Source organism: Cryptomeria japonica, chromosome 1 (genome assembly GCF_030272615.1).
Source record: "Cryptomeria japonica chromosome 1, Sugi_1.0, whole genome shotgun sequence".
Taxonomy (NCBI): domain Eukaryota; kingdom Viridiplantae; phylum Streptophyta; class Pinopsida; order Cupressales; family Cupressaceae; genus Cryptomeria; species Cryptomeria japonica.
In genome coordinates, this window is record NC_081405.1 from 440,800,602 (window position 1) to 440,872,690 (window position 72,089).

Genomic DNA, 72,089 nt, shown 5'->3' on the forward strand with positions numbered 1-72,089 from the left:
TCTGAATAGGTTTTGTTTAGAAAAATATAGACAAAAATTTCGTCAAAGCTTTGCTACTCTATCATGGCAACAAGCCCTTCGAAGAGTAGTCAATGAACATATTTCATCATGGATTTTTACCAAAGTATACATTCAACCTTATCATGGACAAACTGGGTTGCATTCTACTCTGCCTTGCTGACTATACAATCATCTAATTCTTTGGAAGGAAGCCATTTCAGCTACACCACCACATCTAGTTGACCTTGAAGGTTTCAACCACGAATCCATGCGAGACTAAGTTTGCACATGTACCTCTAAACCCTTACTATCTAAGTTTCCAATAAATAATACATTTCCACACACATATGCCCATAAAAGATATCATTTCACACAGGGAACCGTACTTCTACTGTTCAAGCATTACTGTCATCTTACACTATATTGTCATCCACTCCTTACTTGCACAATGGTGCCATGTCAAGCATCAAAGTTAATATCATTCAATAGGCTTCGACTTACAACATCACTTGGTTAGTTGGTTCCATCTCAATGTAACCCATGTTGTACTGTATATATGTTTGCATGTTACATTTTAAATTACAAAAAAATTCCATACATACTATTCAATTCATATTGATCTATATATTTGTCATGGAATTACAACTAACGTACAATTTATTACTATTCTTGTAGATGAGGAAGGCAAATAATAAGATGATTGGCCATGGTGCAAAGAAGAGAGCATCAACAAGGTTGCCATCACGTAAAAGAGGTGTGAAGATCTCAGTTTAGCCACAAACCCCGCCTCCTAATGTGGCCGAAGCAGAGCCTATTCCCCCATCACCGGATGATCAAGAACCAAAACCTATCTCACCGCCCACAGTGGACGTTTCCGCTCTTTCAACTTGAATGAATTTTACAAGACCACATAAGTTGTGATCGGCTTCGTCCATGGAGGGTTCAATCCATAATGTAGAGGAAAATGACATGTCTATCAGGGGAGCATCAAACAAGTGGGGAATCCCAGCTACAACAATGACAAAATGGCTAGGTGGACTAACAACAATGTCAAAGAAAGGTCCCCCAACCATCCTCACTGTTGAAGAGGAAGAAGAGATTGTTGAGTGGTGCCAATAGATGGCAACGGCTGGTCATGGCCTTGAGATCCTGAACTTGAAGGTAGGTGTAGTGCAAATTTGTGAGGGTAGACCCAACCCTTTCAAGGATGGCATGCTTGAGAAGTCATGGTGGGCTTGTTTTAAAGCCTGACATCTAGAACTCACCTTGCGGACAACTGAAGGCCTTGACAAAGACATGTCACTCACTCTGAGACCTGTTGTTGTTGTTTCTTTCTATGAGACATTATCAAAGGCCTATGCAACAAATCCGTATGGTCCTCATCGGATTTGGAACTATGATGAAACCGAGGTTATGGCAGGCAGGAATGGTGCTATGAGGGTACTCGCTAGGAGAGGAAGTCACAATGTCTCATACATAATCCCGAAGAGCCGGGAATGGATTACGATTTTGTGCTGCGTGAACGCTTACGGGCAAAGCATCCCAGGCTTCTACTTGTTCAAAGGGAAGAAGCACCTATAGAATTACATCACCAAATGTGAGTCGGGTGCTTGCATATCAGCACAGAAACACACATGGACGACAAAGGAACTATTCCTTAATTGGTTGTACCACTTTGTGCGATCTGTTCCACGGGGTGTATCACCCACCAACATGCACTTGCTTATATTTGATGGCCATGACAGCCATGTTGCAGTGACAACCATCCAAGAGGCAAGGATGTTGGGTATAGACTTGCTCACATTCCCAGCACACACCTCTCACTGACTACAACCACTCGATGTGAGTGTCTTATCTCTGTTCAAAACATTTTTCAAAGAAAGAAAGAGTGGCATGGTTGGAAAGGTTTCCGAATGTGGAGATCAGGAGGGAAGAACTGGCAGAAATAGGAAGCAAGTCCTTGAATAAGGCATTGATAGTTTCTAACATCATAATAGGCTTCAGAAGGATAGGGATATGGCCCATCAATCTCGATGCCCTCATGGATGACATACAACCCAACACCACATTCGACATTCAAAATGGAGAGGATGTTTCAGCTGTGAAAACATGTTGAGCCTATCCGGTGTTGATGTTTCAAGTGAAGCTGTTGCAGAAAACATCATTGAAAGAGTGACTGATAGTGTGGAAGATAGTCTTTCTCTTCCATCACAACGAATAGCACCGACATGGGTGGCCAACGGGGTGATGACTTTAGGAGTTGAATTGGAAGGGGAACATCAAGACTCCACATTCACTTTCCCTTCACCACCCACAACTATCGTGGATGATGTGGTGCATTACTATGTCGATTGTGGCATATCGGATAGCCAACCTCATGCAGAATTGACACAACAAGACACCACACAAGACACAACACAAGTTGGTAGTGAGGAAAACGAGAGTCTGCTATCCCAAGTCAGTGAGACGAGCCCCTCTCAATAGGAAATAGTGCTATCAAGATTTTTAAAGCTACATGTTCACATCGTCAACAAGACAAAAGGGAAAGGTGTTAAGGATGGGCTGCGGTTGAGTTATAATTCACAGTTGATTACATTAGATGATTTTGTGAAACATTTAATGGTTCAAGAGGTGAAGAAGATGGAAGCAGAGGAGACCAAAGAAAGAAAGAAAGAGCAGGCCAAAGAGAAAAAGGCAACAAGCATATTGGCAAAGCAAAAGAAGGAATTGAAAAAAAACAAAAGGAGATATTGCGTAAGAAAAAGGAAAGGTTGAAAGAGATAGAGAAGGAGGAACGGAAAAAATGAGAGAAGGCTTTAAAGGAGAAGAAGGAAGAGGAAAGGGCCATCGAGGAGAAGAGAATGATTTTGGCAAGAAAGAGGATGCTTAATAGTCCATCGACTCCATTGAGTCCATTGCCAGAACGACATCACATAATGCAGGACATGCTGAACACAATAATCCCCACCTTTCGACCACCTTCAATTTGTCAACCAAGTTCCCTTCCCCCCCCCCCCGTGACCTTTACTATTCCTTCAGCTCACATGCCAGGGGTTGCTGAAAACCCTGGGTATTTTCTACCACCTTCAATTTGTCAACCAACTTTCCCACCCATGACTTTTTCTATTCCTTCAACACACATGGCAGTGGTTGCCAACAACCTTGGGTATGGCAGCCCATTACAAGGTGATGAGAACATGGCACCTATCGCAGGCTTAGGGGTACCACCTGAAGTTAGAAGAAGTTCATTTCCCCCTTGGATGAAGTGACATCAACATGAAAACATGTGCTTTTTTTTTGTGACTTTTCTGATTTATCAAGTCAGACCAGAACTGCGAAAATGTCTTTTCAAGACATGGATTTGACATGATTTTTGTTTCGAATTATGCTCATATGGTATTTTTTATGTATGTCGATGGCAATACAAAACAAGTAATGGGATGATTGAGGAAGTTGTGGAGTAATACATGATTTCAATTTCCAATTATGTGCATACTTATTTTATATAGATGTTATGCAACTGTCTACATGTAATGGGATGAGTGATCAACTTGTCAATAACTACTTGTTTTATGTATCTATTTAGGTGCATTTCGTTTGTTTTATATGTACATGCAATTCAAAACATGTAATGGAATGAATGAGCAAAGATGGTTGAGGATATCATGAACTAGTACATGATTGCAGTTTCTAATTTGAGGATATCATGAACTAGTACATGATTGCAGTTTCCAATTATGTGCATACTTATTTTATATAGATGTTGATGCAATATACATGTAATGGGATGAGTGATCAACTTGTCAATAACTTCTTGTTTTATGTATCCATTTAGGTGCATTTCATTTGTTTTATATGTACATGCAATTCAAAACATGTAATGGGATGAATGAGCAAAGACGATTGAGGATGTTGTGAACATGATCATGCTTGTAGTTTCCAATTATGTACATACCTCTTTTATGTAGACGTTGTTGCAATTCAATACATGTAATGGGATGGTTGAGCATAGATGTCAACAACTACATGTTTTATGTTTCCTGTTATGTACTTGAAAGATGAACAAGCAAAGATGACAATTTTATATGTCAATGCAATTGTGAAAAGGTTATGGGATGAGGAGCAAATATTGACAAGTACCATTGAGTTGGCAACCCAAAATCAAAATTTGACATGCCACCGATGATTTTTGCCATGTCAATGTTGAGTTGTCATCCAAGTCGCCAAAAAAATGCCACTTCAGACCCTTGACCGGAATGAGAGCGTGCCCACCCTTGAAACCTGCCACACTTTCCATCCGCATCGAATAAGCTAGCCTTGTGGTGATCAATCACTTGCACACCTTACCGACCATCTACTCTGCCCAATACTCATGGCCCCACATTCAAATTCCAACTGCAGAGGCATTAACTATGCGTCACCTCTCCTTACTTGCACCTCCATAATCAACTACAACAAGGACACACAACCATTTGAAAACCTTTATACTTGAGAATTGTGCTGCACAGACCATTCAATATGAATGTGAAAGTGCAACATAAATCACGAGTACAAAGATTAAAATGACAACATGTCCTCATTGTTTACTATTATGAGGATGGCATGTCCTCGTCCAGTGACTTAATGTAGTTGTTCCAATTGTTGAGACCTTGGCCCAATCATCACATTACATGTGAATTGGATTAAATGTAACATAAGACTCCTCTAAAAAACTAGTTTGTGGACCTTTCAAGTTCGGTTGTGCTACTTATACACGTGTTTTGAATATTGCTACTTCTGCCCTCCTAAACAATATGGACCACAAATATGTACATACACACATGCATATACATGTACATACATATATGCATATACATGTAAAAACATACAAACATGTATGCATATACATCTACTAGAATAGTGTGACATCCTGATTTATATGCACGAGTGGTTAATGTGCCATATTTCACATTTTCAGTTTTACTGTCAAATGGTTTTGAATTGGGGCAGCCAACTCAGCAGTCTACATGGGGGCCAGGTTGAAAAGTTGGTTTCTGGGTCCACTTTGAGTGCCATGTGGACTCCAAAGTTAGGGTGTGCATGTCTTGGATCCTCTCCCCTACTCACCTCCGAAAACATCTACATATATACATGTACATATGTGCATGCACGCCAAAGTAAATATTTGCATGCACATATTTACATATGTTCATGCACATCCATGCACATATGTAGTTGCCTTGGATTTACATACGTGAATGCACATCTTTACACATATTTGCACGTGCATATTTCCATGTACAAGCACATACATGTATGCACACCCATGTACATACATATATGCATGTACACGTATGCACATATATGCATGTACATGTATGCACATATATGCATGTACATGCACATACAACACAAGTATATACTTGATTTATACTGACACATGTATAAGGGATTCAATTTCACTGTTAATGTATAAGAGAATAAATTTCCATGTACAAGCACATACATATATGCACATCCATGTACATACATATATGCATGTACATCCATGTACATAGGTAGATACTTGATTTATACTGACACATGTATAAGGGATTCAATTTAACTGTTAATGTATAAGGGATTCAATTTCTATGTGCAAGCACATACATATATACACATCCATGTACATACATATATGCATGTACATGTATGTACACATATGCATGTACATGTACATACTTCTAGGTAGATACTTGACTTATACTGACACATGTATACGGGATTCAATTTCACTGTTAATGTTTAAGGGTTCAAGGATTCCTAATAATTAATTGTGTACATGGACATACATAATGTATTCAAAGAACTTCACAACTATAAATCAAATTTGGCAAGCATTTGTAAAAGTATGATACATGTAAAGTGATTGCAACAAATTAGAATGTAAACCCTTAGACAATGAACACAATGCAAAAGTGCTATGCAAATTACATTAACAATGAATCTTAAATCATAAACCCTTTAATAGTAAAAGTGAATTTGCAACCCTAAATGAAGTGAATCCCAAAATCAAGTCAACTTTGAAACCCGTAAAACACATTGTAAATTAAAAGTGAGAAGTTGAAGCCATATATACATTAATGGTGAAGAATTGTAATTGAAACCCAATGAGTATGTAAAAGTGTTCACATTGATTTAAACCTAGTTGACAACGAACACAATGACTTATTGACCCTGTCACGATGTTCTTTTTAGAAAAGTGAAGATGTAAACCATAGGAGAATGAACACAATACCTTGCGACATATAAGATAACGAATGAAGTGAATCCAATAATCAAGTGAAGTTGGAAACCATCAAACACATTGGACAAAAAAAGTGAAAATGTGAACCCTATACATGAACAATTCAACATTGAAATTGAAACCGAAGGAACACAACGAGTCATGAAATTAACCCCTTAGAAAAAGGAAGATTTAAAAGTGAATATGAAAGCCAACATTGAAACATTGATTTATACACTGTGACAATATTGTTTTTAGAATAGCGAAGATGTAAACCGTATGAAAATGAACACTTATAGATGTGTAATGTGAATCACTTTAACAGTGAACCCTAAAACAATGAAGTGAATCCCACAATGAATGAGGTCAATCCCATAATGAATGAAGTGAATCCAATAATCAAGTGAAGTTGGAAACCATCAAACACATTGGACAATAAAAGTGAAAATGTGAACCCTATACATTAACAGTTCGACATTGAAATTGAAATTGAAGGAGCTAATTCAAAGTGATCACATTGATTTAAATCCTCTGACAAGGAAGACAATGGAGCATGAAATTAACCCCTTCTAAAATGGAAGATTTAAAAGTGAATTTTAAAGCCAACTTCGAAACTTGGAAACCCAATTTACAATAAAACTGAAAATGTGAACCCTTTTACATTAACAGTGAAACACTGAAAAGTCGTCAAACCCTTTTGACAGTAAATGTGAATTTTAAAACCAACATTGAAACCTGGAAACCCAATTTCCAATAAAACTGAAAATGTGAACCCTTTTACATTAACAGTGAAACATTGAAAAGTCGTCAAACCCTTTTGACAGTAAATGTGAATTTTAAAGCCAACATTGAAACCTGGAAACCCAATTTCCAATAAAACTGAAAATGTGAACCCTTTTACATTAACAGTGAAACACTGAAAAGCCGTCAAACCCTTTTGACAGTAAATGTGAATTTTAAAGCCAACATCGAAACCATGAAAAACCTTTTAAAGTCATCAAACCCTTTTGTCAGTAAATGTGAAATTAATAGCGTAAATCCAGTGAATTCGTAAATGAAATGAACACTTAAACTCACAAATCCATTATAAATTAACAATCAACCAAAAGAATTGAAACACTTGAACCCTTGAAACATTAATGGTGAAATGAAACCCTTAAACATTAACGATGTGTTAGCCCCCCCCACAATTTTTCATTTAGAATGTTCAAGCTTGCAAGTTGCCTTATGGTGTCTTTATTTCTTTCGGGTCTTTTGTACCTTTTTGTTTTGAACCAAAGCCGTTGAACTTTTAAAAACAGTTCAAGGTTCAAGGCGCGTTTTAGGAAAATGTTTTTAGCGGCCTTTATCTCCACTAAAGAAAGTGCGTTATTGTTATGCATTATGAACTTTGAACCTGTGAACCTTTTTGGTTCAAGGTTCAAAATGTCTTTTTGTGAGTCGCGGCTATGTAATGTTGCTTAATGAGCGAGTGTCAATATGTTTTAAGTCGGCTTTGAGCTTGAACCTATTGAACCAATTGTCTTTTCGGTTCAACGGTTCAAAGGTTCAAAGTTCTTTCTTGTTAGTCATGGTTATTGCTCGTTCCCGGTATTGTTTTGAGCCACTAGTTTATTGTTGTTCTTCCCGGATGAACTTGAACCATTGAACTCTTTGTAAGATGGTTCAAGGTTCATAAGGTTTGGTTCAAGTTGATTCTAAGACTTTGTTAACATTGAAAGCGGCGCGGCAAGAATGAATATTCCCGACATCTAATAATTTAAAATTCTAAATTTGGAAAGTAATCATGAGAACATTAACTATTTGTGCGGAAGTGACGGGCAATTAAGAAGGTGCCAGATTTTAGGTCATTTCACTGTTACTTCACACGCTTAAGTGAATCATTATGAAGCGTGTGTGGTTTTCTTGGTATTTTCCTGTCTGTTTAAAGGGGATATATGAATTCATTTCCTTAATTTGTAAGGGTTGCAACTACTATAATTGAGCAAATTGGAGGCGTCGAAGGTAAATTCAGCTCTACTTTCCTGAGAAGGTTTCCATATTCATGGTGGTAACGGGTGAGTTCAGACAATTCCCCTATGCTGTATTTCTTTAGTTCTGAGGATTTATCAGTATAGGAAGAAAATCTTTAGCTTGTTGGAGTAGAATTCTACCCTATTTTAGAATTGCTTGATTAAAAGTATAGATAGGTAGTATGAGGCCGGTATTGCCGAAGCTTGGCCGAACTTCATGTTTAGTGAGCATATTACTAGAGCTAGATGATACTTCCTTGGCTCACGCCAATCTAGAGGATTTCCTAGAAAGAACCAAGAACCCTCAAGCTGGTTCAATGATGGAGAAAATAGTGAGAAGTGGTCTCATTGAAGCCGCTGCATTTCCACCTGTCGCACCATGTCCAGATTTGGTGATAGCCTGCATGAATAGGTATGATGCAGAGAATAGATGCATAAGAACCAGTAATGGTGAGCTGCTAGTTGGTATCAACGGAGAAACAATAATGGCGGTGATGGGAATCCCACACAAGGAATCATATGAGGATTGGTCTATTGGGACCTCATACACCTTCTTCTCAAAGAAAAGAGTATGTATAGGAGTGTAATTGCAAGAAATTGGCTCCTTAGAGTTCAAAAAGGAGGGTCATGATTGCCAAAGCCCCTGACTAGAGAGCACTTCATCACAGAAGTGCGAGACATTGTTATACTACTAAATAGGCTAAAAGGGAACTCACCCTCCTTTTATTGGGAAGATTGGATGTATTTTTACATTCAGGTGTTGTTATCCAGTGATAAATATCTTGATTGGGCCCAGGTTATTGCAAAGAGACTCCATGAAGGTTTGAGTAACTTTGTGGGTATGTCTAGTTTTTATATGTCCTCTTATCTTTTCTACATACTAGCCTGTACCAGAGATTGGCCTGGTTTGCTCAATAAACCATGGGTGGATGGCATGAAGGTGTATGATTACTACCCTTTGTTACATCAACAGAAACATGTATAACATATTGCTAGATGGAATGGTGTCTTCGCAGGGAGACTTGCTTTTGAACTTCAGGGTGATGTGAACAAGAGGATGTCAGTTGAAGCAATGGAGTTAATAAGTATATATGAAAGCTTCTTCACTCAATTTCCCAGGTTCACCTATCTTCGAGTAGGTGGTTTCGAGGGCGAACCATTCAAGCTACCAAGGTATGCCTTCGATAGCTATGTACTTATAGAGGTGAGCAGGCAACTAGCTCATATTGATAAGAGGTTGGGGGTAAAAGGCGAATCTGGAGTTGCCTTTTCTATTGAACTTGGATACTACAACTGTAAGTTAGTATCTGATGCTTTAAAGTTGGAATTGGAATTTAAGAGAATGAACCTGCAGCCCTATGTTGCTAGACGTAGGTTTGATAGCAGAGGTTACGCCGTGGAAAATCTAAATGTGGATGACCATTTCCATCATGAGCCCCAGTTGGAAGATTACTAGGAGAACTGCAGTGATGAATACGAGGTAAGAAGGAGACTGTGGTCAAGATTTACTCTGCAACAGATAGTCACCATGAAGCTTCATATCAATGTATCCAGAGTTCAGGAGGAAATAAGGGAAGATATTCCGGATCCTGAATTCAACAAGGAAGTTCAAGGAAAGCCAATCCCCGAGATTGACTGGAATAAAAAGGAAGATGATAATGTTCAAGCTAAAACTTTCAATGTTGTTAGGAGAACTGAGAAGTGTTTGAGAGACCAAAAATTTAAGAAAGGATCGCTCATATCCTCCCATGAACTAAGAGTTGATTCACATACTGTGACTCAACTTCCTATTTCTTCCACTAATGAAATTGTTGATGTTGCAGGTGGTTCAAAGCCAAGTGTTGAAAAAATCCAACCTAGGAGATCAAACAAGTCACCATTAGGTTCTACAACAGTTCGAGTAACTCGGTCAAGGATCAAGAAAAAGAGTAAAAAGCCAACATTGAGCCAGATTGTTGTGGACCTAGATCCTAGTGAAGAGGTAGAAGCAATAATGGATCAACATGATTTAGGTGAGCCTGCAGTGCAAGAAATGGACATAGGTAAAGAAACAGAGAGTGAATTGGACCCCATGAACACTCTGGTTATTATTAATTCACCTGATACTCAGACAACTCCTCCACCTAAAGAACCTGCAAACACACCGCAATGGTTGGAAGCTGTTGTTGGGAAGAAATGAAGTTTGGTTCCAATTATAATCCCTATTGAAGACATGGTCAACAAGTGTCTTGGAAAGGTATCCAAGCCAAAAAGACTCAAGATGCAAACAATGCTTGAGGTGGATGAAGCAACAGGTCATTGGATGGCCGAGATAGCCAAGCCTATTCTAGATAGAGACGCAGACAAGGCTACCGAGGATGACTTCACAGTTGAAAAGATTGATCTGGGGGTTGCTTCGTGAGCCGTTGATGTTAAACATTTGGAGTCTTCCACGAAGAGAATGATTTCTAGAACATGGAAGGACGAGAAGGATAAAAGGGGGCTGAAGCAAATCATCACTCAAATGGCTGAGTACATCAATGCCATTCATCATCCAAATCCTCAACCCTTGTCACAGGTGGCAGTATCATTTGATCCCAAATCTCCAACAAATCAAAAGATATTGGATCAAGTCCAAAGAAACAAAATGGTTGCGGAGATTTTCAATAAATGGTTGGATCTTATAATTTAGCAAGGTTTAGACTATATTGTCAATCTGGTGAAAGTATACGAGGATGCTGTGACTGTGAGCAAAGAACTGGAATTAGAGGCCGTTGCCTAGGAGAAAGAAAGAACCAAATGGGTGGCAGTTCTTGCAAAGATGAATGATATACAAAAATATGGAGTGATGAAGTTCTTGGCTGAAAAACCTGTGGAAAGCCTGGATGATAATGTATTATGTGTCAAGGAAAAACATGGAGTGTTGTAATTCAATTATCAAATAGGGCCATGAAGAGTCCACTAAACTACTAAAAGGATTGACAGATTTAATTGATACAATGCAAAAGGATCTCAAATGCATTGACATCCAGCTTATGAAAGATGATGCCCAGACAATCGAAGCTGCCATAGAGATGACAAATTTTTTCCAAGAAAGGATACAACTCATTCGAAAGACAAAGTCCTTGACTACAGAGGACTTCTCAAAAGTAGCCAGGATTGAGTCAATGCTCGCGGTCTGTTCCGATCATCTAGAAGCGCACAAGGCAAGGGTGACACAAGTGAATATGGACAAGGAGGTTTGGAAGCAATGAATCCAGCACATTGGACTCCCCTACTTTCAGGTCATCCTGAACTTCTCGGCGGCACATTTAGAGTGGTGTTGGTGTGTGTAGTTCTACGACAAAGCATGATAGACCAGTAGCTTCCCCTGCCATGGTGGAGTCATGATTAATTAGAGGATGAGCTGTTAGCCTTTCTGTGGCTGTTATTTTAGTTTCTCTTGGTTTTAGCAAACAGTTTCTTTAACCTCTGGTTAAAGCAAAGTTTTAATGATTCTGTAACAAACTATGAGCCTAGAGGCTATTTAAGCTAGGAAGTTAGTTTATGCTAGGGTCCGAAAAACTGTGATTTTTCCAAGAACAAACAATATATGTTTTTCTATGAATTTCTTAAATTTGGAATGACTGGTTTAGTAATGAAATGTTATGATGTGTAGTCTTTGAATCTGCGTGTTTAAGGATTGGCTATCTTTCTTGAGAAATCAACTAATGTGCATGATATCATTTTGTTATCAATTATTCCTATGTTTTTTGAATTCATTGTTACCATTATTTGCAAGTAAATTCATTGTGGATTGAGTTGTGTTGATCCCCCTTGTCCTATGAGGCATGAGAGAGAATCAATAAGAGTTCATATTGCTATGCATTTGCTTTTGCTCTGAATTTATGTGATGAACATTTGTGAAAATCGAAGTCTGTGAGCTCTTATTTGATCTTTAGAATAATCTTTCCGTTTTATTCTAAAAGCATTCCTTTGTGTTGATAGATGAATGCTAAAGCCTTTCCACGCTTTCTGGTTAAAATGTCTCCATTTCAAAGTTTTCTGCATAAAATTCATTGCAAATCATACAAAGAGCTGCCCTCTAATGCAGATGATGGATTTTTAATTGATTCATCCAACTGTTGGTTTATTTGTTTCCTTTCATAAAGGGGTGTTCAAGAGCCATATGATTATTCAAAGAAAGCAAACATTATAATCTGAAGAAAGGGACAAATCTGTTAACCAACACGGTAAAATTCAAAACCATTAAACCTTTAAACCACAATGATGTTGCAAATCAATGCCAAAACTCCCAATAGATTCATTGTTTGACGAAATGAGCCAAAATTTTAGTCACACGACACCATTAAAATTACAGTAATGCTTGAATAGAGGAGTACAATTCCCTTTTGTATGTAATTGTGTTTATGAACACAGAAGGTTGTGTTAAAAAAACACAAAAAAACAACCATAAAAATTTTCCCGAAGAATGCCAAACATTTAGAAACAAATTTTTTATGAAGAATGCCAAACAATTAAAACAATTTTTTAAACAAACAAGTAAGAGGACAAATGTGGAAAAGAAAACAATTCAAAACATTGCAAATTCGTGAGCCTTAGTGGGGAAAATTCTTCACCAGGGTTGAAGGGGAAATGAGCCACTTCAACATCTGCAAGTAGATCCCTGTCGTCCTCATCGTTCGGCTCTGTACCTGCGAAGTGGAGGTGGCGAGGGAGTAGCAGAAAAAAAAATGGAGCCGAACACGAAAATGTAACCCCAAAAAATCAGAAAAAAAGCAGACAAAATCCTGCGAAATAGGGTATGCACTGAGCCGTTACCTAGTTTTGGGTGCGCACGTTCTGGTCCAAATCCGGGTTGAAGGCGGTCAATGACAAGCAATTGAAACCATCAACGAAACTTCTGTGGGAAGGAAATGAATGGGCTTCGAGACAATGCACGAGGGGTTGAGCACAACAAAGGCCAAACACTTCGAAAAATGCGATCGAGCAAAGACAGTGAAGGCGAGGTGATGTGTAGTAAATGCGAGTGCAGTTGGAATTTGAATGTGGCGGCAGGAGAATTGGGCATAATAGATGGTTGGTAAGGTGGGCAAGTGAGTGATCGCCACGCGGCCAACACATTCGATGATCACGGAAAGCATGGCATGTTTCGGGGGTGAGCCTGCTCAAGTTCCAGTCGGCAATCCGAAGTGGCATTTTTTTGACCACTTGGATGACAATTCAACGTTGACATGGAAAAAATCATCGGTGGCATGTCAACTTTTGATTTTGGGTTGCCAACTCAACAGTCCACATGGGCGATTTAAAAAAATGATCTCTCAGTCCACATGACGTAGACCCCCGAAATTAGGATGCACACATAATGGATCCTCACCCCTACACCGCATGATATAATACCATTTCACTAATCTTAACGTACAAATATGAAAAACCTTTTGGTTCACCATTCTTTGGGTGTTTTCCACCACTACCATATTTGGCATCTAAGATGGTCCAGAGCGTTCCATCAGACATTCAAAATGACGGGAGTTGTTTTGTAAGAAAAAACAATCTTACGATAGATTTTGATTCATAAAACTCCCACTAGAAAGTAGGCTGGTTATTCTTGCGCGAGGCAAAATGCTTTTACCTTTAGTTGCAAGTCTACATACTGCAAAGTCCAAAATTTCTATCCACTCGTTTAGATTGCATTGGAGAAGGTACACCTGATGGCTGCCATACTATGCAATTTCTCATTGAGTCGTGGTGTCCCTAATTTGAGCAGAGGAATAATTTCAATGAAGACGACCAATGCAAGTGGCAGAATAAATGCCACTGCTACAGAAGTATCTCCTGCTTCTCTTTCTTCACTCAAGACGCAGTTACTCGTAAGTCTTCCATCCTAACTTCAAAGCAGGAATAATTCGTTTCACTTTTATATTACCATTACACTACAATTACTTGGTAAGGTAAATCGTATCAGCTGCACTGTCGTAGAAGCTTAAAAGCCTATCTACTGCATTTCTAATATTCTTCAATAAATTTTCAAAATTTGCAGTTTTCATTCTTTATTTCCCCTTTTAGTTTTCCTCCTGTAAAATCTCATGTTGGATGAATAATTATCGGTATGGAGGCTGACTTATATAAGTGAAACCCAAGCTGGACATTCCATCCTTGGGGGAGTTGTGCCCAATCTTAAATATTAGGATATCAATATATATTTTACGCTCCTCGATTAAACAATAAAATTATCTGTATCAACTGTGAAATCAACCTCAGTCGAATCTTCAGATTCCGAATTCATACATTAAGAATTAGATGAAATGAGGGGAAGGGCTTCCACTCCGAGCGACGGTCTTAACATTGGTTTTAGAAGATAACACAAACCTTAAATAAAATCCCGATCCAAAGATTCATTGGCTCTTGATATGATCTAAGGAAGTTAATTGCAACTGTAAGATTGTACATGCTGTACACCCATTTTGAATCATGTATGTAAGATAACAAGAGATATACACGAAAGCTTTTACAGGAAAGATTATTTTGTTGATGTGTTTTTTACGCACATGCGAACACAAAATAAAATACCTTAAGTATCTTATCCTCTCTTGAACAAAATCTCTCGGATGCTGAAGCTTAAGGTTCATTCGAGACGACTCCAAGGTTTATGAATGTAGGGTCACTACGTGTGGATAAGTTCATTGGTTGATGTGATTATGCTGGAATCACAAGGGGACTTACATTCGAATGCCTGAATGCTTGATTTGGTGGAACTTGATCATCTGATATTTCAATTGGGCAATGCTCTTTGTCCTAGACTAACTTGAATTGGAAAAAAATGGCAAAAGATGAAGGGTTGAGAGGATCTATTCTAATCCTAAGAATGTAGGAAGATGAGTGAATGATTAGATGGAATCCTACTGAGAGAGGTCTCACCATCAAAATGAACAATTTGACACAAGCTTAGTGCAATCTTCTAAGGACGTTTCTAAGATGTTCGAATCAATGCCATTAAACATTGACCACCATTCAAGTTAATGCATAAGCAATGTGTAGAACGATTTGAAGTTAAACTCATAACATTCTAGTTGATCACACAAAATGCTCTTACAAGCAGCAAGAGGCTAGTGGTATGGATCAGGTGGATTCCACATAAATACATTCAAGAAATTCCTCCACTCAATCTAATTACTTACCATCTAACATGAAGATCTAACAAGAAACCATGCACATTGTAAAGAAACAACACACTTCACCATAACTTCAATGAAAATGGAGTTCATTTACAACTTAGGCAACAATTTTTGCCTTCTCCTCCTACTCTACTTTAACTTCTATTCTATTCTCTTAAGACTATCTACTGACTATTAACTCACTATTAGCTATTAACCTTTACAAATGAAGAGCTTGAGCCTTTTATAGAGAGCTCTTTTACAACAAATGGCCAAGATTGATTCTCCATCAATGGCCAAGATTATACAATGAAAACCCTAATTAGGGTTTGTTACAACAAACTCAATTTGGCCAATTAGATAATTACAACACATTGGTATGACCAATAGATAGCAGGGGTAGGTGCCTCGGAGTTTGTGCCATTTCTGGTGAGTCAGGTACATTGCATCTAGACATGCTAATGTAGACCTTCCCTGAGTGGTGAGTGGTGACTGGGACGATGACTAGGATTCCACCTCAACTTGCACTTGTAGAGTTGACTTGTCATCATGAAGGGATGTTGAGAGATATCTCTTGATACTCAACATTATCTAGCTCACTCAAAGTAGTGGTGATGGGAAGTATTGATGTAGTTAAGTCTTTCTTTCATCCTCGCTTGCTTGCCTTGGAGTGATTGTATAACATTCCTTTGATCTCTTCATGCCTCTAGGGTGTGGTAAGAATACTCGAGATTCTTCCTCTTAGGCATGCTCTGGTTGTAAATGAAGCCTTCTCTTTGCGTGCTGGTGTAGATCTTGCTCTTACATTAGTAAATGTTTCTTGTGTAGTCATCTACTTGTGCTCGTTCATGAAGTCTCCTTGAGGATATCTTCCTTGTAACTTGATCTTGATATTGACATTCTCTCCTTGAGGTCTTTTCTTGATCTTCCTCCAACGTGATTCTCTCCATTTCTTTCTTCATTTTCTGCAAAATAAACAAATAAGCATCAACACATATGATTTATAACCTTTTCATACTTCTATTTTGACTTGATCTCTCATTCTGATTTCATGTGATTTTTCACTAACTTTGATCAAAGGACTGACAATAATCGGTGAATTTGCTGTGTGGAAGGTGAACTTAATATCCTAGGGCAAATCTGGGGTATCTTAATGATGAAATCTGCTGGTTGATAGGTCTCTTAACTGGGCAAATTCGCTCTTCCTTAATACTTAAATGATAAATTCGCCTTCTCAAGACATCAGACCTGCATCTTCAATAATAAATTTCGCCTATATGCTGGATGAAATTCACAAATATGCTGATGAAAATCATTGTCCTGCTGGAGTAATTCGCTGACCTGCCACTGATGGAGAGAAAAATGTTTGAATTGATGCTTGGAATGATTGATTTGACCTTCCCTTTATATGCGATTTAGGGTAAGAGACATGTCCTTGGGAGTAATAGGCCGACTTGGTAAAATAAATAACAAAAAGCTTCTTTATGATAGCCGACTTCTTACCTTGAACTTCTCTTCTTGGAATTTGAAATACAAAATTCATTCTAAAACTCTTGCAAGGTACACTTTTGAAATTTGCTCTAGGCAGTCTGCAAGGTACATGGTTTGAAATTCGCTCTAGAGGGCCAGCAAGGTACATGGACTCCAAATCAATTCATTTCAAGTCCTTTGGGCGATTAAGATAGGTGTTTCGCTCTGTGTCGTTCTCAAGGACAGGCCCTAAATTGCAGCTCGCTCACTTTCCTTCCCAGGGACAGGTCTTATATAAACTTTTCGCTCTAAAACCTTGATGAGGACATGGTCAAAATGAGGTTCGCTCTCTGTTCGACCTAAGGACAAGACCTATTAGCAGTTCGCTCCCTGTCCTTTCCAAGGACGGGACCTAAAATGATCAAATTCACTCAAGGACTGGCCTAAGGACAAGACTCACAATGCATTTCGCTCTGTGTCCTTGGCAGGGACAGGACATATTGCAAATTTCGCTCTGTGTCCAGCCCAAGGACAAGACCTAAATGACATATTTCGCTCTCCGACCTTAATGAGGACAGGACCTAAATAACATATTTCACTCAATCTGCTTTGGAAGACACACTTTTTGTTAAATTGCTTCATTATTTGAGCGATCAAGGTCTAAGAAGGGAGTTCGCTCTATGACTGGCCTAAGGACAGGCCCTAAAATGAATTTTGCGTTGTGTCCTCTCTAAGGACAGGCCCTAAATTGAATTTTGCGTTGTGTCCTCTCTAAGGACAGGACCTATAACATGTTTTGCTGGCTGACCTTTCTAAGGACAGCTCCAAATTCACTCTTTGACCATGGCAAAGACAGGCATGATTGTAAACCAAGTTCTCTCTTAGACTCATACTTAGGTTCGTTTTACCAGCAGTAAAGTCAAGGCATGCAGATCGTTCCATGTCCTTAAGGAGGATTTCGCTCTATGTCCTTAGTAGGGACAAGACCTAAAGTGCAGCTCGCTCCATGGCCGGCCCAAGGACAAGACTCAAATTTTGCTCTCAAACCCTTGGAAGGACAAGGCAAAGACACATTCAAATTCACTCAATGACCATCAGCAGATCGCTTTGGAAGGTCACCAAGGACAAGGTCAAGGTAGGTAAATTTGTCCAATGTCCTTTCCAAGGACATGACCTATAACAATTTTTCGCCCAAAGACCAAGGTAAGGACGTGAATTAAGCTAAAGATTTCGCTCACCAACCCTCCTAAGGACAAGGCTTTAAAGTGCAGCTCGCTCACCGTCCCTTCAAAGGACAAGGACAAGATAGGTGAATTCGCTCTATGACCTTCGGGAGGACGGGACTCAAAGACAAAGTTCGCTCTTGACCCTTAATGAGGTACATCACCTTAGTGAACTTCTCGCCCTAAGACCCTGGCAAGGACATGAATTAGGTTAAGAAATTCAAGGACACCATTCCAAGGCCTGTGCTTGCAACAAGAAGTATGATTAGATAACACAAGAAACCTAGGCATGATACAAAGGAGTCCTTCTATTTACCTATCATGCTCAACTCACTTGATTTTCTTAGTTCCTCATTTCAATCATAGCCCTACAAACAAGATACAAGTCATCCATTTCAAAAGCCTTAACAACTGACTGTCTTTACTCCAACCCCAGGAAACCACCCCGACTTGATGAACCCTTTGGCTACTTGAGAGACTCTATCCCTTCAATGCAAAGATTAATAGCAACTCTAAGGCTGACCAACTACTAAGCTAAGAGGACTGACCCTAGAAAGCGAAAAAGTGGGGGTCCCCATTTGCAATGCGGCGATGTGTGAATACCTCACAACAAGTACAACATCTAAGTCATTACACTAAGTGGCTATGTCTCATAACCCATGTGACTGTATCATATCACATGGCTTATCCAATGTTTCTCTTGGTTATTAGTTCATTTTTATGCAGCTTTCTGCCATTCAGAACATTAAGTTAAGTTTTGGTTTCATACAAAGATAGTACAGAAAATAATCCTCCAAATAAACATAAATGAGTAAGACAATAGACTATTTGCCAGTATTAATGAACCATCCACATTTTCAGTCTGAAATGCTTCATATACAGGCATACATGGCTTAATCTCTGATACATATATGTGGCCTTTGCTAGGATTGACTAGGTAGTATCATCAATGAAAGTATAACTGAATATAATGTCCAGTAACAATAGAAAAACAACAGTGGTTGTGTAAATAAAGGCAGACCATTCAGAACCGGTCCAAGCTCTTGATGTCAAAGACAATTTTCCAATTGAGATCCAAACAAATGCTACTATGGTGAAGATGTTACTCTTTGTTGACGTATTTTTTATGACTACGTCGAACACAGAATAAAGTTACCAACGGTCACCTTACTCTCTCTTGATCAAAGTGTGATTGCATGCTAAGATTGCAGGAAGTTCAAAGTTCAAACAATCGACTCCAAGGTTCCCTTATGCTATGGACATGACTTAGTTGGCTGATGTGATTGCTGGTAATCCAAGGGGCCTTACGTTTGGATCGTTCTTTCACTTCTTTGCTGTGGCTGCAACTCCATCATCGGATATGGCAATTTTGCAATGCTTATGCTTCGAACGAACTAAAATGAACTGAAAATAAAGGGGAAAGGGTTTAGAAGGATTTAAATCTACTCCTAAGGGTGATAATATCAATGAATAGTGTTGTGGTGGACAAATTCCAAATAAACCAAGCTCTGCTTTGCCAAGATTAACTACAACTCTACAAGAACTGGTGCAATCTTCTGAGGATATTGAAGCATTTACACATTGAGAAAATGCATTTGAATACCCAACATGGCGCAATCCAAATGACTATTTACAATCGAACTTAGCATAAATTTGGGGGTTCAGGCTAACTTTGCATTGCATTTTATAATCAACAAGATGCAAAAATTATGAACCATGGAAATTCATCAAACACCATTACATTCTTCATTGAAATCAAAGCACTTTATCTACCAACTGAGAATAAAATTCTACTCTAAGTGAGGAAGGTGAAACCATGCAAGTTTTGAAAATAACTTAAGTGGACACCATCAGAGAACAATGTTTCACTGTTATTATCTCAAAAACTTATTGCAACAATTTCATACAAGTCCCCTCTGCTTTACAAATGAGGGGGTCACCCCTTTATATAGGCATCATGCCTTGGCTAAATGCAAAACCCTAATTAGGGTTTTTCCTAAAAGATTCCCCACACATGATGCAACAAGGTGGGAATCAACAATAAATGCCCATTATGCCCATATACAATTAATTACAATCCTGCCAAAAATGGCACCCATAAAGCATTAATTAACCATTACATTCAAAGTGCCCACTATGCAATAAATGCACCCTCATGCAAAAGAATCGCCCATTGTGAAATAAAGATTCCTTCATGCAAAACTGCCCCATCATGCCATAAATGCACCATCGCCTCTACTTGTGACGGCTGCATGCAAAAGATTCCATTAGTTCATCATGCGTTGACCAGGCTGCCACTTGGCGAGAAACCCTTGGAGAGAGAAAACTTTACCCGGGAAGAATTTTCTTGAAGTATTGAATTTTCCTTGTTCCGGGGAAGCTTTTCCATCAATTTTGCAGATCTTCTATTTTTTAGGGATTTTTCAAAATTAGAGTTTTAGGTTCCAGGAGAGAAAAAATTGTCTCACGAATCGAAAGCTATCATCATTTTGAAATTCGGATGATTTTTGATGCCTGAAAATTGATTTTTCAAAATTTTTCCCGGGGGAAATTTTCTTGTTCAGTTCATCCTTGTTTCCTTCCTTGCCTTAGAAATATTAGCTTCAATTCATCCTTGGGTGTGATTTCTTCCTTGCTTGGAATTCCGTCTTGAAGGAATTTCCAACACTTCGTCAATTTTTCACCTTTCTTGGATTTCTATCGCGAAGGAAGGAATTTCCACCACACAGCCAAATTTTCACCTTTCCTGGAATTCTATCCCGAAGGAAGGAATTTCCAACGCTTAGTCAAAATTTCCTCTTTTCCAAGAATTTTGTCGTGAAGGAAGGAATTTCCATCACCTAGTCAATTTTTCACTTTCCTGGAATTCCTTCTTCTCGGGCGCAATTCTTCCCCGAGGAAGGAATTTTTTTGAATTCTTGAAGTTTCCTTTCTGAACCTTGATTTTCACGTTTTGCTTCCAACTTTAGGGACATTTCGAAACTGGAGAAGAAATTTTGGAAATTTGTTCCTTGAGGAAGGAATTTTTGTGCTTTTTGAGTTCATCTTGTTCGTAGGGAGCTTTTTGACCAATTTTTCACATCTATTATTTTGGAACTTTCCTAAAATTTAGGTCCTTCGTCTAGGAGAGAGAAAATTGCCTCATGAATCCAAATCTGCAAGAATTTTGAAATTTGGTGTCTAAAAATGGATTTTTTTAAATTTTTCCCAAGGGGATTTTCTTCTTTTTCAATCCATTCCCGACCTTCAATTTCCCCTTTGCCTTGGAAAATTTCCACTCTTGGGCTGGAATTCACCTGGTGATGGTTTTTACGTCGTTTCACGAATTCCATGGCACATGGATTTTGGCGCCCTCCAGACCACTTGGGTGCTAGATTGACCTTAGGAAGGAATTCTTTACAACTTCATGAATTCTTGGCTATCTCACTTTGGCGCCCTCTGACTGATCTAGGCGTTAGATTGACCTGGTCCTAGATTTCCTCCATCTTTCATGAATTCTTGACTACTTAGTTTTGGCGCCCCGACTGCTTCCTTGGGCGGAATTTTGACCTGGTCTTGGATTTTACGTAATTTCACGAATTCCACGACACATGGATTTTGGCGCCCTCCTGACTCCTTGGGTAGAATTTTGACCTGAACCTGGATTTTACATAATTTCATGAATTCCAGGAGACATGGATTTTGGCGCCCTCCAAGGAACTGGGCGCCATTTCACAGTGGTCAAGGATTTTACGTCCTTTTCATGAATTCCGGACCACAGATTAGGATGACATGCTTGGATTTTGAAGTGATTTTCCGGACTTTGGTGATTTTCAAGCTTTCCGTTCCTAGACTGAATATCCACACAGCCAAATTTTGATCACTTTGCCTACTCTTTGACTTTCCGGATTTAGAAATGATCGTGCATATTTGGTCTTCAGTGTCAGACTGCAAGGACCTGCCTTTTCATAGTGTCAGCGTTAGAGCAAAACAGGATGCAGGGACACTTTCTAAAAATAGAAACTTACTAAAAATAGAAACTGCTAAAAATAGTAAGTTGGATTTTCGGTGAAATGAGGACATTCTGGGAGGCAGTGAAATCCCTAAAAAATAGAAAGTTGCTTAGAATTTGCTCAAATTTCATGTGTTGGTTCCTTAAAGGGCTCTGATGCCAATTCTACGTTCAGTTTTTCAAAAACCCTAAAAGAAACCCTAAAACTGTCAAAACAAGCCCTAGACTTGGCCAAAATTGCCCAAACGAAAAGCAGACTTGATCAAATTGAACCTACTCACTTGCAGACTTGGAGGATTGATGAGATTGCTACCAAAAGACCCAACAAACGAAAGCTGAAAGACCGCAAGGGCCCAAAAAATGTAGGGGTCCCCATTTGCAATGGGGCGATGTGTGAAAATGTCACAACACTCGTCTTTACTCTTGGGGAGGTGATGTGATTTAGAGAATACTCATGGGAAATTATTGATTGAGGGATACAACATGCTGCACATTAATTCTTTGTAATTTTATTTGCATGATGAGTCTAAGCTGTCTATATACATAAGTTTCCTCATCCTGGAATGACAATGATATCGATATTAGAAGTAAAACAGACAAAATCAGTACCATTTCCAACTGAACGTACCAATTAATGGCAACTAGAAAAATAAAATGTCTTGAAAAGGATTAAGGATAACTAAAACAATGGGTGCCTTCTCATCAAAAACCTTATCAGAAAAACCTCATTTTTCTCTCACATTGTATACAACCACTCTAATAATTTTTCATATGTATGCATAAAACTACAACATCACAACAATGGCCATAAATTTTGCAACAATGAAGACTGCATGATACACCTCAATTAAACAGCAATGATGACCATTCCATTGTACACTGAACCTCAAACTGAAAGTGCTCAAAAGATGCTAAAAATTAATCACAATATTTACAGTTTCAATGCTTGTGTGCAAATAGCCCACCCATGATATGGACATACTTCCCAACCAGAGTTGCTAGTTTGGGTATAGATCCTGGCTTGGGTTCATGGATACATCGTTGTTTTTTTTTGGGGGTGGGGTGGGGGGGGTCAGCTGGGTGGGTTTGTTATGGGATCATCTGAACAAAAAAGAAATAAAATTCATACATACCCTAAAAGAAGGGAATTAAGTTTAGAGTACCACATAGCATCATATAAACAATAAAACCCATCATAATCTTGAATGTCATTTAAAACATAAATGATAAACATTATAAAAATTTCATTGTACAAACTTTAAGTTCAATATGAAAATAATAATCATATACCCATTTGGAGCTTCATTAATTTTTTTTCACCGTTGCTTGCCAATATGGTGAGTGAACAACATTAAAATCCAACCCATTTGCATAAATACATCTTGCTTTATGTTGATCAACAATGTCTCAACTCTCATTTTGAAATGCCATTTTCAAAGGTCCCTTTGGTCTTTTATTTGTAGTGGGTTGTTCATTCTCAAGGATGGCTAAAAATGGGTGGCTTTCTACCACAACATTTGGATTAGATGGGTGCATAGTGGGCTTCATTCCGTTTGATCTTCTTTTTTCTAAAATAGGATTTTTTCTATAGCTTGCTGGTTCATCTACTTGCTTCTGCTCCATATTATGTGCTATCACTTGCTCCAATGGTACAAGTACACCATTCTTTTTAGGGAAAGCTTTGATGCTTAGTATAAAAATTTCACACAAATGGGCTTTCATCCTACTATATGAACTTGAATATTAAACATCAACTCTTGCAAATCCAAATATAACCCCCCACTGCTTGGAATTGGTTCTATCATATCAAGATATTTCTATAGAAGAGAACTTGGATCTATTTTGAATTTAGGTCAGCCTATGGAGCTAGAACTAGTTGCCATTGTAATTCCTATGGCAAGAAATTTTATAAACAACACAGTTAAAACAAATAAAATGTTAAAAACAAAAACGGGATATATAAAATCTAGCTCTTTTCAAATTTTAAGCAAAGTGATACATTCATAGAAAATCTTCTTGGCAGTTAATGAATACTTGCAAATACATACGAATGGCAATGCAACCATTGTAGAACCTTCAAAGATCAATCTTTCACTCTCTTTCTTGAATGACAAGAAAAAAACTAAAGTATAGCCTTCTGGAATTATATTTGTCTTTAGCAATAAGAATGAGCTAAAATGAATTTGTTTTGGTGTTTGAAATGCTTTAGAAGGGACTTTTAGGATTAGAGATCTGTTTTAAGGTACCTAGGTCAAAGTCAAAAGTAGGTAAAAATTGGAAAAAATAGCAAAAAGAAAAAATTAAAAAAGTGTAAGAGAATCGAGGGGTTTGGTTTGGCTTCAATTGGGTCTGCCTAGATCCTCCTTTGGTTCGTCGTAGATGAACCCAACTTCCTAGCCTTGTGTCCTGAGTGGATCCATAGGCAGTTTGAAGTAGACTTCAGTTCTGGTTGGAACTGGACTTGGATCTGGCTGGTCCCTTGGTGGATCTAGTAACACAACGAGTTCCGACCATTGCAAAAGAAAAAGTTAGGCTGCCAACCTGGGGACCAATACTGACTGTTCTAAAAAGTTTCAACACACACAATTGAGACTTGGAAGAAATTGAATATGCCAGCTGACTAAAACAGATTGATATGCTTAAGCCTATTAGTAGGGACATATTCAACAACCTAAATACATGTAAAGAAAGCTAAAATCAATTGCGCAAACCTCCCAATGAGGAATCACTATACATGTAAAGAAAGCTAAAATCAATTGCGCAACTGAAATCCTACGAGGCAGAATGAAGGAATTCTATTGACACAAATGAAACATCTGGATGACAGTAATATTTTAAGAATATCTAGCTATATAAGTATTAAAAAAATATTTGGGATTCTTAGTTGAAGTATTAGGAGATAAATGCAATTGCTGTATGCATAAACTTTTAACACCATAAGGAACTCCTACTTCGAGTTGAACCATTCTCGGGTTCAAAACAGTATGTGATTAATACCATAAAAACTATATAGAGAGAAACCAAACTCATACAGTATGTGATTTATACTATAAAAACTATGTGAGGGAAAGGCACATCAATTACACCATGAGTTGAACCATACTCAGGTACAACTCATCCCTTCTCATATATTAGAACAAAAATAGAAAGGAAATCAGTGTTTGGTAAAGCATTTTTGAATAGCATTTTTGAATGAAACACATTGTCAACCTATCCAATCTAGCTCTAGTAGTTATCCATCATTATAGAAATGTAAAGCATTTTTGAATGAAGTACATTGTCGACCTCTCCAATCCAGCTCTAGTAGTCACCCATCACAACTGAAATGTAAAAATCATCTAATATACATATGCACACACAAGAAAGAGACTAGAAAATCCAAAACACTTATTACATAATTTCTTATCACATAGGGATTGGTTCAAACAAATATCCCTGCCTTAGAACTCAGGTGATAGACTATTTGTGTTGTGTAGAGACATAAAATCAGTTACAAGCCAACTGCATAGCTCATAACAATTACTAGAGTCAGGCAACTAACACTAATTAGCATTATATCTGAAGTTTGAACTATCAGCAGTTGAAACATTGAAAATTCACTTTTTGATAAATCAGTTAATTATAAATTGCATGTTAACACAATGACCATTGAATTTTTGATCCTTAGATGCACATACGATCTATATATGAGACAAATCAGCAAGAATTACCATAAAACTCCTAAATTTGAATGATGCTATTCACTAACAAACAAACAAACACAAATGCTTGTAACATTATAAAGTAGACCACCCATGTACCAACTTGTACAATCATCACTAGAGAAGAGACTGAGGAACCACTCCAATCCTAGATAGCAAAAAAAAAAAGTTTTTGTTTTTGAGAACCAAAATATATATTAGTAAGTTAAAATTTAGAATCTACAGGATGCTGAAAACCTGTCAGGTCACGTTGTAAATCAGGTCTGTGTATTTAGCTTAGACTAGATGGGTACAGGCATTGTTTATTTAGCTGACTATATCTGTGTCAAGATTTAAGCAACGAACCTTCACCAAGGCAAAGACATTTGAACTTTTTCTGACTATACATACATATCCAGCTTGCACTAGAGTCTTTGCTTCACAGTGTTGGGCCCAGGCTGGCATAGAGGACAATCCAATATTCTGGCTGATACATTATGAGTTGTGGAATGAATATGAAACAAAAGACAACACAACAAATTATTACACATTCACAAATATGGAGAGAGCAGAATAATACTCTTGGATGCACTATGAATAGGGATAATACATATGGTTACAAATTTATAGAAGATTGAGAATGAGAATCCCTGTGATTAGAGACTATGGGAAAGCATTGTAACTGTTTGTGTGGTTGGCATGAAACGTAGTCTGATGCATTCCCATAGGGGTTGAATGCCAATACACACACACACACACGCAATTACAAGAGAGATCATTATAATTATGAGCAGTTTTAGAATGGTTCAGGTTCCTGTAATAGATGGTGGTTCATCTTCTTGCTAATGTATCAGTTCATCTTCCATGTGTGAGTTACATTGGCTGGTTTGTTGATGTGCACGAACTATGGGCATGCTCATTGAGGTGATGCCAACTATCACAGAGATTTGATGTTGAGCCTAACATTTGGAGAAGTCCTTGACATCATGCAGTAACTTATGGAATGCCAATTGAGTATTCCACTAACTTGAGGATAGCCAATCGAGGAGGCATTGATCTGAGCTGACCCAACTGAAGTGGTGCCATTGTAGGGAGAGCCAATCTGAATGCAAACTATGGTGGCTAGTTGAGGTGGCATCATGTAATGTCCCCACTTTTGAAGTACGATTTAATGATAAAATTAAAATTAATATATATAAATAATATTAAACTATAAGTAACATAACAAACAAATAATAATCTGCCTGCGATTCATGTCCAGTCATTAACGGAGATTGCTGTGACTATCCTTAATAGATGAAGCACGATGATAACCACTTATCATCTGAGAATAATGCCTTACCATGCGATCCATGAAGGAACCCAATTATGTGTTAACAATCACTAACTAAGCTGTGCGATTAGATATTTATGAGAGGACACGATTAGGAAAAGGTTTATCTCTAAATATAAGGGCACAACTCCTCACCGTCTCAACCTTGAAGACATATTAAAGGTGTATCACATCCTCACAAAGGGAGCGTGGAGTATATATTTCATTTCTTATCCAGTATTGGGTGGATCAAAGGTAAGCCTCAACCGTAAGGAACAAGGGTGCATATTTCCTGCATTATATATCAAAACATTGCCAGGGGAGATTGCCATTGTAATCTTTACAATCAGACATAGTGATCAGATTCATTCTATTGTCTCTTACACATGAATAGCCATGTGAAAACAGTGATATTAATCTGAGACAGTGACTGTAGATATAACATATACATCTGTTCGTATATAAATATACGTTCACAATACACTCCATAGTATCTGCATTTAAGAAGGATTGATTTATCAGACATCTGTCCTTTTCCAGGTCAACGTTCATATCAGATTTCTTAAATGGGACCAGAAATGCATAATCTATAATAAGCTCGAACCTTGTCATCATAAGATCATTTGGCAATAATATTGATTGAATTCCTCATTCCTCTACTAATTCATTAGTGAAACACATATAGATATTCATATATTCAGTTGTAACAGGCAATACAATTCTTTAGAGATCACTGGTTCATTTGCAATATTATACACTTGATCATTAAAAGTAAGGCATCTTAAATTGGTACAATAAGGGGACATTACAAATCAATCTGGGGTGAGCCATTCAAGTGGTGCAGATTGATTAACTGGTGTGTTGCTAGTTTGGGTTGAGCTAATCAAACAATGTCAATTCAATGAAGATAGCCAATCGGAGTGGTGTCATTCTAGGGAAAGCTAATTAGATTAGTTACATTAGTACTAGTCTAGGATAACAATTGAGGTGTCTAGTTGAGGTGGCACTGATATAAATTGAGCTAGTCAGAGTGATGTGGTACTAATTTGGGATGAGCCAATTGAGAAGCGATGATGTGGGAAGCTAGTTAGTGACATTAACCCTGGGCAAGCTACTTAAATTAGCTTTGATCTGGGAAGAGCAATTGTATGAAGTCAATCGGACTGTCATTGATACGGGGAGGTCCATTCAGATAGCATGGGTTTGGGCAGGACTAAGTTGGTGTTGATCATGGGAGATCAGTAGGTATTGCGCTAGCTGGTGCAAGAGTTGGTGTTGTGCTCAACCTGTGTTGCTGCACTAATAAATTTGTTTCGTCTCAATATATACCAATTGGGCGAAATACCAATTGAAGATGCTGGCTAAGAGGGTGCCAAGCTATCAGAGTGTTGATGCTAAGGTTTGGTGCTATAAGTAGGCTTCATGTGGAAAACTTCTCTTTGCATGTCAAACTGATGAAAAATATGATGCCTTGAGCGTGTGATCTTGACATTACTCATTTTCTCAAACCAGTTTTGGCTCTTGGTAATATTTGCTAGTCAATGAAAGAAATACCTTCTATTCAAAATATGCACTGCCATCAGACTTTTTTTTCCTTTCTTTGATGGTCTCAAGCTGTCACCAAACTCTAGTCTTTCCTTTTGAGGACCTTCATTTTGATTGGGTGAGGTGAACAAAGCGATGGAAGCCTATCTTGCACATTTTTAGGCCTAGAGATGAAGACATCTGTAGACAAGTATGGGTACCGTATGGATATTATCAAATTCTATATTACCTTGGTCATATTCACATTAGAAAGGTCTAACATAAAATACAAAATATGTAAAGAAAATTAATCACAATGGAAATGTTATGAGTGTAATCAATGTTTAATTTAAAACTAACACTGCATAATTTATAATATAGAATATCATTAGAGTCTACTTGGAATTAGAGTTAGGTGCATATATGTTTTAAGTCTACTTGGGGAAGGTACTTGGAACGGGGGAGTGAGAGAGGTAAGAGTAGATAACAATGTAGTCCCTAATTATGCTTTACACAAAGGAGTGATCCTCTCCTTGCTCACTTAGAATCATTTTCATGGGGGTATTGTGAGCATTGGTAGTGGTCAACTTGGTTGTAAGCCTATCCAAGGTAGCTAGTAATTGAAGTAGAAGATCCTTGAGGTAAGGTCAGGCTTGCATATGCATACTGCATCTCGGAATAGGGTTTAGAGTTGGTCCTGCATTCAACAATAGGGGATTGTCATGCAATTTCTTGGCAATCAAATGGCGTCTCTTGGGACCTTGGGCTCACAATTCTTTAGGCATGGTTGGAGATTCCCAAAAATAGGGTGCAAGAGGAATTCTTCTTACTAAAAATCAGCTCCACTATGTGGGAATGGGTTAGGTTTTCCATGCAACTGATGATCCAAGCATGAATGAACTCTAAGCACAATGAGAATTGGAATTGTTGAAGATAAATGATAGTTTTCATTATAATGAAGAAATCTCTAGTGAGACGATTCCCAAGAATGGCACTTTTGTAGTTGGTTTATGTTGATTACTGGTCATGTTCTTTTGTGATCATTGAAATTGATCCATCTCCAAGGATGCAATTGAAATTAATTCGAACTTGAGGGGTTGAGTTTTGATATGGGGCTCTGTCTATGGATTGCTGCCAACAGAGATAGTAAACAGCAGAAAACAATATGTTAAACATTGCCAATTTCCACATATTTGACAATGCTTAGCAGAGATAGTAAAGAGCAGAAAATAATATGTTAAACCCTTAACAAATATGAATTTCAAAGGGTACAGCCTGTAGGGAAGGTAGAGCCAACTTAGAACTTGTCTGCCAGCTCTCAAAATTTTCTTTACTTCACAAATCCAAAGAAAGGTCAAATAAAACAGCTCACTACTTGCACAAATAACCTCAAATCAAAATACATCAAAGAACCTCATCCGCAATACCAATCTGATTAAACTTCACTTTGCCACAAACTGGAAAAATTATAACTTCTAGCCCCAAGGCAATCCTCGAATGAAATTGCTCCAATGGATGTTGAGGGTTTTTGTCAAATCCCAATATTTTCAGGATATAGGTGAATTTTGGATGAAATCACTCTTTCCAACTAGGAGGGTTTTCATCCCCGAAATTGGTATTCCAAGAGGGTTTTCGTCCTCAAGAAATACGAGATTTCAAGTTCTTACTCAGAGCAATTAGCAAATACAATATTCAGTCTAACACTCCTCTCACAACTCCTTAAATAGGCACTTTTAGGGCAACCAGATAATTTCCCTTATAAAACTTCACTTATCACCTGAATAATAAAATAAATACTTTTCAAGAACTTTTAATTACATATTACTTTTGAAATCTACATGTCATTGTCACTTTTAAACAATAACCTATTTAAATCACGTGAACCCCATGCCTAGGCTAATATTTTTTGGCTCTCTTTTAAAACACTTTGTGATGTAAGTCACCCTTCCGTAAAATATATAAATATATAAACACAAGTTGCCTGTATAATTTAATGTCACCTTAAATTATTTGTTTAATTATTTTTATCCGCACATCCCAAGGTCCTAGGAAAGTTGGTGCTCTCCAAGTAGCATGGAATGCTCCTTGAAAGCATTAAAAAAAACCATTGTGTTCATCTTGACCCCTGGAACACTCTTCCATTATCATAAAACTATTTCAATAAAATTGTTGCTCTCCAAGAATCTTGGAACTTTCCAAGAATGTTGGAATGGACCAAAAAAGGGACATTACATGCAATTCCTTCTCTCAAGCTAATATTTTTGTCCAATTCCTAGATGGAGTCTCCATATGCCAAAAAATTGAAGGGGAGAAGGCTGCAAGAATAATTTTTAATGAGTTGTTCATAGAAAATGCAAAGGAGTTACTCAAGTAATAAATACAAAAATAATTTTTTTATGAAATTATTTATTTGCTGTTTTTGATTATTTTTTTTAAAATTAAAAATTTATTTTCAATTTTATGGGTGACTTTGGTCAAGGTTCTTCGTATGGTGTATGGGGATGGTATGCCGATGGTTTTACTCTTGCCAAACCAAATCCACTAGCCAAAACATGCCTTTGCTTGCTACGTATTCCCAAAGTTCTACTTTTTTGATACATGTAAGGTTGATGAGGAGGTCATGGCAAGCCTTGTTACATGCATTGATAAGATGGTACTAGGTAATGAAATTAGAGAGAAATTTCCTGATAAGTTGAAGGTTTGCAAGGGTGGAAAGGGGAGGCTCTTTTCTTTAACTCCAGTAATTTAGAGGAAAAAACAACGGCTAGGTAAAAAGATAACCTTTTAAATTTTAGCTTGACATTAGAAGTAGAAACTAGAAACTTGAAATTTTGAGCAAGCTCTAATTTTTTAACTTATTATATTTTTTGAAATTTTTTATTTGTAGATTTGTGATGGGAGAATTATGGTGTTAGTGCACTAAATCTTCAAAGGCTAGTTGTTTGTGTTTTGCCCTAGCCTTGTAGTGCTTCTAGTTGTGAATGTAATTGAAACCTATTTATGACCATTCACACGAAGGAGAGAAATAGTTTGACCTAGGAGTGCCTCAATGACCTTGGCTTCATCTACTACAATCTTTACCTTCGAACCAAAAAGATGGAGGGTCCTCATGATGCCATTGACTTGAATGACACCAATCCATCCTTTTGCTGATTGGACTATCAAAGAGCATACTATGTCAGGCTTATTGATGAAAATCTTGTTGGATTGGAGAGAGGAGTAGATTGTACTTGGCTACTTTTTGACATACCATCATATGTAAATATGTTATACAATTATTATTTATATTTTTTTCGTAATACAATGTACCATTTGACTTTGAAACTTTGAAATTTTAAATTTTGATCATTTGAGGGTCATATGACATACACAATGTTTGAATTATGACAAATTGATAATCAAATTAGATTTTTATTTTCTATGAATGCTTTAATTTCTATTTTTTGTGAAAATATATACATTTTTTACTGTGTTTTGCAATGTTTCTTGTTGAGTTTGTGCCAAGTCTTGCTTTGAGTCAATTTTTTGGGTTACTGAGTCCATGTCGAGCCCGTGTTTTCAAACTTTGGCATGCACCGTCATAAGCACTTGTTAATTTTCACATAAATAAAACCTTGCTTTCTTCCTTCGTAGCATACTCTTTCTACATAACTTCCAACTTTTACTTTGAAATGTGTTTTTGTTTAGTATGCTGCAGACCTTATAATCTTGGCTGCAACTTTAACTTGAAACAAACTGTTTTCATGCCTTAGCAGCATGAGCTATTGTATAGCCTTTGCAAATTTAAAAAACTTTAAAACATGTTACTTAATTATGCGGTTTGTGCCTCCACAAGACTTGGCAATCTTATTTACTCTTCCTATGGCATTTACTTTTGCGTGTGAAAGCAAAATTGTAACTTTGAATCTTCATGTCTACTTTTAGAAGGGCTGGGCCTTTATGTTACCTTTTTCCAACACTTAACAGTTGTTTATTTTTATCATGGTGCATGCCTCATTATGGTGATTGCAAAATTTGAAAATGTAATATGTTATCATTCTATCAAGTGCACAATAATCAACTACACTTTCAAGTTTTAGTTAAAACCTTTGTTTGTCTTTCTATTAACACTCTCCACTCTACTGGAGAACATCAGTGATTTTCGCTACTTTCTTTATCATTGCTGTTCACCTCCTGAAAGCTCTTTCCATTTGCCTTGCAAAGACATATAATAACGATAACAAGAACAACATAGATGACTGTGACAAAGCTTTGAAACAAGACCCTTGATTTGAGAAAAGAAACAAATATTTAGCTTGAAATTTTACGTGATACAAAAGAAATTCATATGAATACAATATGTTGCCAAAGAACATGTGAAAAAAAGATGATCCAATGTTTCTTTACTAGCTTCATAGTTCACACATTGGGATGTACCCATCCATTCTTTTTGTTTGAGATTTTCCAGAGCTAAAAGTTAGTCAGAACTCAGTATGAATGAATGAATGAGTTTTAATGATGTCCACGAGACCATCAGTCTATGGGACCAAGAGCAGCGTCGGTAACAATTTTCAGGTTCTTTTCATTATCAGCTCTTCTATTGTGGATCTAGATCAATAAGCCCGCAGTTTTGTGAAGTCTTGCCTCCTCAAATAGCTCATTTAGATTGCTCACCTTCAAATTGTCCTCATACTGTGTACATATATCCTCATATGCAGCACACTCAAAGATGAAGTGCCATTCAGTTTCTACCACCCCTTTATTGTAGAAAAGACAAGTTCTTTCCTCCTCCTCCTTAGGAACCATCCATCTCCCTGTCTCACATCTAAGATGGTGGGACCCAGTTCTAATTTGAGCAACTAGAAGTCTAGCCTTTCCCTTGATTGCCCTTGATGGTCTTTTTTATTATGCTCACCCAATAGGTTAAACTCTTTGATATAATGTTCTTTTTTTCTACCAACATGCTTTGTCCACATGGCAGTTCTAAATTTTTCAAACACAAACCATTTTATCTCTTCATTATTGTTGGGCCAATCTTGCAAATCAATGTCCCACTTGCTGATCCATTTGTTATTTTGTTTCATCCAAGTCTTCTTCCTCCGTTTTAATTGCTGAGGCTTCCATTGGGAACATTCCCGCTTCTGCTAGGAGAATCTCATAAGGAACTATTGACTTGACCTTGAGACTACTAATGGCTAGATGCTTTTGGATTCTTTCTAATTGTCTCCATTTGTGGTTTGACATGCTGCTTGCCTAAATCTCACAATCGTAAAGGAAAACTGGCATAACCAACAAACCAAAGAGGGTTTTCTTGGTTTTCCAATCTGCAATGCTCCCTTATGTATATTCTCAGGAAATAAGGGAATAAGTAACTAATAAATCAATTGCAAGAGACTTCTATCCAAAAAGACTCTAATGACACTTAAAATGATGATATTTAATGCTACTTAATCGCATGAATGGTAGATTATGATACCACTTATAATGTGATGTTATATGATATATTACTAATCAATAGGATAGAGTATCACTGCTGTCTCCGATATCTATTAGATTTATGCAAGGATGATCTCTTGTTCTATAGCTGATTTGCACTTCTGCTATAACAATAGAAATTGTGCAATATGAATTGTGTAATTAATGTTGCTGGTAGCTATCTCTGATATGGCACTAAGAAATATGCTTCAATCTGCTTCTATCGCTTATAGTGATTATGAATCTTGCTGTTCCTGATTTGTCTTTATGAGTATGCAATTATATATTGGTGCTCTTCCTGATTTCTCTTTAAATGTATGCGGCCTGATTAATGCCAAGAGGCTGGTGCTCAATCGAGCCAAACCACTGAAGGATATGAATAGAAGTAAAAGACAAATTCTGATGATTCTGAGTTCCATACATCCTCCTTTATATATGTATTGGAACGAGTCTAATATTAAAAGTGACGTCCCTTTAACAGAAAGGTTTATTCTTAATGATCACGTCCTTCTAAATGATTTTACTTGTCATCTCTTAATCACACCTTGCTATGATGATCAGCTTCTTGACTAATCTGGTCAACCAGCTTGTTAATGTGGCTACGTCTCTGTCTAGAGTTACCCCTTTGGAGTTGCCCATTAGAACTTCTTCTAATCACCATCTTTGCCTTGTGACAATATAGTTGTTGCTAGACATACTTGTAAGTCGGCTATGTTGTTCATTGACTGCTACAATATTTAGGGAGACCGCCACCTCAATTGTAATCTTCTTTATTAAATATGCTGCAGTTCTTCTGATGAAGTTGATTAATAAGTTGACCATGAAGTTGGCTTATATTCTAATAAGTCATTGGGGGAGTGTTGGTGTCTGTTTTATCATCTACCAAACATTAGAATAAGATATCCAAAGGTATTCTATCCTCTCCTGAAAATCACTACTGATTCCAAGGTCTATATGTGCGAACAAGCGATTTTAATGAAATAGCTACTTGGGTAGTGTATGCTGAAAATCTCAAGGGGGACTTACGTTAACAAGTGTCTTTCAAGCTTCTGGACTTAGGCTCTTTCTTTTTTTTTTTTGGATTTTCGAGATTTAGACTTTCAAAAAGGGAAAAGGGATAGGGTTTAAGAAAGCTGATCTAATCCTACGAATTCTGGAGATGGTATTAACTAGGTGTTCTCGGGAAACCGCACTTTGCTTTGCCACACTGAGGACAACTACACAAAGCGGGTGCAATCTTCAATGGGTTGTGCTTATGATCGAAATGTTGGCATACACAGGGGATAGGCTCAGATTAACTTTGCACAGTGAAATGGAAATCATCCATTCACCAAAAGTATGAGTAGAGATACATCGTTAATTAATACTTATCAAATCCTTCATTCAATTCTAGCAACATGAAAGCAAATCTAAATTAACTTTTAACTAATGTGTTGAGGAAATTGAAACCATGCTAATCACTCAAACAACAGAGATTACAAAGCCTTAAGAGAAAGCGCACATGCAATATATTATTTGAAAAAATGACCTTCACACAACAATATATAAAAAACCTCACACTCTCCAAATGAGAGGAGGTAGCCTTATATAGTTTTTTCAGAAAATAATGAACGACTGAGATCAAACAGTGATCAAGGGCCCAAATTGAAAGTTATAAACCCTAATTAAGGTTTCTCAAAACTCTATTAGTTTGAATGAAAGAGAACATGACAAGTGACATAGCTGCTATTGTCACTGAGGTGAGTGTTTAGTTTCCCCTTTTGCAGATTCAATGTATCTGGACACGATGAGCCGAACCTCTTCCATAGTGACACTTGGCAAGTTACTAATTTGGAAGTCGACGATGTCCACATCATCAGTACACGTGGCGAAGATGCCTTCCCACTCAACTGCCTGGACAAGAAAGTTCTCACCAATGAGGAGAAAACTTGCAATCCTTGAGAGATCGTCCTTATCAATCATCCCCGAGTCTTTGAAAAAGCTCGACTGAATTCTGGCTCTCAGGTTCTCTGCCTGCAGGTGTTTTTCACGTATACCCTCTTCCAAATCTCTGATGCTACACAAAACACCTTACTTAAAATCTCTCTGACACTTTCCTCTGTCTCAAAACACTTAGTTTTAGATTTCTTCAGGACTTCAATCCTAGTTAATACCAAGTGTTAAAATCATACCTATCCCCAGCCTGGATTACACCTACATCTACCAAGCTTCCCTTTGACAGACCTCAGATAACCCTCAATTGTGGAAGTATTTCATCTTGGATTTCTTCAACGTCATCCCAGTTTGCAACTAAGTCCTGAATTCTGCTGACCAATGAAGAAGCCGACTCATGTGCTGATACCAAATTTTCCACAAGTATGTTAGCACATGTCGAAGAATCTGAGATCCATTCCTTAGCTTGCGTGAATGTGCCCTTCATGTCCTCGTAATCTTTCATTGACTCTTGCTGAAGAGGTTGTGGAGGGGTGACTTGTATCTCATGGTTAAGTGCCCTGGTTAGATGGAGAACATATTTCCTCCACTGCTTATTCTCTTCCTCAACCTTCTTTCTTTTTTCCTTCTCCTTGGCTAGCGTTGCCTTGAGGGCGTTGCAAGAGTCGTTAAAGTATTGGACTTCTTGGTCCTGAGTAGGCTTACCCAACTCCATAGTAGTAATCTTATAATCCTCTGGGGCAATATTGTCTCGAGTTTTACCTTATTTCGGTACAGCTATCTGAACCGTCCTAAACCCTGCTCTATCCCTCTGAATCAAAGAGAATTTTCTAATTGACTTAATTATGACTGGTTCATTCACCTTTGCCAAAAATGTTGCTGTTTTCTCTTCAGAATGGGTTTCATTAGAAACCTTAGCCCTTATCCTTTCTTTGAACCAATCGGGAATGGTTGACTGCTCCACAGTATTTTGATCAAATTCACCATCTGTCCCTCCTGGTCTAGTAACTATACCATCAAGGAAAACTATTGGGGGCTTAGGCTCTTCAACTTTTGTGGTTTTATTAAGAACTTGCTCCTTGTCCGGGTTTTGGACAACCTCTCTCATTATTTCTTCAATCGAAGGAGAAGGCACTCTCACTTCATTATTCCCCATATCTCGGTCCATCTCTTGCTCTTCAATTGCATTCTGGTCAGGCACAATCAGAATGGAATGACCTTTGTTGGATTCACGTCTCTCTCCAACAACTTTCTTTCCCTTGGCCTTTCCAGAGCTTCCAACCAGTTCCTTTCTTTTCCGGGACCCAACACTTTCTGGATTCCGAGCATTGCCTGTAGAGATACAAGGGTTGGAGGACATAGAGTCATCCATTCCCATTAAATCATAGGTCAGGGCAATGCCTTTGGACTTTAGTTGCTTTTTCTTCTCAGATGTCCACCACTTGGAGTACACAACCATTGATCTCATAAGGTCTACCAAATCTGACTTTTCTTTTTCTGACCAATCAACCAAGGCCAGTGGCTCATTTCTCATTTTCTCAAAGCCCGACTGCTGAAGCTCAGGACTGTCTTCTATTTGATCAGCAACTCTGAATACTTCTGTTGCTCTCACCATACTTAGGGGAATCCTTGACCAAAATCTTTTTTTGATTTCAAAACTATTGGTTGCATTAGCCCAATAATCTTCCAAATCAGCTTTGTGCTCGAATACCATTCCTTCTACCTTTTTCATCTTATGGAATGGATCAAAGTTCCTTCTTGCCTTGTATTGGTAGAAAGGGTACCAAGCCAGCTCTTTCTCTGCAGTGGCAGTGGCTTGTGATGACGGGCATGTCTCTAGTCCATTTCCAATCGTGAGAGAGGATGTTCCTGCCTTCTTCTGCTTATCTCTTTGAACTGTCATGTAGCCCTCTAGTTGCCTCACAACTTCCAGTAGCACAACTCGGTTTGTAGGGTAGACTGGGAGCTTATAGGGAGATCCGAAAAATCCCCGAATTCTGATGTAGGTGAATTTCGGGTATTGAATATACCAATACCCGAATCTGCTTATGAAGTCCATAGACTCTTGAGAGAGTCTCTGATGTAATCCACCTTGCAGTGTTCGTGTGATGTGCATAAAAAATGTATCATTCACCCTCTTGAAATTTAACTTTTCTTCCATGTGCAGCTGGGGATAACAATCATAGACAGGAAATTGATTCTCTTTATTTCCTACTTCCCCTCTACAGGTGAGGCCTCTGTATCTATAGGTTCTAGCCGGGGAATAGAACAAGTATGAGCTTATGTAAAAGGTCCTATCCGCCTCCAGATTTCTCAGCTGGCTGTCCAAGTTATTGCTTATCATCCGAGCCCAATCAATCATCTTGACTCCACTCATTATCTCGTTTATGAAATAATACATCCAAGCTCAAATGGAGTGCCTTGGGGATTACCCATTATTTTGTTCAACAGTTAAATCATATCTCCAATATCCTCTTTAAAATACGCCCTTACCAAGCTCTTCCTCTATAGTTTGGAGGCACCCTTTCTTGGCTTGTCCAACCAGGAATGATTGATGATGGTGTCGTACTCCTCCAAATGGTCTTGATACATTCGATCAGCCTCATCCTTGGTCACATATACAACATTATGATATTCCTGGAATTCTGAAAGCTTCCCTTATGGCCTCATCACTGATATTGGCCAACACTCTTCCATCTGGTGGCACAATATCTCTACTGACAGGGTTATAGTGCCTAGCGTACTCGGCTACCAACTCCGTGCACTGCATGGTAGGGAAGAAGCCAACAGCATGCACGATACCACTCTTCATCATTTTTCGTGTGGTCACGATAGGCACAAGGTTATCTAAGCTGAACATCCGCTTCTTAAATTCCCTCAAATTGATGTGCCCGAGGTTGGTATCACTAATACTCTTCCATTTTGAGTTCATTCTTGATTCAGGAGGAGCATCCTTGTCTACTTGGAACTTCATCGTGCTCGAAATCTGCGAATAAAGACGAAACTTAAGTTAGAAACCAGAAATTTAACTTAAAATTTAGGATCTTGATGACTAAGTGGTTGGTATCTCACTCTATTCTTGATACTTAGTCACAAAAAGATGGAATTTTCACATATAAACTCCACACTTTTACGATTTTAATCCAAAACTAGGTCTTATAATCTTGAAAACTTTCATTGCATTTAGTCCAACATGATCTTTCCTTCTGAAAATTTGGATAAATCCACTAAAATCATCTCCAACGAATTTTAAAAACTCAGAGAATGTAATAAATTTGTACTTAACCAACTTCACCTTCGATGGGGAGAGAAGAAAAGACAAGAAGATAGAAAGATTTTTAGGAAAACTCAGAAAATTCGAATGATTTGCCTCCTATTAGCTGGTTATACTCCAAAAATCTGTTGGCGCTTATGAAGAACAAAGCTGGAAATGATTCAACCTGTGAAAATCTTCTTCGAACCTCCTTCAGCCTGCAATATAACTCTGAAATCTGCTCTTAACTTGCTCAGAAAGTTCGAACTTTTGTGTGAGAATGAAGAAGTGAAGAATGTTTTTGTAATGAAGTTTGAATTGCAATTAGAAACATGCAGATCTTTTCCAATTCATGTTTCTAATTCATCCTCAGTCCATCGTATCCACAAAGAAAGTTTCTATTTTAGACTTTAGTTGGCTTGTCATCTCTTCAAGTTCGAAAATCTTCTTCTTGGTTCACAAAGTGCAAGTTTCTTAATTGATTTTTAGTCCATAAATTCGAACTTGATCTTGAGATATCTTCTTTCAAAACTTTCTAATTCCATCCATAGTTCGAATTTCATGAAGATTTGGATGACATCACCAAGGAATATTCTCCTTTCCTCAATACTTAGCAAGCATTTTTTTGGCTTCACCTTTGACTTAGGCGGACTTCATGAAGTTTGTTTCTCATTGTGTTGCAAGGCAAAGTCGGACTTTTATAGAGTGGGAACTTTCCTTATGTTTATGTGCACTTCATGTCTTAACTTTATCATGTTTCCCTCAAGGCGGACTTTGTTGGTCATGTTTCTAACTTGTTGCAATGTTGAACTTCCATCAATATGAAGGATAAGAGCCATGTAAAATAGGGCGGATTTTATACATCATACTTTTTAAGGCGGACTTTTGAAGTATTACCAAGGGCGGAGTTTAAGTGTTGCTTTGAAACCATCTTCTAGGCAAAGTTTGGAGAGATAGGCATCTTCCTTCATCACCTTAGGCGGACTTTTGAGAGGCTTGCACACCATTCACCATCATCTCATAGGGCAGACTTTATTTAGATTGTGCACTTCAAAACTCCTTCATAGGGCGGACTTTATGCACTTAACTTCAGGGCGGACTTTTAGAAGACCATCTAAGGGCGGACTTTTCTTCACTTTAAAATCATCTTGCATGTCCAAGTAGGGTGGAATTTCTTCACTTTGCATGTCTTCTAAGGCGGACTTTGTGAGCTTCATGCCACTTGCTATCTCTCCACCCTAAGGTGGACTTTCTTGCCTCCTTAGACCTTTTTCATGGGTGGAGTTTCAAGAGATCACCAAGTAGGGTGGACTTTTGAGTGACTATCTCCAAGGGCGGACTTTCAAGAGATCACCGAGTAGGGCGGACTTTTGAGTGACTACCTCCAAGGGCGGACTTTTGAGAGATCACCAAGTAGGGCGGACTTTTGAGTGACTACCTCCAAGGGCGGACTTTTGAGAGATCGCCAAGTAGGGCGGACTTTTAGACTACCTCCAAGGCGAACTTTTGAGAGATCACCAAGTAGGGCGGACTTTTGGAGGGACCAAGAGGGCGGACTTTTCTTCACTTTGAAATCATCTTCATGGCAGACTTTTAGCTCTCTGCATAGGGCGAAGTTTCTCATGTTCACTTCACAGGGCGGACTTTTTAGGCATCTCCATCATCATGCTTGGGCGAACTTTTTGAAGACTTGGAACTCAACCATGAAGAGGGCGGACTTTTCATCCCCTGCCATAATACTCACCATCAATCATTGATTAGCCAGACTTAGAAAATATTTGGAACGCTTCAAAATTTCACAATTTCTTCAATTTTAACCAGATTGATTTGAAATTTGAAATCCATACTCAGGCAAACCATCCGAAGCATCATGACCCCTAAAATGTAGGAACTTAGCTTTTTAGGTCAAAACTTAGAAATTCTCGATCGCGATCGAAGCAGGTTAGTGGTACCAGTGCAAACCCTAGGTCCCCACTTCGAAAAAGGAAAAAGCAGGCATCCCCAAAAAATAGGGAAAACTTTCTAAAAATAGCCATACCGGGGATTGGGCTAAAAATGCCAAAAACAAAACTTCCTAAAAAATAGGAAAAAAGCAAAAAAAACAAACTATCTAAAAATAGAAAGTTGTTCAAATTCGTTCAAATCAATTGCGTTCTTCGTCCTTTGGCCTTTCTAGGCACTTTGACGGTATCTGGGCTCTGTTATCGCTTGGCTTGCACAAACTGACTTTCAATCTTTAGGACTCAAACCGTTGAAAACTTGACAGAACTGAGCAGAACTGAAGCGGAAGGTCACAGGCACTAACAAAAACCCTAGAAAGCAGGAAAAGGAGAGGGTCCCCATCTTCAATGGGGCGATGTGTGAAAAAGGTCACAACAGGGAGTCGGTGATTAATATAGATGCCAATATGGAGTACGTGGATGTTCATCGATTGAATTCTTAACTTGATCTGCAACAGAATATAATCCTGCCTTTTCTCTCACGGTCTTCACTAGTTGCACATAATGTATTCTTCAAGGAATCGTCAATGAGACATTGTATTAGAATTTGGATGGGGACATCACACCATCCCATAATTTTGCTTTCCGACATCTATTTTGCAAGAGATAGGAAGCCTGCAATCCTCCTTCAATAATTTTTGACCTACAAGTCTCCCAGCTGAGCTTATTGTGGAAATCAAATCCCAAGTACTTGTATTCTTCCACTTTCTCCAACGTGCAGCCTTCAAACATGGAGGTAATTTGTTGTTTCTTTCCTTTCAAAGAGAAGATCATGACTTTAGTCTTGCTAGTGTTTACTTGCATTCTGACCTCTACACAAAAAAGTTCAAGTGCTTTCAAATGTTCTTTCAAATCATTCACAGATTTTGCTATTAGGATATGATCATCCGCATATAAGAGCAGCTTCGCAACATACCCTTTTTTTAGACACTCTTCAAGTTTATCAATATAAAGGCTAAACAAGGTGGGGGAATGCCATGTCCCCTCCTTGATCGTTATATACATATGAAGAGAGAGAGCCTAAATGAAGAAATTATTATTAATTATTATAATAATTATCACTGAATGATTATCTAAAATTCATTAATTAAATATTATTATTTAATTAATATTTATTACTAATAATATCCTTGAAATATTTACAAATAAAAATAAATTAATATTATATTATGAACATAATTTAAATACTATATATTATTGATATAATTTATATATTCAATAATAAATAATAATACAATTAAAAGATAAAAATATATATATAAAACCAGTTCCTTATATAGAAAGCCTTTTGACTGATTTCAGATGCATAAAACAATTCCTTATATACATCATACAGGGAGTATTTTCTGATTATTTATATTTTTAATCCTTGGAGCTGATATTTACATTTGGGGGCTTTTCCTTGTGGGCCCCACTTCTCCCTTCTTAATGGCTGGTAGCTGAAGATAATGGAAGGACCCAAGAAAACACAAATAAAAATTCCGCAACTCACTGGTTCTTTGAGCCTGATTGCTGCTGCTGTTTTAAGTGTATGGTAGACCAGATCTGACACATGTCAGAATGGTCTCCCTAGCAACAATATAAACTCCTTCCAAAATCTTCTAAAAGTGAAATACGAACCACTCAATGAACCATATCACCTCTTGTCTCCATTCACAGGCATATCATTTCCTATGCTGCCAATATAATAATCTTCAGAAATATATTGGGTAACGTGGCTCATGGCAATACCATTAAGACATAGCACAGAGTTGACTAAGCAGTGATAAGTATATGTTCGAAAGCAATTAACATATGAAGTGATATGCAGCGATTATGTCTTACAGAGATAATATTGTCATCACTAAATGTCAGCGATAATGTCTTGAGAGGAAAGCTCAGTGACTACTCCACTTGGCAGCATGATTTGCAATCATATTAAGAAATGTATTTAATAAACTTATGTCTATGGAGGACAAAGATAAAACAAGTCAAATTTACTTATTATCAAGATGGTGGATTGGGTCAACTATATGAGAGACGGTTACATTATAATGATCAATCTGTTTAAGAATCATCAATGATCAGCAAAATCATTAAGGAAAACAAGATTCTGATTTGTTAAGTAACCGATCAAAGTATAACCAAAAGGTGCGATTCAGGACAAATTAAGAATACGTGTCTATTCAAACATCGTTTTCCATCACATATTAAGACCATCTAATTCACCCGAGATGGGGGGAAGGAGGCCAAGGTAGGATTGGGCTATATAACAATTGATTTACAGCAGCGAATAGAAGAGGACTCACGGAGGAATATATGAAGCCACGGGAAGGGTAAGGAAAAACTGCGGTTAGAGGAACCACTACTGCTGCGAACATAATAGGTAAGTAATAAATTAATATGTTATATATATGTTACTAGTTACTTACTGTATGTAATATGGAATATAAGTAATTAATGTTCTAATATATACAGTAAGGAATGAATGTTTTAATATATATGTAACGAATGAAATTAATACATATTTAATATATATGTTAACGAATGTAATTAATACGTATAAATATGTTAAGGAATATTTTAATTTATATGTTAATGAATGATTTTCATATGTTAATTAATATGTATAAATATGCTAATGAACATGTTAAGAGATATGTGTAAACATATGTGATAAATATGCGTAAATAGATGTTATTAAATACATATTAATAAATAGATAGGAATATATTGAACATTGATATGCATATGTATGGCTTGGTTGATTAAGTTCAACCAAGAAGAGACGGATCTGGCCAATCCCTTCTGAGGACTTGGATGATGAAGGCATCACCCAAGGCAAGGAATAGACAAGGGTCTTCCTTGGATGGCTTGGGTGTAAGAGGTTACACCCAAGACAGGATTCGAACTCATCTTCGATTTCCTAGAGGGCTTGGAACCAAGGGGTTCCAAGAGGGCGAGCTTCATGGCTGCCTAAGGACATCTTGGAACCAAGGGGTTCCAAGAGGGCGAGCCTCACGGCCGCCTAAGGACATACTTTCGTATGGCATTTGTATCCTTTTTATTAGATGAAAATTATGATTATGTTAATTTAGTATTAAAGTTAGATTGCAATTTAGATTACTTCTATATATATATATATATATGTTTGTTGTATTCTAACAATCTATTTTGCAGGTTAATGATTTCTAACTAGTAGGGACATTACAGGGAAAGAGGACACCCTTGTTTAAGTTCAATGTCACTGCCAAAGCATTCAGACATTCCTTTGTTCTGATTTTAGCTCTTAGTTGATCATAAAGTTTATGCACTGCAACCCTAAGGTCATAAGGAATCCCAAGTTCCTCCATTCTGCTCCATAGTTTGCCTTTAGGAACCATGTAGATAACCAATAGGGCCTTATGACAATTGCAACTTGTAGAAATAGGAGATAAATTACCCTCTTGATCACCATTGGAGTTAGCAAACACATTTGCATCTGTGCCAACAACCTCCTCTTTCTACGATGCTTCCCTTTGACTATTCTCCTATGAACAATGGAACTAGATCCCAACATTAACCACTACTTGGTTGAAGCCCTACACATGCCTTCATTCAACAATGGTGGTAGTGTGGACTAGCTAAGATCTATATTGTAAATCTTAGGATAGTGGTTATCCTTTGCAAGGGACATAATATAGAACAATCTAAAGAGGCTATCTTCAAGTCTCAGGAAATGATTCCTTAATAACAATTGAAGGTTCGAGTAAATATGCATCAAATCACTCATCTATTTTCTCATCATTTGTTTCATTTTCAAATTGAAAAAAAACCTCAAATTGGAGGCTACAAGCAATTCTAGATAATATAACAGAAAATTTGGCTAGAATAGAGCATTATGAAGCTAAACATATCTATAGAGAAGCAAATTCAGTGGTAGATGCCCTCTCAAAATTAGCAGCTCAGAGAACCTTCATTCATTGGTGGGATCAGGGAGTTAGGTAGCTTGGCATAGCAGATCGGGTTAAATCAGCAGGAATATGCCCCTTGAGTCTATTGAGTGTAAGAGACGAATTTTAGAGAAGTGAAAAAAATCAGAAAAGATCGCTTCCTAATTCAAAGCAAATGTCTCATGTCTATCTTTGGTGGGCAAGTGAGGAAACGGCTATTTTCTTTTTTTGAATTCAAATTTCACTTTTCCTTGGTAAAACAGCGGGCCTGAACCTAGTGACGTCATCTAAATGCATTCTCAAATTAAGCCTTTTCTTTTCTCCGCTTCTCGATATCCAGCTGGCAAGAGCCGTCATTTCGGACTCAAGGAGTGTGCTGTCCGTAGGATAGTCATCTATTTGAGCCAGGGAGATTTGGCTTGTCCGGGACAAATATACTCCGCCACCTTAGCTGGCAAATTTAATGCAAAGCAACTCCTCATAATTAGGTGTTAAAGAGCGCACCCGACGATCTTTCCTTGGCGTATTCTTCAAGTCGTTATCATTCCTATCCTGCCAAAATCATCCCAAAGTTCAATCTGCTTCAATCGTTCTCTTGTCTGAATCCACTGCAATCGCCAACCATGTCGATAGAGGATTTGTATGGGTTTATTATGAGTGTCTATCCAAGGCCCACTTCCTGCTTTGGAGCAGACACCCCCATTTCCCTCTCGGCTTCGACGTGTCAAGTATCCTTCAGAAGAATTAAAGACTTGAGACTGAAGCACCTCCTTCTCCACACAGAGTCTCTGGTTATCTTGACGGTAAAAATGATTCTGGGAAGTGGGCATTTGAACAGGGAGGAGTATCCTTGAGACAATACTAGTATATCATCGAGGTTCGTTGCTTCTTTGATGGACTTAAAATTAGCCAAGCAAGCCGTATGGAGCCTCACCAAGAAGCTATTTCTAGATGAAATCCTTCAAGAATTCCAAGAAATTCTTAACAAGGCACTTCATGAATCAGGGGCTCCTCGGCCAAGCGAGAGGATTCTGTTCAATGCCCATGGCGAGCTCATTAAGTATTACCCCTTCCTGTTAGACTTGAAAGGGAAGGACCTGGACAGACATAGGGTTTTTGCTAGAGTAGGTCTCAGATATCTCAAGTGGCGTTTCTTAGGGGAAAATCCAGAAGACCAAGGTAGAGAGGAAGAACTCATTCAATTTGCAAGATTAAATGGAATCCTACCTCTGAAAACCGAAGATGAGGAGCTCCAGGTTGAACAGGATTGTCGGGGTGGAGCCAGAAGGGGTTGCCGTGGGTCTGGTCGTGGCCGTGGCCGTCCTCTGTGTAGAGGTCGTGGGAGAGCAAGAAATTTTTCTTCTCCAACTGAGCCCTTGGATGAAATTGAAAGCTAGGTTTCTTAATTTGGCTCTGTTTTAAGACATTTCATTGCTTATCTCTAGACTCTAGTAATAGTTAATTTTTTGGCTACATAATCATGGTTAAAATCTCTGTTAATTTGGCAGTTGAGAATCTGCTATTCAAACTTTCTATAGATTATATGTTCCTAGACTACATAAATTTGTTAGATTTTGGAATGATAGATTATGATGCATATGGTTTTCTATTTGCCTGAAAACCCTCTTTCTCGAAAGTGCTGAGAATGGTTTCAGAAGCATTCAATAAGTTTTTTTGATCCTTCATCAATCAGCCATGTTAATACTGTAATTATCCATAATTAATATAAAACTCGGCTCTGCCTTTACTGAAAAAAAAATAAAAATTGTGAATAGATTAATACATACTCCACAGTCTCTTCTTTAATGATGTGCTAGCTGGGTGGTCGACCTTCATATTATGGAATATCTCTTCTATGCATAGGCTTAGTTTTACCCTAAAGGATTGAATATTTAATCCTTGGTTCGAAGTGGAGCATTCTGGTGTTTATTTAAGTTTAATATCTTCCTTTTCATCATTTCATATTTTCATCCTCATCAGCATTTAATTTTTATTATGTGTATGAAATCAAACTTTCATTCGCTTCATTATTTTCTCCCAGTAATACCACAGACATAACAAAAAACGAAACAGCTCTAAAAATTCCCTCTTCAGCATGTGAAAACGTTCATTGAGCTTGAAACGTCTGAATGAACATTTTAAAATTCAATGTCCAAAATGCCCCGAAATAAATAAAAAATCCAAGCTGAAATAGGCTGTCTATACATGAATTTTAGTTAAAATCTGCAAATGCACATGCGTAGGAATGGTTTTTCCCGCGGCAAGAGAGAGCAGCTTCAGTTTATGATATGTGGTGAATTCCATGAGGGAGATGTTGCGAAAACGTTGGTTCAGTTCTTCATCGAGCACACACTGAGAAACAAGCGATAAACAGAGCACTAGGTAGTAATGGAGACGTGAGAGGAAGCAGAGACTGATAGACAGATTGGGTTTTGCAGGACTTAAATCAGGAGAAAGCACATAATTGGGATTCGCTTCAGACCATAAAAGAAAATGCCGCCCCATTCATCACATCGGGATCGGCTCTCTCCACCGGTCTTCTGGACTATGGGTTTCAGTTGATGTCTTTGGTGTCCGTATCCTCTCCTTAGGTTGAGAAGAAGCCTACAAAATACGATTTTATCCATATGGATGATTTTAAAGCGAACTCTTACATTTTTTTATGTTAGGTACTTGCTCGACGAATTTTGAATTTTTTGTTTAGATATCTCCAAACTGTGACAAAGGTTATATCCCATTAATACCACCATGTAACGTATCAATTCAACACATTTCTAACCATCTCAAGACAGGAGATAAAATTCTAGTAGAGAACAATGAACAAAGATGATCAAGGATTCCTTCATTTGCTATGGTGTTGAATTGTAAATTTTCCTAGAACATTCTTTGGACACAGCAATTTCTATATTTCATCTGAAATTGGTGAAGATATAATCTGCTATTCATTAATTTTCTCTTTTTCTTATCAAGAAATTGAGATGCTGTTCTTGCAATCTCATTACTCTTAGTTTACTAATATTATAATTACAGTAGTCAAATATCACAATTTCAAAATGTAAACATCATGAGTCCTAGGGAAAACGTTTGGATGCTTCCATTGCAGGATATTTGACTTCTCATGCTATATCTATTTCATGTGATAAATGCGAGAAGTGATCTTAAATCATATTCGGTTCTCTTGTAAGAGAAACTTGAGATTTAGAGTAATGATAATGCTAGGATGCCATGCAGAGTGCTGTTGCTGGGTTGGATAGAGGGCTTATTGCCAATGAAGTTGATGTGATGGCTGTAGACACTCCTGCAAGGGAACTTGAAGCTTCGGGAAGCATAGTGGACTTTTCTACAGATCTCGATAAACTGCAGGGAAGATGGCGATTAGTCTACAGCAGCGCCTTTGCGTCTGGCAGTCTCGGCGGACTTCGTCCAGGCCCTCCTACAGGAAGGCTTCCACTAACTTTAGGCCAGGTGCACTGAATAGTAGACGATTCTATGAATTTCTTTCAACTGCTGTGGTTATTGATATTTTATTGGACTTGTGGGCCTCTTAACTTCGTATTTGTCTTATAGGTCTTTCAACGGATAGATGTTGTTCGAAGAGAGTTTGATAACATTGTGAACCTTCAGATTGGCACACTTTGGCCACTTCCACCAATTGAAGTTACTGCTACTTTGGCCCACAAATTTGAACTCATAGGTGTGTTTCACCTTGTAGAAATTAATTTATGTCAGTTCTATTTCATTATGGCACCTATCGCACTGGATTAGTTTGATTTACATTCATAACTTTTATGCATTAGATTCTGCAAGCATTAGAATAATCTTCGAAAGGACTATCGTCCAACCAGCGGGTGGCTTATCCCAACTTCCCCAAGTTCAGCTACCTGAATTACCAGAAATTTTCAGGCCCCCATCTAGTCTACGAAGTGGGGAGTTCAAAGTCACATTTTTGGATGATGATCTGCGGATTACTCGTGGTGATCGTGGAGAACTTCGAGTGTTCTTGAAATTGTAAAAATCAGGTACATCACCTGCTCTGTAGCATGTGGTTAACCATATACAAGGAAGGAGCACTTTTGACATCTTGCAATTTCATTCCATATCAATCCAGGTATCTTTGTCTAGCCCATGCAATCTCCTTGAAATATAAATATAAAAGCCCAGCAAATATCACTGTTTGAAAAATAATATAAGGGATTCTTGGAGAAGGCAGAAATGGAGAACAAGGAGTGTTCCTTAATGTATTTCTTCGCAAATTCCAACAATTTAAGCTATTTATGTGCATATCATGACTGTGCTGTTGCAAGCGAACATGGCCAGTCTTGAAATACCTTATTGTGGCCATTAACATGATATTCTCGTATTCAGCAATAGACCAGAGGAAGTTACACAACCAATCTCTTCATCTAGGGTTCTTTTAAAGCAAATTATCTTCTTTGGTTGAAGATGTCTATCCGGTCCCCTCATGACTGCACAATGATACCCTGACATTTCTCATTTAAAAGATCTATAGTAACACCCAGGACATGTATGTTACTAATTGTCTGTTGATAAAATACTTAGGTATGCACTAGGGCATGATAAAGTTAATCGATTCATAGCATTTGAGTCCACTTATGAAAAAATATTATCTTATAACTTGGGGGAAGTGGAATTTACCCTTTTTCATGAAAAAATATTTTTTTCAGTTTGTCTCATTGAGTTGTTAAAGATAGATTTTTTCCAACTCTCAAAAAGGACCGACCATCTCATAAGTAATCAATCGAATTGAAATTCGTCATTATTCATGAAAAATTAAAAGTTTAATTTGTTTCATTTAATTGTACGAAAGAGTAGATTTTGGTATTATTTTGAACATGTTAAACTTTTGATACTTCTTTCATGAACTAGGGCTGAGAATGATTCCAAAGTTTTCCCCCAAAAACTGGACTTGTGTTTGCCTTTTCTCCTCTTTCTATTTGCCATATTAATTTTAGGTTTTAGCATTCTCATTGAAAAAAAGGATTGCTGGTATGGATTCCCTAGAAATTAGAATCTTATTCATCTCTGCATATCGAATTGGGAAAAAAACTCATTAGTGAGTGAATGCGTAATCACATGCATCAATAATTCAGAAAGCAAAGACAGTCTACCCTATGTTTTTTCTTCTATGATACTAATGCGGCTACCCTGTACCTATTTCCACCCTATCTCTAATCAATCAGGCCCTGGACTGATTGTGCAAGGGTTAACATCCTAGAGAGGAAATCATGGCCTCATTCAGAAACCCCATAGAGTTTGTGAGGTTGTTTCACAAGACAGTGGTATTGGATTTTTTTGCTTCCTATAGTCCTAAAAAAAAACTCTCTGATGACAACATACTAGTACAGGTTTGGTTTGTATATTTTTCTATTTTTGTCAAAATTTTATGTCATGAATTTAGAATTGTTCTAGAATGGTTAACCAGTCCTAACTTTCAGATATGAAACTATATTTTGGATTTTGAATAAGTAATGGGAAGAATTTATAAGGTAATACATAAAACAAGTAGCTTTTACTTGACGAGAAGAAAGAAGATTGTATTTGTTTGAGCACGTATAAGATACTAAGGATATGGGATCATTTGGAACAATTGTGGGTGAAATATATATATATATATATATATATATATATATATATATATATATATATATATATATATATATATATATATATATAATGAGAATAATATGATGGTATAGATGGTTATTAGATTTGGTGTTTTTTGGTTCAAGTATTCAAGTATTTATAGAGTTGAACTTTTAAGGATATAGGTGCATAGTTGTGTTTTGGTTTCAGGACATGATTGATACACATGTGAAACTTCGAGTCGGTTTATAATAATTGAGTACAAGTACTCAAATAGTGATGATTATCTCGTCATGAATGTTCATGTACATCTAACCACTTACATGACAAGATCATGTTTGTGGTTGAAAGGCTGTGGTATAGATTGATTTATGAATACAAGTGGTAGTGTGGTTTAGTGTTAGGAGGTTGTTTTTATCTCTTGGATTCTTATTTGGTTCCCTGACTATAGTTACTTGAAAATGACTTCTTTTTTGGAAAATCAAATCTATAGGTGATCTAGTGTTTGACTATTGAGATGTACAAGTTATGTTCTTTGTTATCTCATTTTGTAGGTTATTGATGTGATGGTGAGTTTGCATGTTACATTAATTTGTGGTCTATGAGTTAAAGTTTTGTGGGTTGGCCACCTATTGGTTGTAGTGGGATGACTTATATGTGGATTGCCTATATCCACAAGCCTTTTTAGGGTTTAAGCATATTCAATTATTTAACATTGTTTGTGGTCATTTGACCATTGGTATGTTATGCTAGAATGAGACAATTAATTATTAGAGTGTTCGGATAGTGAATTATTAGGATAGTTTGGTTACATAATTTAATGGTTTCTTTTAATAGTGATGTTTTGGTGATGGATGATCTTCCACAATGGTTGTTGGTGTCATGTAGGAGCTCTTGGATCCTATTTTCTATAATGACAATCTTTGACATCTTCAGTTTGATAGGAGATGATTATTTTCATGTGATTAGAGATAGTGAAATCTTGGCTATCATGGACTTTTTGGTCTTTGTGTCATTTTGTGACATTAATTTTTTTAAGTGATCATTAGTCACAAGGATGGTTTTTTGTTATGTCATGGTGGGCTCTTTTTGCATATTAGAGTATTGAAATGATATAGGTGCACTTGGGAGCAAGATATTTTTACTGGAGCATATGATTTAACATATCCTCTTGTTTTGGAGAGATGTTAGATCATGATGTCGTGACATGTTTCTATTTATGTATTTCAATATTTGATAATGATTTATTTAGTTCTCTTGATATTGATTATATTAATTATGTTCTTTGCAACTTCATGAGTGTGTGGTGTTGAATTTGGAGCTTAACATGGATTGATTAGTTCTAGGTTCTCATGGATAGTTGGAGACTTGGGTGATATTAGATTTCTCTTAAGTTTAGTGACATTTGTTGAGCTATTTACTTTTTGGAGGTTTTATTAGGAAGTCCAAGGAGCCTTCACCTAGATATGGACATGATTCCATGTGAACCTATAAAGAATAATGTTCTCTGAGATATTCATTGTGACTTGGTGTATCTTGAAGGAACAATCTCATTCCCCACTCTAGATCTACTCAATGGATAATCATCTAATATGTATTGCTTGTTTGTAAATTGCACTATATGTTTTATGCTTTATCTTCTCATGGATATGGATCTTGAAATTTGGTTGTTTAATTCTATAGGGTTCAATTGACAATTATTTGGTGCATTTATATCCTTAAGTGCATATAAGGTTGTTTATGATATCATTTATGAGAATTTTAGGATATGTTATTGGGCTTTTTCTTGGTTTTGGGAATGCATTTTTTCCTTGGCTAGAGAGGCTTACATCCATGTAGGTTATATGACATACATTTGTTTTGTTTGATCTTGCAGACTAAACAATTGGATGTTAAAGCTTTTTATTTATGGTTGTCAAGGAGATCTTAAATGACACGACTTAACACTTTGAGGAGTTGGTAGAAGGGCATGTTATAGGTTGTATCTTTCTTCTATGGCTACTTCTAGGAGGTTCATGTTCACATGGTTTGGTATGGTGGACTTGGGAGATTTGTGATTACTTGTTGTGAGGGAACATGGAATTTTTGTTGCATGTGTGGATCATCATGATTGTTCTTTGTTACTACATACTTTGATTACTAGTCAAACCTTGGTATGGAGTATTGGTTGGTAGACTTGATGTGCCTTGATCTATTTCTAGATTTGACATCACCCATGTAGTGGGAGTTCCTAGATGCGTGTGTTCTTCATTGATAGATTTTATACAAGGAATTTGTTAATAGATTTTATGAGTTAGATATGTTTTTGGCATAATTTCTATTGATATTTGGATACCTTGGAGGTAGGGATGATTGGATGTATTAGCTTTTGTTTTGGTTACTATTTCTATTCATGTCATTTTTTTTTTGAAAGTATCTTGGAGCCTTTGTCATCAATTGGATTTGATGTTCGTGTTCTTTGAATCAGTGCATCTTCACCTTGGTGTGTTCCTTTACTTCTATGGGTAGCTTGTTGGAGGATGATTGGTGTTCTTTCTTGAGATGTTTCTCATATTGGATGTTGTTGTAGGTATCTTTATATAGCATGAGAGCATGCTAGCTATTCGTTTGGTTTCATGGATGTTTATGATGTATTTCACCTATCGACCCTTATGCAATGTATATACAAGTATGAGATTGTTAGGAGAATTTGTGTTGTACACCTTGCATAAGAAATAATTATTTAATTATGTAAAATAAATATTTATTTGTGATGCACCTTAAGATATGTATTTATTCATACTAATAATTTATTTGGGTCTATTTGTAAAGTTATATGTAAAATTAGTTAAGATATTTTGTGTATGGGTTGGACATAAGAGAAATGTTTAATATTAGGAAAACTTAGTGCCAAAAAGCAAAGGTTGGGTAAATGGTTTTGTGCACTTATGGTTTTGAAGCACATGGTTTTACCTTTATAATTTGGTTGTGTTGTGTGAGCTTCAACCTATAAAAGCAAATACATGTTTCGTGGTTGAGGCCAATTCATTGATTTGTTGGCTAGCTCACTTGGTTGTCATTTTATTGAGCTCTCTTGTAGGGTGTATATGTGAAGAATGGTATGGGATGTATGGATACATGCTTGAACACATGGAGGATTCATTGTAGGACCTAGATTTTTTTGGAAGTGTTCATGGAGACTCTTTAAGTGTAATGCAATTTGATTGCTAAATAATACATTGTGTGGATGCTTTTGGAGGTTGGTTTTTTTCCCTCTTGGTTGTTTTTCCAAAGTATATCTTGTGTAATCTTGTGGCATGTCTTTATTATTTACATTATGGTTATTCTATAAGCTCGTATGCTTACTTTTCTCTCATGGGTTTATGTAGGAAATGGTTTTTAATCAACCTATTAATTTATAATCAATAATATAGTGTCTGAAGAGATGGTAAATAAGTTTAGATTGAAGAAGATTGACCCAAACTCATACTATATTTCATGGTTACAAAAAGGACCTCAAATCTAGGAAAAAGACCCATTTTTATTGAGCTTTCAAACTGGTTCATATGAGGATAAGACTTTGTATTGTGGCATGCCCATAGACACTTGTCATGCTTTTTGGAAAGGCCTTGGTAATTTGATAGAAATGCTATGCATGATGGTGGGATGAATACCTTCTCTATTGTGAAGGATTAAAGACAATATTCATTGATTCTATTGGAAGGCAGATGGGAAGAAGTGGATAGTAGTCATTAGTTGTGTTTAATATCAAGAAAATAGTTTTTAAATGCAAATGAAGAAAGAGAAATATTGTTTTGATTTAATTCCTAAGCCTATGAAAGTTGGAATAATAGGTAAAGTGGAAGAAAGTACACAAGAAGTGATATGTAGAAATTTTTTTAAAATAATTCAGATGGTTTGCTACTCATGACAAGCATTAGTGATATACAAATTTGATCCCTAGATTAAGCTTACTAAATAAGGCAATTTATAGGATGAAAGCAAATTTACTCTATGTATAGATAATATTTTTAACATGACATACTTTACATCATACAAAAGTTAAGTGATTGCATTCATGTTGCTACATTGTTCTTTAGAGAAGTTGTATGATTGCATGGGTTACCAAATAACATTTCCTCGAATAGGGATATGAAATTCATGGTTCATTTTTTGCATACTAGATAGAAGAAATAGACACTAAGTTGAGTTTTAGCTCAGTCTATCATCTACAAAAGGATATTTTCAATCAAAGCCTTGCATTTTTTGAGATGTTTAACTAGAAAGAATCCAAATCTATGGAATACTAGATTGACACAAATTGAATTTATATACAACAATTCGATTGACAAGAGTACAAGGAAAAGTCCTTTTCATATTGAATATGGATATAGTCCTAGAGGAGTAGATTAATTGAAAAGTACGACTAATTTGGGAAGATAAAGTTTAGTAGGTGTTGGTTCCCAAATTGGGTTTTATGCTTTAAAAGCCACCAATACACTCAATCCAATTTCTATGAAGCAACCAGCTTCAATTATGGAAATTATCAAAAGGATTGGACCAACTAACAAGGATATAAGATCCTTCTACACTTTGGGCTCTGCAAAACCTAGGAGGGTGATCCATTAGTGAATTTTATGATCTCTGGACCATACTCAAAGATTCACTAAAACAAAGCAGATGATCTTATATGTAGCTCAACAACAAGGAGAATGCTCAAGGATGGAAAATCCTTCAATGATCCTCAACCTAATTGGAGCGTGAGATGGGTAGAACACACAATAACAAACATGAATTGAAAGGTATTATGATAATCAACAATTGTAACAAATATAGATGAATGGAGCATAAGATTGACTGTAAAGACTTCAAACGAGCTAGGATCAGTGCCTTATTCCATTGGGTGCTTGAATTCATAAGATATGAAATGATTTATAACATAATTATATCTAATAGAATTCAGATCTAAGAAAGTATTGCCTTACAATATTTCTTATCTACAATCCCAACCTAAACTACTTATCAAATCCCTTAACAAGCCCTACCACTCTGCAATCTTGTTTTAGCATTTAATTGATCCCTTGGATCAAAGCATAAACAAAAATCACATACATCACAACAATGCACTGAATGAAAGAAACCCTTGATTTACTTCATTCAAAAGATGATAGAGTTGTACACTAGAGAGAAATAGATTAGAATTGTATTTCTATTGAATAAATTTGCTATTTTTGTCATAAAACAATTTACATCTGACTCCTTCAAGAACTTGCAAAAACTAAGACACATGAGTGTTGAGACATGGACCAGCTAGGACTCGAACCTAGGACCTTCCATACGCTACTGGAGTGCTCTACTATTGAGCTACTAGCCCCTCTTGGACCATTCCATTGTCGGTCCGGGTGTGGCTTATTTCCAACACCAACACCCCCCTTAAGCCACACCTCTCGTGTGCTTGGGGCTCCTAGCCTGGACCTAGCTCTGATACCATGTTGAGACATGGACCAGCTAGGACTCGAACCTAGGACCTTCTATACACTGCTAGAGTGCTCTACCATTGAGCTACTGGCCCCTCTTGGACCAGTCCATCGTCGGTCCATGTGTGGCTTATTTCCAGCACCAACAATGACTCATTCTATTTTGCTCTGCAAAAGGACTTTACACTTTGCTCACTCCACCTAAACCTGCTACCAGAACCAGAAGAGGAACCCTAAAGGAACCAAAATTTGGAACCCTGTCTCATGGCCTTGAATTCCCTTTTATAGAAACAAGGGAGCAAACAAGCTATGGGCCAGAGGAGACACCTACCATTCAAAAATGACCAGTCCTCATAATTCTGTTACAACAATATTCCTCTTTAAGGCATGTATTCTAACTGTCTCCAAATATCTGCAACTGCTTCTCTGATATTCTTTATGCTCTTTATCCCTCTTTGTTGCTGTTGATTGAAAATCTGATATGGGCTCATGATAGACTGGGTTCATTTCTCGAGGATATAACCACTACAAGATGCCAAAACTGCCTATCAGATGCCTTAACGTTTCACACACACCAGAAAACCCTAGCACTGTGCTTCAAAGGCCCGTTTCAATCTTCTCTAGTTCTCAAAAACTCTCTGTCCTCAATTGAAAACCTCTGGTAAATTGAAATGAGCAAAAATATTTTTTTACCATCCCTCTATTAGAAGACCAGACTCTGTCTGCCTTTTTGTTCTCGCGCACAAAGAAACGACACCAAACTGCATTTGAAAGAAGTTTAAAATTGGACTGTTGATCTTCCCTCATTGGCACATTGCACGATCACCATTAGTCAATTTGAAATTGGCCATCTCATGCGGCAAATGGACTTGTCAAAAAGATGACGAAGCACCTCCAACTCACCACCACCTCATCTCAGTCAGCGACCGTCTCAACCTGGTCCACGGTCCCACCATCAACTACCCTGACCCGCCTTGGACATGTGGCATCATCTCATGATGTCGTGGTCCTTAAACTTTGTTCATCTTCCTTCATGGGGTTGTGAGGGCCGTTAGATCTATTTGAGCTTTATCTCACTGCCACTATGACCGCCTTCTTAAGCCCCTTAACAATCGAGCAACTTTTTTGCAGAAATTAAAACATTTCCATCCATTCAAGCATGTGCAGATAAGAAAGCCCTTAGTAACTCAGAATTTACCCATTGGGAACCGGTAACATCAAATGTTTGAAATGTCAAACCGTCGGCTCACCCTACCCGCTCAGGACACGTGGCATCATCTCGTGATGCTGCGGTCCTTATCTTCCTTGTACCTTCGACCGCGCGGTAGCGTAGGCCGTCAGATTTGCCCTACCTTTAGCCGTCGATCGAAATATTAAAACATTAGACTTAGGAAAATATAATAGGTGCTGGCTAAAATATTAAAGGGGCTCGACCATAAGAAAAAATAATGCGGACATAGGAAAATATCAATAGGGGCCCGACATAGAAACAACTTAATGCCTAGGGAAAGACATGGCCTCGCCACAAGCTTAGACCCTTCGGACTTTAAGACAAAAAGGTAACTCAAAATTATAACAAGCTTAGGGTTTTTCAACAATATTTAATTAAAAAAGCGTAAAACCCTAAACCCTAAACCTTGAGAGCAAGAACAAAGAGCAAGAATAATTCAAAATGATCTGAATTTTCACTGGGACATGATTTTTTGTGCAGTAATTTTCAGGACTATCAGTAGGAAAGGATTTTTTTAGTATATGTATGAGTTACATAAGGAAATAAAAGGGAATTCATAAAAGAGCACAAAGAGGACAAACACCATGTAAATATCAAAAGAAGAGTACAATTTGAAGTTGGATAGCTATTTTAGTTCGTTTGAGGAATGAAAAATTCCCAACTAGAACTTAAACAAAATTAAAATATAAGAAGATGGGCCCTATAAGGTATTAGCAAAATTTGTAGTAAACATTTATGAGATATAGCTCCCAAATGGAGTGGATATCTCACTAAATTTTAATGTGTAATCTCTATTTTGATTATATGGGCCAAACATGTGAATGGGAATTATAGTTTCAACTTTATAAATGTGATAGATAGAATAATTATTTGAGAAAGAATGAGATGAGGTAGAAGCAATGGTAGACTCACAACAACAAAAGAGAACACGTATAATGAGTACTTGGTGAAATAGCTAAAGAAGCATCCTGGATAAATGAATATGAAGTTGCTAGCATGGAATATTAGTCTAATAGTACATTTTACTTACCCATGTATAATGTAAACATCTAAATCCAAGAGAAATCTTGCATCACCAAATAAATAATGCAAATAAGTATCATGTGCTTGTGTGACACAGGTTTCGAGTTGTTATGTAATGGTTTCCACTAGTTCTGAAATATTTCTTAGTTATTTAAAAATAATTCTTAGTTGTTGTACAACTATTCTTAGTCACATTTAATTTTTGAATTTTCTTCAAACACCTAGCATGTGAATTCCTCAAGCCATTTCAATCGAGATGAAGAAAATGTTGTTCAAGGGTTTTGCTTGATACTATGTTGAAAGATTTGTTTAAAATAAATGAAAATTTCAAATTAAAGTAATATTATTTAATAATAGCCCTAGCATAACAAATCCACCTAGAAAGTGAATAATTTGTACCCAATCATTCATAAGGACATCTAGGGCCAAGAAAAAATGGTTGCAAGGATCACAAGGAAAAAATGCAGAGATGAAGGAAAGTTGTTCTTGAATTGAAGTGTGCCCTAGATCATGACAACATGGAATATGATGGCAAGAAAGGAAAAATAATAAAACAAGGGCATAATAGAGGAAGAAGCTAACAATACATATTAAAAAGAGAAACTCAAGAAAACTAAAGATTTACTAGAACTAGAAAATAATTAGTTTATCATCCATCTCAAAGCATAGAATAGTCTTTTTTTTTTTTTTTTTTGGTGTAATAATTTTAGGTTCTTTCCCAATATGATTGAAAAACATTTAAAAGATTAATTTCAAATTGGAGTAAAAAGAGAGAAATTTGAGAAATCTTGATATTAACTATATGGTGAAAATAAAATAAAATTATCATCCATCTCAAAGTTTAGAATAGTCCTATGCTGTTTTTTATGTTTTTTATAATGTTTTTAGGTTCTTTTATAACATGATTGAAAACTATTTGAAAGACTAATTATCAAAATTGATACAAGAGAGATTATTGTTTCTTTTGTCAAGCATATAATGTTGTATGAGAATTGTTTAGGCTATGAAATTAGTTTTTTTTTTTTCTCCGTTGGACTCCCTACCTAGATTTGCACCACATGTAAATAAGAGTTTGGTATTACATGATGATGAGAAAACTATCATGTTTGGGATGAGGATGATCAGTTGAGGCATGATTCTTCCTAAATTATTGATTAAGATTCCAACTATTTGAGCCTTGTTTCCATATCTATATAACCAATTTTATCTTTCCCTTTTATGTTTGTCATTTATGTTGGCATATCTATATGTTATTTTGTGTTGTTTCCTATGGATTTGAGAAATTGAAAAGTATGGAATGATTGACAACCACTTACTATATTGACCAAAAGTATATCATGTTTTCTTATATTTTTTATTTGTCTATTTTTATTATGTTAGGTAGGTTGTGAGTCATCATCCTTCCTTATTGCATGATCTTGTTTTTTTTTTACTTTGGCCTTTCAATTACCCCATGTTTGTTGTGAGCCTTATTTTCATATATCTTTCATCCGCATTTCACCTTCTATATTACATGTATCTCTTTACATATTTGTTCATTATTGTAGTTTCCACTTGGGGGCATCTCCTTAATATCACACATCTTGATGTTATACTCACATGTGTATCTAATGCTTCATATGCATATATTGTTTCCATCTTATGACTATCATATTTTGTTAAATTCTTACATCGTTCTAATATTATGATGATTACATATTCACATATTCTTACTATGATTACATCATAAGATCACATGTTTGTGAGGATTACACTTTATCAATGCTTACCATGATGACATCTTACCGTTTGTACATGAATGCGTGTGTGCACTGATTTAAATGGCTCCCACTCTTGGATCACTTTTAGCTTCTCTAGGTCTCGCTTCAACATACCATTTTTGACAATGTAGCCCAAAAATTAGATCCCCCTTTGGGAAAATGAACATTTTTCCTTGTTCACATAGAGTTGGTGCTTGTACAATAATTTGAACACCTCATTGAGGTCTGCCTTGTGATCCTCCAAGTAGAAGACCATACGTAGGTCAAGTAAGCTCTTGAAAACATCATTCATTAGAGTGCAAAAGGTCCTAGTGCATTGCACAAACCAAAGGGAATCACAAGGAACTTGTAAGATCCATTGCGTGTTGTAATGGTCATTTTCCTTATCTCCTACAACAACTCAAATTTGATAGTACCCATGTCTCAGGTTGAGTTTCATGAAGAACTATACCTTATTCAATCAATTAAAGCTATTCGCAATAAGAGGCAAAGGATATCGATTCTCAAATGTGAGCTTATTGAGCACCTGGTAATAAATGAACAACCTAAGTAACCCATCCTTCTTGCACTAGAAAAGGATAAGGATTGCATAGGGAAAATGAGAGGGACGAAGGTAAGCCACTTTGGTCATCTTGAGAAATTGCTCTTTTAGTTTAGCCATCTCAAGGTCAGAGAACCTATAAGAAGCTTGGACAAGAGGCCGTGGTCTACATGTCTCCTCGATGGGAACTCTTGCCAGACAACTTTTTTGGCACGACATCTGGGTATGCTTCAATGACTTCATGAACCTCCTCAGAACTTGATGACTCTGACTGTTCATCTTTATCCCAACCTCTAAGAAGTGTAGGCACATAGAGTTTGTGCGAATCCTTCCCAATGGTTGTCTTTGAACCCAATGCCAACATCATCTACTTAGCATTACCCTATACTGGTGTGATTTGGAAATTAGGGTTTCACCAATTAAGATAATAAAAAAACTGATATCATCAAATCAACCATACATTAAAAGGGGGAGAAAACTCAATGGATCTAGCCATAATTCAATTAAAAAAAGGTATGAGATGCCAATTGAATTTAACTATAGGAAGTATCCTCTTTTAGAATTGAAAATGGATATGAATTGTAAGGTTTAGGATAAAGCAATAGATAATTGAGGCAAATCATAAGCAACTGAGAGCTACAAACATCATAAAAATAAATAAGTAGGGATTTGAACAATAGAAAAAAATCAAAACCTATTGCTGGAAATTCGGGCTGAATTGTCGGGACCGTGGTGGTAGGTTGCCTTGGTCCTGTAACTATTGGATAGGCAAGTGGGATCTTTTCCAGATTAGGGAGACACGCAAGATCCATTGTCATAAGTTTGACCAAAATTCTAGAGACTATGGTGGTAGGTCGCCCTAGTTCTCCGCTTTTCACTCCTCCAAAATTTGGACCTATTTGTCATCGTCATTTCTGTCAAAATCTTCGATCGCAACTCCTAAGTCAATTTCGAGAACATAGAGAGAGAGAGAGAGAGAGAGAGAGAGAGAGAGAGAGAGAGAGAGAGAGAGAGAGAGAGAGAGAGAGAGAGAGAGAGAGAGAGAGGGGTTGTGTATAGGGTTTTGCCAAAATGTAATGGGTGAAAATTTAGGGTTTCCACCACAAGAAGGATGAAAATCGCTAATTTTTGCTTAGGGACCAATTACATTCAAAAGAGGGTTTGAATCCAATAGATTTAGTCACAAACCAACAAAGATAAGGACCGAGAATACTAATTGGATCCAAGGGATGAATTTGTTTGCCCTCTATTATGAGTTGAATTGTTGAAATTAGGGTAAAGTGCTGGAAATGAAGGTAAACACATAAACAGTGAGGTACAGTTGTTGGATTGAGGCACACACCTAGATCTAAGAAATATAAGGAGACTCCTATCTGATCCTCGAAGGAGCTCCTAAAATGTCGGGATCGTGGCAAAATTCTCCCTAGTCCTCCGAACTTTTCACACACCAAAGGGGGATTGATTCATCACTGTAAAATAATGTCGATTCTGAAGATCTTAGCTCCATACCTGTTTCCTATGAAAGGAATACTATTGTCACTAAGAGGGGGGGGGGGTGAATTAGTGACAAATGACAAATAAAAATTTGCAACCACTTGATGTTTGTAACGCACAAATATAAACTGATTACATGTAAATCAGAATCATTTCATTATGATACCCGTTATTCTTTTAGTCTCTCAAATTCAAATAGATATCAAAGAAATGACACAATGAACACAACAAAAGACAAAAAAATTTATGAGTGAAAAACCCTCTGGGGTCTAAAAACCACACTCAAGAATGCCTCACTGGCTTAAATAAAAGGTCTCATTGACAAGTACAACTTATCTCATTGATATCACCACAATTCAAAGTCTCATTGACAAGTATAACTTATCTCACCGATTTACCAAAATTCAAAGTCTCACTGACCAACAAACACTTTGTCTCACTGACATTAAGAAATGTTGAGTATAAAAAGAACTTACTGAGATAGACCTCTGTTTTCCATACAAAACAAAATTTCACAATTGAAACTTAATTCACTGCACTAAAGTTTACTGAGCATTATACTTTTCAACAAAACTGCATCACTTCATCTGCATTAGTTTTCTTTTCATAAAGACTTTTTCACAATTAAAAAATGATCAACACCACATATCGACTCTCCTTTTTCTTATATAGACTTCTTACAATTAAGGTGGTTATTAACTTGTAGTTATTCGATCCAATAACTGTCTTCAAATACAAAATATAATCATTATATGACTGTCCTTAACAAAGCATATTGTAATGCAAGCCGACAACTCGTTAAAAGATGTCGATCACTATGCCAAGACAGTCGACTACATCTTGAGGAAATGAAGAGCAAGTTCTTATAAATAGTGAGTCAAGATTCAACAAGGAAACCGAGAAACCTTTCTTGTCAAAGGAGAATATGCATACATATTATTCAACACAACCTTGCTTCATCACAATGGATTGCATCTCATTCTTCAACACAACATTCTCTCTAGCAAGCTTATCATATTCATCAGCTTTGTCTTGATTCTCCATGCATTGTTCTTCCTTCTCCTTCAGCTTGTCCATTAGCTCTTTCCTTTTGTCTCTTGAAGTGTTGACCCAATCTTTCAAATCATTAATGAATTCTTCAGCTACATTCAGGTTTCTCTTCAAGGAACTTATCTCATTTCTTGCTGCATTAAGATCCTCTAGAGCCACACTAAGTTGTCTCTAAAAACCAAAATCCATTGGTTTAATCTCTTGGACCTTCCTCAAGCGGTTAGGCTTCCTCAGAGGAACTAGGCTCTGATACCAATTGTTGGAATAAAGGAACACTGAGAGGGGGGGTGAATCAATGTTCTATCAGTTATTAGATTTTCCGAATTAACCTTAATCCACTAGAAGCATAAGCATGAAATTGAAATGCAAAAAATCAAAACAATCAACCACAAAATCATAACACCTGGATTTTTATGTGGAAAACCAAATGGGAAAAACCACGGTGGGATTTGAACCCACAATATTATTCCACTATGGCCAGTAGAAAAACAATATTACACGAAGGGGAATGTACTATAATTCAGGCACACTGCTTAGAGCTTACAACTCAATTACAATAAGGGATACAACCTCGGAAGGCTCACTTCCTTACATATCATCTACAATGATGAATTACAATGAAAGAACTCCAAAATAGCATCTAACAATGCTTGGATGAGTTCCGGTTAAGTGCAAAACTCTAACTATACCACCTCTGCTACTCTACTTTGTTTATTGTCTCAGTCAATTATCAGATCAAGAATGCGCATGTAAAACTACGCCAAGAGGGATTCTCGATCACTACTCGCTCATATTACCTCATACCATACATAAAAAAGATCTTCTCCACCAGTCTTATATATCCGCAATCACAAAATAGATAATTATCAAGTCGACCTATAGTGTAACGTGTAGAATTGAGTCAGCTTGGCCAGATCACTAAAAACAAAAGCAAATCACCAAAAAGATGATAAAATGATGTCTCTATGTCGGCCCTATCGTCCCATGCATGATTCAAAATACCGCAATCATCAGAAAGCTTCCAGACCAAAACTGCTCTGCTCAACCTGAAATACCCGTTAACTGGTTACCAGTTCACATCCACTTCTGGTTATCAAGATCGATAGCTACCAGATAGAATACCATGAAGAGTTGCCATCAATGACAACCCTTAAACCAATAATCAAGCATCAATATCCACCAGATAAGTGTCAATTGCCAACAATCTCCCCCTTTGGTATTGATGGCAACACTTGTGAAAAATGACTAAGTGTTGAAACAATTTGGATACTAGATCAAAATTGTTATCAAAATTTCTATCAAGACCTCAAAAACTTGTAAATTTGGATACTAGATCAAAATTGTTATCAAGACCTCAAAAACTTGTAGCATGCTCTTGTACATTTTTCACCTTTACTCTCCCCCTTTGACAACAATGCCAAAGATGGGGTACTGTCCAAAACTTATATACATGGATATCTACCAGAGACTTTACAATACTTGAAGATATTAGCAAAAATGGTCTTCAAAAATTCTAAGTGGTTATCCCACCTTGTCTTCAAGTTGTCCAGAACTGTAATGAATGCACTGAAAACATATGCATGAATCTCCACATCCTACAATTCAGATGGAACAAGTTATCCCATAGCCTTCATACAATCTCCTTTATTACTCAACATGGTGTCCATCAGGGGGGCAATCAGATTCCGGAGTTCACCAACTTTTCTCAAAATTCTGTCTTTATCTGCATTAAGGCTCAAGATTTGATCATTGAGAGCCATTACCTACCCTTCTATACTACTGGTTAGGGCTACATTAGAATCAAAAGACTGTGAAATACCAGCTAGTTTACCCTGATAAATACCAATTTGCTTGTCTATATCTATTGTGAACTTTAGAAAAATAAGACAAGACTTATATATTTGACTGCCTTCAGTCAATGCCTTTGAAATAGTCTGTAGACCTTTATTCAATCTAACTCTGTCGTCCTCTATCATTTTCTGGAATGTTTGCATTCTCACCTCCTTGAATCTATCTAATACCCCCTTAGTGATATACTTGTCCAAATAATCAAAGTTGGTATTTACATTATTAATCAATTGCAATAATTTATTGGAGGGGCTATAATTAGGATATAGTTGTAGGTTCGATACCACCTTTTGCAACACATCAACATACATTATAATAAGATTTTTGTCTTCATTCTCAAACTTGACCAGATCTTGACTAGCCTGAGCTTGTACTGCTGCTACAAGCATCAACTTCTCAGCGGGTGACATTTGTCCAATATCTAGAGGACCATCAAGATTGATTGATATTTGAGGTAGGGTCCTTGTCCCTTTGACTAGAGGAGTGTCAATTGTCAGAGCATCAACAACTCTCTTCCCTTTATCTACCTCAGCACCCTACACATTTGTCTTCACTGGTTCCTTTTCCTCAACATCATTCCCTTTATCTTGTGCACCGATGTTACCACTTGGTGCAGTGTCATCCTTTGGAACTTCGGGATTTTCTCCAATATTATCTACCACCGGAGGATTCACACTGATTTCAACATCAAGTTTTACATGGACTTGATCTTTCAGATGTCCCTTAGTCTGAGTTTCATCCTTTCGATCACCAGAGACACCTTCCTTTACTTTCGGATGAGAAGTTTGAACTACATCACTGTATAAAAGATTGTTCTTTATAATCCTTCTCCAGATTTCTTCAGTTTCCTTCTTCACTTCTTCAACCCTGCCAATCATATTCCCGCTTCGGAATTCCTTCTTATTTGCTTCCTCAATGAATCTTTTGGCTTCATCTTGGGAGATATAGGTGCAAACATTGATCAATTCTCTTTCTTTCATTTCCTTATCTATTTTACTAGAAGTTAGCCTCCTTGCATCAATAATATTATACAGATCCTCAAGGATGCTACGCTCCATTTTAATCAAAGTTTTACTAAAGTTGTGGAAGTACAAAACAACATCTTCCTCAACTTTTCTTTGATCAACCTCAACTATATTTTCATAGTATGCTCCAATGTTCTTCAAATTTCCATCAACAATTATCTCATCATTAATCAATTGATCTGTTGTCAATGGAGGAACAAATGTATATTTACCTTGTTCATTATTGGTTTCAAGATCATCATCAAGTTGGGTTCTAAGCTGCTTTCCCCTCTCAGGTCTTCCAGTAAGGGTAGGTTCTGACTTAGCTTTCTTGCTCTGCACAACACCTCCGGATTGTGGTTTCCTCACCACCCTTAAAAATTCTCCTTTCTTCTTGGCCTTTTTTGCTTCTTCATCTGATTTAGTCTCAAATGCCACTGAAGATACAACAACATAGGTTCGTTTGGGTTTCTCCTTTTGTGTCAAAACTCTCTTTCCGGATGAGCTCTGTCATGTAGATGGTATTTCCAGAGTAGGGATAGATTTGGTCTCTTTTGGTTTTTCTTTGGAGGGAACCAGTTCGACCTTAGGCTTCTTGGATTCGTCCTTAGCTTCCATCTGAGCATGATTCTCCCTTGCTTTCTTTATTGCCTCTCTAGTAAATCCCATCTGCACAACTACTTCTTCGGCCATTTTAGATGCTTTTCTCTTCCTTGCAGGCACAGTGAACTTCTTGTGAAACTCCATGTCTTTCTCCTTAAAGGTGCCAAACTTAGGTTCATTTGGGTCCACCAATTTGCTTAGAAGGTGTTGAGCATAAACTTCAAGGGTCTGACCATCCATCTCATAACCCATTGGCAAGATCTAGACTATTCTGAGCTCCACCGCTTCCATGTGGCATTGGTCTTTGTCCACCATGAAGCAGATAGTGTTTTCATATTTCTCAACAATCTCTTTGGGAATCCTTTCTCTATCTTTCATCTGGCCTTGGGAAGTCAAATAAACTCCACAAGGCTACTGTATGATTTTCTTTATTTCCCAATCTTTGCAAAACTTGTTTGATTTGGGTGGCCATCGGTAAATCAAATGGCCATTGCACTCTGCCTATACCGAGAATTTGATTCATGAAGTACAATGCTAGACAAACAACTAGAGAATCAAACTTAAATACATTCTTCTTATCATATTTTATCTTCTTCAAATTTCTCAGGAGCTCCTCAAGAAGAACTGAACAAAAATCATACTGAGTGTCTTCCTTCACCATTTGGTATGTTGCATAAATGGCTATTCCAGAGACTGAGTTCAGTCTACTAGACCGATAGACCTTGTAACCAATGATCATGGACACAAATCTCACATCATGCTCTCGGATATCATCAATTGTCATAGATCTGTTATGAAATTGCGCATCAGTTGCCTTTGCTACAGTTGTGTTACCTACCTTCCTCAGATTTGGTTTGTCACCAGTTTGATGGAGACATGTGACTGCATGAATGACCTTCTTGGTGATTTCAGATGAATTCATCATGCACACGACTTAGAATGTATCTCATGCTTTCATCCTCATCAAACACGGGGAAATGCACGAACTGCGTGAAATTCTTCCTCTGCAATTGCACATATTTCGGTTTAAGATTTCCATTCTTGTCCTGGAGGTGTTGGTTGTAAAGAGCTAGAATCGCCTCATTTCCAGTCTCATCAATGTTGCAGTGAATATAGGCTTTTACATCGTCAACATGCAAAACACTGTAGGGCACATGTGAGAATGCACCGTTTGGATCATCCTCGACTGACTTAAATGGGTGCTTCTTAAATTGCGACCTTTCTCTCTCCAACCTTAACTACCAAAGGCATATTAACAAAAGATGATGCCATTCTGAGAAATTTAGGGTTAAGAGTGTTCTTCTGTAAATACCTCTTGTTCCAGACGAATGCACAATAAATTTTGTTGGATCTCCTCAAAGCTTTTGATCTCCTTGGAAAATGGTTCTCCTAGCTTTTCTACTTCAACTTTTCGCTCACAATGTGAGAAATGATTCACATTTGCCCTTTTTATCCTCACAAACCCTAATTTCAAGTTGACGTAAATGCACTAACAAGGTTCAACTAAATGCCCTGTCAGCATCAATCGACTCACCGGATGATCTAAAGATCCAGATAATCATCTCCAAGCATTTGCAATCAACCATGATCGATCATAGATCTCTCCAGTGGGGGTTCTGCAAGATTTTGTATGAAGATGCCACCCCCTAAGGCCAAATGGCTTAGTTACCAGATGAAGATCCTTCACCGAATTTAGGTATAGATCCACTAGCTGCATTAAATTCATCCTTTCTGACCCACATCTTCTCATGCTTGTCTTTGATCTTCTCTACCTTTGGATTTCCTTTATCATCAGTTTTGTTCGTCTACCGGAGCACTCTTGTTAACATTTTTTCTTTTGCAATATTTTGCAATGTGACTGGTTTTATTGCATGCACGACAAACAACATTCTGCATAGGTCTGAAGTTCATTTGATTTGGTCTCATCCTGCACTGGTTAGAGATATGTCCAAACATCCCACAATCATAACATCTCTTGTTTTGAAAATTATTTATTACTGCTTTGCACAAATTTGACTTGTGACCAAAATTATTACATATGAAACACTGACCAAAGGTAGGACCATTGTTCACATTGTTCATTCCATTATTCATCCCACTTCTGCATTGATTCGCCATATGACCAAATTTATTGCAAGTAAAACATCTACCATTGAATTTATGAGCATTAGGCTGTCTTACCGGAGGATTCTTGCTCTTCTTATGATTAGGTTTTGCATTGCTTTGTCCAGTTCCGTAGGATTCACCATGCTCAAATCCAAGTCCTCGCATATCCTTTCCATGTCTCTGAATTTATAGCATCTCAACAAGCCTTGATGAGCTAGCATTGAATTTGTCTTTGTTTTCATTTGCAGTAGCAAGTTCATCTCTTAGGGAAACAATCTGTCTCTCAAGTTCTTGACCATTATTCCTTGATTGTGTCAACTCAAACTTCAACTGATCATTCTCATAGGTAATCCTGAAGCATTCATCTTCTCTTTCTTGCAATAATTAAGTCAAATTCTCTTCATTCTTCTTTCAATCTTTAATCTTCTTAGTCAACTTCATCACAATGGATTGCATCTCATTCTTCAACACAACATTCTCTCTAGTAAGCTTATCACATTTATCAACTTTGTCCTAATTCTCCATGCATTGTTCTTCCTTCTCCTTCAGCTTGTCCATCAACTCTTTCCTTTTGTCTCTTGAAGTGTTGAATCGATCTTTCAAATCATTAATGAAGTCTTCAGCTGCATTTAGGTTTCTCTTCAAGGAACTTATCTCATTTCTTGCTACATTAAGATCCTCTAGAGCCACACTAAGCTATCTTTGAAAACCAGAATCCATTGATTCAATCTCCTAGACCCTCCTCAAGCGGTTAGGCTTCCTCGGAGGAACTAGGCTCTGATACCAATTGTTGGAATAAAGGAACACTGAGAGGGGGGTGAATCAATGTTATACCAGTTATTAGATTTTCTGAATTAACCTTATTCCACCAGAAGCATAAGCATGAAATTGAAATGCAAAAAATGAAAACAATCAACCACAAAATCATAACAGTGGGATTTTTACATGGAAACCCAAATGGGAAAAACCACGGTGGGATTTGATCCCACAATATTATTCCACTATGGCCAGTAGCAAAACAATATTACATGAAGGGGAATGCACTAGCATTCAGGCACATTGCTTAGAGCTTACAACTCAATTAAAATAAGGGCTACAACCCCGAAAGGCTCACTACCTTATATATCATCTACAATGATGAATTACAATGAAAGAACTCTAAAATAACATCTAACAATGCCTGGATGAGTTTCGGTTAAGTGCAAAACTCTGATTGTACCACCTCTACTAATGTACTTTCTTTACTGTCTCAGTCAGCTATCGGATCAAGAATGCGCATGTGAAACTGCATCAACAGAGATTCTCGATCACTACTCGCTCATATTACCTTATACCATACATCAAAAAGATCTTCTGCACCGGTCTTATATATCTGCAATCACAAAACATACAATTATCAAGTCGACCTGTAGTGTAATGTGTAGAATTGAGTCGGCTTGGCCAGATCACCAAAAACAAAAGTGAATCACCAAAAAGATGATAAAATGATGTTTCTATGTCGGCCTTATCATCCCATGCACAATTCATAACACCACAATCATCAAAAAGCTTCCAGACCAAAACTGCCTTGCTCAACCTGAAATACCAGTTAACTGGTTACCAATTCACATCCACTTTCAGTTATCAAGATCTATAGCTACCAGATAGAATTCCATGAAGAGTTTCCATGAATGACAACCCTTAAACCAATAATCAAGCATCAATATCCACCAGATGAGTGTCAATTGCCAACAAGGGCCTCAAATGTGGACTAAATTTTAAAGGAGTACAATTTAGGATAGTACATTTAGCCCCCACTTTAGTGGGAGTATGAGCCTATGCAAATAATCATGGTAAAGTAGACAAAACAAAGATGAAGAAAAGGAGAAAAATCACAAGGAGTATAAGACAACACTAATTTCAAGGAACCAAGCCCCCAATGTTAGGATCTTAACTCACTCAAACATATGCAAGGGCGCAAAAAAACAAGACAAAAATAAAAGGTCAAATAAAAAGGATGAAAACTGCTAATTTTTTCTTAGGGACATATTACATTCAAAAGAGGGTTTGAATCCAGTAGACTTGGTCACAAATTAGCAAGGATAGGTACTGAAAATATTGATTGGATTCAAGGTGTGAATTTTTTTAACCTCTTTTGTAGGTTGAATTGTTGAAATTAGGGTAAAGTGCTGAAAATGAAGGTTAAAAAACACAGAAACAACAAGCTACGGTCGTTAGATTGAGGCATGCACTTGGATCTAAGAAATATAAGCAGATTCAGATGTGATCCCCAAAAGAGCTCCTTAAATGTTGGGACCATGGCAAAATTCGCCCTGGTCCTCTGAACTTTTTGCACACCAAAGGGGGATTGGTTCATCTTTGTAAATGATGTCAATTCTTAAGATCACAACTTCGTACCTATTTCTTGCACACATAAAGAAAGGGAAATAGGTTGGGAATAGGGGCTTGCTAAAGTCAAACCCCAATTTTGGAATTAACCATGAAATAGAGATAAAAGAATTGAATTGTTGTAATTGAAAGATTCTCATTTTGAGGGAGATGTTGTATAATGGCTCAAAACCAAATGATATACCTCCTTGTGAAGTTTTGTTTGTCTCCACATGGGATTGGGGTTTCATGAAGTCTTTGATAAAATAGGATGTGAATGTCCACTTCAATGCTTGAATCTTCACTTTGTTGGTGCTCCAAGGCTTGAAGGAAGACTGATTTATTTATCAATTGCTTGAATGCTTGAATGTAATTGCTGGACGTGTGTGTATATTATGCCCTGGATGCCCAAATGAGAGGAGAAAACCTCCTTTTATACTTTCCTATCGAAAAAATTACTAATTTTATGACATGAGCCGACATGGGGCTGGTTTTCTCACTCAAATCTGAAAAGGCAAAGAGGGTTTAAAGAGAGGCCCAAATAGGGAGGACCAAGGCATGACGTCTTGGGCTTACCCCATTTTAGGGATAGGACAAGGTGCCTAGTTGATGTGTGAGGTCAAAATAAAACCATATTTCCCTGGTGTGAGCAGAATTAGGTCCTAGTCAGGCTTAGGGGCGCAAACGCTAAGGTAGGGACCCAAATGTGGTCAAAATTGTAAAGGGGTGCAATTTTAGGACGCTAGATTTAGCCCCCACTTTAGCGGGAGTATGAAGTCTATCATACTATTGATAAAGTACAAGGGTTCACATTGAAAATATTTCACCAAGTGCCTAGTGGACTTTAGGATCTTACAACTTCA

General features: G+C 37.2%; 1 protein-coding gene across 4 annotated transcripts; it reads left to right on the top strand.

The window, feature by feature from the left end:
- Positions 1-13,703: 13,703 nt before the first annotated feature.
- Positions 13,704-53,440, top strand: LOC131064770 (plastid-lipid-associated protein 6, chloroplastic). Of its 4 annotated transcripts, none has more exons than XM_059218530.1 (5): positions 13,704-14,105; positions 48,359-48,604; positions 48,707-48,833; positions 48,937-49,158; positions 53,211-53,440. In XM_059218530.1, the coding sequence occupies exons 1-4, from the start codon at positions 13,947-13,949 to the stop codon at positions 49,149-49,151; spliced, it is 747 nt and encodes a 248-aa protein (XP_059074513.1). In that variant the 5' UTR covers positions 13,704-13,946; the 3' UTR covers positions 49,152-49,158; positions 53,211-53,440. The 4 variants fall into 4 exon arrangements, with proteins under 4 accessions (XP_059074513.1, XP_059074512.1, XP_057855022.2 ...); XM_059218529.1 differs by lacking the exon at positions 53,211-53,440 and adding an exon at positions 52,620-53,110 and having other exon boundaries at positions 13,705-14,105; XM_057999039.2 differs by lacking the exon at positions 53,211-53,440 and having other exon boundaries at positions 13,705-14,105; positions 48,937-49,833.
- Positions 53,441-72,089: the final 18,649 nt, after the last annotated feature.

Excerpts from the sequence above, each read along its gene's own strand:
- LOC131064770 (XM_059218530.1), top strand. The coding sequence starts at position 13,947 with ATGGCTGCCATACTATGCAATTTCTCATTGAGTCGTGGTGTCCCTAAT. Across the intron at positions 14,106-48,358 it reads CACTCAAGACGCAGTTACTC|GATGCCATGCAGAGTGCTGT; the intron begins GTAAGTCTTCCA and ends TGATAATGCTAG. Across the intron at positions 48,605-48,706 it reads TTCCACTAACTTTAGGCCAG|GTCTTTCAACGGATAGATGT; the intron begins GTGCACTGAATA and ends TTTGTCTTATAG.